This window comes from Triticum aestivum, chromosome 5B, assembly GCF_018294505.1.
Source record: "Triticum aestivum cultivar Chinese Spring chromosome 5B, IWGSC CS RefSeq v2.1, whole genome shotgun sequence".
Classification (NCBI taxonomy): domain Eukaryota; kingdom Viridiplantae; phylum Streptophyta; class Magnoliopsida; order Poales; family Poaceae; genus Triticum; species Triticum aestivum.
The window spans coordinates 638,855,686-638,927,774 of NC_057807.1; the positions used below are offsets into that span (position 1 = coordinate 638,855,686).

A 72,089-nucleotide genomic window follows, 5' to 3' on the forward strand; every position below is an offset into this window, starting at 1 on the left:
CTTGAGCAGCAACTTGCTTGCCGTTCTTCTTGAAGTTCCCCTTTTTCTTCCCTTTGCCCTTTTTCTTGAAACTAGTGGTCTTGTTAACCATCAACACTTGATGCTCCTTCTTGATTTCTACCTCCGCAGCTTTCAGCATTGCGAAGAGCTCGGGAATAGTCTTGTTCATCCCTTGCATATTATAGTTCATCACGAAGCTCTTGTAGCTTGGTGGCAGTGATTGGAGAATTCTGTCAATGACGCAATCATCCGGAAGATTAACTCCCAATTGAATCAAGTGATTATTATACCCAGACATTTTGAGTATATGCTCACTGACAGAACTGTTCTCCTCCATCTTGCAGCTATAGAACTTATTGGAGACTTCATATCTCTCAATTGGGGCATTTTCTTGAAATATTAACTTCAACTCCTGGAACATCTCATATGCTCCATGACGTTCAAAACGTCGTTGAAGTCCCGATTCTAAGCCGTAAAGCATGGCACACTGAACTATCGAGTAGTCATCAGTTTTGCTCTGCCAGACGTTCATAACATCTGGTGTTGCTCCAGCAGCAGGCCTGGCACCCAGCGGTGCTTCCAGGATGTAATTTTTCTGTGCAGCAATGAGGATAATCCTCAAGTTACGGACCCAGTCCGTGTAATTGCTACCATCATCTTTCAACTTTGCTTTCTCAAGGAACGCATTAAAATTCAACGGAACAACAGCACGAGCCATCTATCTACAATCAACATAAACAAGCAAAATACTATCAGGTACTAAGTTCATGATAAATTTAAGTTCAATTAATCATATTATTTAAGAACTCCCACTTAGATAGACATCCCTCTAATCCTCTAAGTGATTACGTGATCCAAATCAACTAAACCATGACCGATCATCACGTGAGATGGAGTAGTTTTCAATGGTGAACATTGTTATGTTGATCATATCTACTATATGATTCACGCTCGACCTTTCGGTCTCCGTGTTCCGAGGCCATATCTGCATATGCTAGGCTCGTCAAGTTTAACCTGAGTATTCTGCGTGTGCAAAACTGGCTTGCACCCGTTGTAGATGGACGTAGAGCTTATCACACCCGATCATCATGTGGTGTCTGGGCACGACGAACTTTGGCAACGGTGCATACTCAGGGAGAACACTTCTTGATAATTTAGTGAGAGATCATCTTATAATGCTACCGTCAATCAAAGCAAGATAAGATGCATAAAAAGATAAACATCACATGCAATCAATATAAGTGATATGATATGGTCATCATCATCTTGTGCTTGTGATCTCCATCTCCGAAGCACCGTCATGATCACCATCGTCACCGACGCGACACCTTGATCTCCATCGTAGCATCGTTGTCGTCTCGCCAATCTTATGCTTCCACGACTATCACTACCGTTTAGTAATAAAGTAAAGCATTACATCGCGATTGCATTGCATACAATAAAGCGACAACCATATGGCTCCTGCCAGTTGCCGATAACTCGGTTACAAAACATGATCATCTCATACAATAAAATTCAGCATCATGCTTTGACCATATCACATCACAACATGCCCTGCAAAAACAAGTTAGACGTCCTCTACTTTGTTGTTGCTTGTTTTACGTGGCTGCTACGGGCTTAAGTAAGAACCAATCTCACCTACGCATCAAAACCACAACGATAGTTTGTCAAATAGACTCCGTTTTAACCTTCGCAAGGACCGGGTGTAGCCATACTTGGTTCAACTAAAGTTGGAGAGACAGTCGCCCGCAAGCCATCTCTGTGCAAAGCACGTCGAGGGAACCGGTCTCGCGTAAGCGTACGCGTAAGGTTGGTCTGGGTTGTCTCGTCCAACAATACCGCTGAACCAAAATATGACATGCTAGTAGGCAGTATGACTTGTATCGTCCACAACTCACTTGTGTTCTACTCGTGCATATAACATCAACATCAATAACCTAGGCTCTGATACCACTGTAGGGTTTCGTAGTAATTTCAAAAAAATTCCTACGCACACGCAAGATCATGTGATGCATAGCAACGAAGGGAGAGTATTGTCTACGTACCCAACACAGACCAACTATGGAAGCGATGACGCGACGTAGAGGAAGTAGTCATACGTCTTCTCGATCCAACCGATCAAGCACCGAAACTACGGCACCTCCGAGTTCGAGCACACGTTCAGCTCGATGACGATCCCCGGACTCCGATCCAGCAAAGTGTCGGGGAAGAGTTTCGTCAGCACGACGGCGTGGTGACGATCTTGATGAACTACAGCAGCAGGGCTTCGCCTAAACTCCGCTACAGTATTATCGAGGAATATGGTGGCAGGGGGCACCGCACACGGCTAAGGAATCGATCACGTGGATCAACTTGTGTCAACTTGTGTGTTTAGAGGTGCCCCTGCCTCCGTATATAAAGGAGGAGAGGAGGGGAGGCTGGCTGGCCAAGGGGGGGAGGCGCAGGAGAGTCCTACTCCCTCTGGGAGTAGGATTCCCCCTCCAATCCTAGTCCAACTAGGATTCCTCGGAGGGGAAAAGAGGAGGAGGGGGCCGGCCACCTCTCCTAGTCCTAATAGTACTAGGGGAAGGGGGGCGCGCAGCCCAACTAGGGCAGCCCCTTCTCTTTTCCACTAAGGCCCACTATGGCCCAAATAGCTCCCGGGGGGTTCCAGTAACCCTCCCGGTATTCCGGTAAAATCCCGATTTCACCCGGAACACTTCCGATATCCAAATATAGGCTTCCAATATATCAATCTTTACGTCTCGACCATTTCGAGACTCCTCGTCATGTCCGTGATCACATCCGGGACTCCGAACAACATTCGGTACATCAAAATGCATAAACTCATAATATAACTGTCATCGTAACCTTAAGCGTGCGGACCCTACGGGTTCGAGAACAATGTAGACATGACCGAGACACGTCTCCGGTCAATAACCAATAGCGGGACCTGGATGCCCATATTGGCTCCTACATATTCTACGAAGATCTTTATCGGTCAGACCGCATAACAACATACGTTGTTCCCTTTGTCATCGGTATGTTACTTGCCCGAGATTCGATCGTCGGTATCCAATACCTAGTTCAATCTCGTTACCGGCAAGTCTCTTTACTCGTTCCGTAATACATCATCTCACAACTAACATATTAGTTGTAATGCTTGCAAGGCTTATGTGATGTGTATTACCGAGAGGGACCAGAGATACCTCTCCGACAATCGGAGTGACAAATCCTAATCTCGAAATACGCCAACCCAACATCGACCATTGGAGACACCTGTAGTACTCCTTTATAATCACCCAGTTACGTTGTGACGTTTGGTAGTACCCAAAGTGTTCCTCCGGTAAACGGGAGTTGCATAATCTCATAGTCATAGGAACATGTATAAGTCATGAAGAAAGCAATAGCAACATACTAAACGATCGGGTGCTAAGCTAATGGAATGGGTCATGTCAATCAGATCATTCTACTAATGATGTGACCTCGTTAATCAAATAACAACTCATTGTTCATGGTTAGGAAACATAACCATCTTTGATTAACGAGCTAGTCAAGTAGAGGCATACTAGTGACACTTTGTTTGTCTATGTATTCACACATGTATTATGTTTCCGGTAAATACAATTCTAGCATGAATAATAAACATTTATCATGATTATAAGGAAATAAATAATAACTTTATTATTGCCTCTAGGGCATATTTCCTTCAATGTGTACCAGAGCTATTGTGTGCCTTGCGATCAGTTTGGCAAGGGGTATAATAGTGATCCAAGAGTAGATCACTAGACAGCGGCCAAAATTATCTTAGTTACCTAAGAGGACTAAGGAAATATTTCTCGGTTATGGAGGTGATAAAGAGATCGTCATAAAGAGTTACATCGATGCAAGCTTTGACACCGATTCAGATGACTCTGAGTCTCAATCTAGATACATATTGAAAGTGGGAGCAATTAGCTGGAGTAGCTCCATGCAGAGCATTGTAGACATAGAAATTTGCAAAATACATACGGATCTAAATGTGACAGACCCGTTGACTAAACTTCTCTCACAAGCAAAACATGATCACACCCTATACTCTTTGGGTGTTAATCACATGGTGATGTGAACTAGATTATTGACTCTAGTAAACTCTTTGGGTGTTGATCACATGGCGATGTGAACTATGGGTGTTAATCACATGGCGATGTGAACTAGATTATTGACTCTAGTGCAAGTGGTAGACTGATGGAAATATGCTCTAGAGGCAATAATAAAATGGTTATTATTATATTTCCTAAATCATGATAAAGGTTTATTATTCATGCTCGAATTGTATTGACCGGAAACTTAAATACATGTGTGGGTACATAAACCAATACCATGTCCCTAGTAAGCCTCTACTAGACTAGCTTGTTGATCAAAGATGGTTAAGGTTTCCTAACCATAGACATGTGCTATCATTTGATAATGGGATCACATCATTAGGAGAATGATGTGATGGACAAGACCCATCTGTTAGCTTAGCATATTGATCGTTCAGTTTATTGCTCTTGCTTTCTTAATGTCAAATACATATTCCTTCGACTACGAGATTATGCAACTCCCGGATACCGGACGAATACCTTGTGTGCTATCAAACATCACAACATAACTGTGTGATCATAAAAATGCTTGATAACCCACAAGTATAAGGGATCACAACAGTTTTCGAGGGTAGAGTATTCAACCCAAATTTATTGATTCGACACAAGGGGAGCCAAAGAATATTCTCAAGTATTAGCAGCTGAGTTGTCAATTCAACCACACTTGGAAACTTAGTATCTGCAGCAAAGTGTTTAGTAGCAAAGTAATATGATAGTGGTGGTAACGGTAACAAAAGTAAAGACAACAAAAGTAATGTTTTTGGTATTTTTGTAGTGATTGTAACAGTAGCAACGGAAAAGTAAATAAGCGAGAACCAGTATATGGAAAACTCGTAGGCACCGGATTGGTGATGGATAATTATGTCGGATGTGGTTCGTCATGTAACAGTCATAACATAGGGTGACACAGAACTAGCTCCAATTCATCAATGTAATGTAGGCATGTATTCCGAATATAGTCATACGTGCTTATGGAAAAGAACTTGCATGACATCTTTTGTCCTACCCTCCCGTGGCAGCGGGGTCCTATTGGAAACTAAGGGATATTAAGGCCTCCTTTTAATAGAGAACCGGAACAAAGCATTAGCACATAGTGAATACATGAACTCCTCAAACTATGGTCATCACCGGGAGTGGTCCCGATTATTGTCACTTCGGGGTTGCCGGATCATAACACATAGTAGGTGACTATAGACTTGCAAGATAGGATCAAGAACACACATATATTCATGAAAACATAATAGGTTCAGATCTGAAATCATGGCACTCGGGCCCTAGTGACAAGCATTAAGCATAGCAAAGTCATAGCAACATCAATCTCAGAACATAGTGGATACTAGGGATCAAACCCTAACAAATCTGACTCGATTACATGATAAATCCCATCCAACCCAGCACCGTCCGGCAAGCCTACAATGGAATTACTCACGCACGGCGGTGAGCATCATGAAATTGGTGATGGAGGATGGTTGATGATGACAACGGCGACGAATCCCCCTCTCCGGAGCCCCGAACGGACTCCAGATCAGCCCTCCCGAGAGAGATTAGGGCTTGGCGGCGGCTCCATATCGTAAAACGCGATGATTTCTTCTCTCTGATTTTTTTCTCCCCGAAAGCCAATATATGGAGTTGGAGTTGGCGTCGGAGGGCCACCTGGGGGCCCACGAGGTAGGGGGCGCGCCCTAGGGGGGGGGCACCCTCGTGAATAGGGTGTGGGCCCCCTGGTCTTCATCTTTGGCGAGGATTTTTATTGTTTTTTCTAAGATGTTCCGTGGAGTTTCAGGTCATTCCGAGAACTTTTATTTTCTGCACATAAAACAACATCATGGCAATTCTGCTAAAAACAACGTCAGTCCGGGTTAGTTCCATTCAAATCATACAAGTTAGAGTCCAAAACAAGGGCAAAAATGTTTGAAACAGTAGATACGACAGAGACGTATCAATGCTCTATAGGTATCTCTAAAGGTATTTGTTGAGTTGGCATAGATCGAGATTAGGATTTGTCACTCTGTGTATCAAAGAGGTATCTTTGGGCCCTCTCGGTAATACACATCATAAGAAGCCTTACAAGCAAAGTGACTAATGAGTTAGTTGCAATATGATGTATTACGGAATGATTAAAGAGACTTGCCAGTAACGAGGTTGAACTAGGTATGAAGATACCGACGACCAAATCTTGGGCAAGTAACATACCGATGGACAAAGGGAATTACGTATGTTGTCATAAGGTTCGACTGATAAAGATCTTCGCAGAATATGTAGGATCCAATATGGGCATCTAGGTTCCGCTATTGGTTATTGACCGGAGAGGTGTCTCGGTCATGTCTACATAGTTCTCGAACCTGTACGGTCCGCACGCTTAACGTTCGTTGACGATATAGTGTTATATGAGTTATATGATTTGGTGACCGAATGTTGTTCAGAGTCATGGATGAGATCACAGACATGACGAGGAGTTTCGGAATGGTCTGAAGGTAAAGATTGATATATAGGATGATGGTATTCGGACACCGGAAGTGTTTTGGAGTGTACCGGGTAGTCATCGGTATACCGGAGGGGGTACCGGACACCCCCGGGAGGGTAATGGGCCTATTGGGCCATTAGAGGGGAGCACACTAGCCCACAAGGAAACGGGGGGATTCTCCCTCTCCCCCCCCCCCCTTTCCTTTCCCCCTTCGGCAAATATGGTAAGGGGGGCGCCACTTGGGAAGGGACCCCAAGTAGGATTCAGCCTACTTGGGGGGGGGGCGCCTCCAGGCTTCTCCCTCCTCCCCCACCTATATATATGTGGGAGGGGGCGCCTAGCAAAGACACAACAAGTGCTTAGCCGTGTGCGGCGCCCCCCTCCACCGTTTACACCCTCGGTCATAATTTCGTAGTGCTTAGGCGAAGCCCTGCGGAGATAGCTTCACCATCACCGTCACCACGCCGTCGTGCTGTTGGAACTCATCCACTACCTCGCGCGTCTTGCTGGATCAAGAAGGCGGAGGACGTCACCGAGCTGAACATGTGCTGAACGCGGAGGTGTCGTACATTCGGTACTTGATCGGTTGGAGCGCGAAGAAGTTCGACTACATCAACCGCGTTAATAAATGCTTCCACTTATGGTCTACGAGGGTACATAGACACACTCTCCCCTCTCGTTGCTATGCATCTCCATGGATAGATCTTGCGTGTGCGTAGAATATATATTTTATTTTCCATGCAACGTTTCCCAACACATGGTTCCGTTGTTGATCATTTAACAAAAGGAAGTTTTGTTCATGTCTATATTTCACCGAACCTGCAGGGTCACACACTTAAGATGAATTTGATCTGCTGAGTAGTAACTGAGCTAGGAGTAATGGAGAATGTCAATGTAAAAAATTTAGGGACAATGAAAATAGTTTTGGAAGAGAACGAAACTATTTCGGGAAAACCAAAAGCCTTTCAAAGAAAACCGGGTTAACCAGTAGGTAGGAAAAGATTTCGAGGACCTATGAAATATTTAGGAGGAAAATATATAGGTGCCATGGGCTCTCCAAATAGGGTAGGCCTATTAGGGGGCAGCCACATGGGTCTAGTGGCCCATGTAGGTGGCCCCTCCCCCCTAGCCTTGGCCCCAAGCCAAGAGGCGCATCTAGGGTTGGGAGGGAGGTGCCCATCCCTTGGTCGCTGTCCCCTTGGGAGGGACCCCCTCCTCCAAGCCGGGATCCCTCCCACCTATAAATACCCACCAGGGGCGCCCCTCCTTTGTGCACATCTTCCATGCAGAGGTTCGGGCTCCCCTCTCTCTCCAACTCTCCACCATCACCCTCCCCAAAGGACTACTCCTCCCTCTAGTTCTTCTCCAGTACGGCATATATCTGGATGATGAAGCCCTCTTGGATCAATGGACTCATACGTGTGCAATTCGTTAGAGGAACCTTACGTTCAGTTCTAGTTTGAGGGATCGGTACGTGAGACATCGAGAACACGATCTTCACCAACTCTTCTTCTGCTGCAACTCCATAGTTGGTAAGATCAGATCTAACCTTGTATGCACGATCTTCATAGTGATCTTGGGCTATGTTACACAGACCAATTTTTTTGTTTGTTTTTTACTACGTTTTCCAACATGAAGCTCGAGGGAGACACCACTCTCTTCGGATCTGCTCCAATGGCTAACGGGGAAGCCCTGGAAGCCAGCCCGCTCCTACAGCCGATTTGCCGCCAGCGCGGCCAAGAGCGGCGCTCCTCCAAATCAGCCACCCGTTGTAGGAGGGCCGACACGGGATTTCCTATATGACGCTCTCTGCGTCAAACTGTCGAGCGAACGCACGTACGAGCGACCCAAGCGAGCGATTTGGGCCGGCCCATCAGATAAATCTTTCACGTCCCGGTTTTAGGAACCTTCTGAGGGTTCCCAGCCGGTTTTTTCTGCTTTTGACAACCTTCTAGAAGGTTCTTGAACCTTTTTTTATTATCATTTTGTTTTCTTTTTCTTTTTCTATTTTATTTTTCTTTTCTTTTTTGTTTATTGTATGCTTTTCCTTTTTTTCTTTATTGTTTCCTTTTTGAAAAATGTTCTCTTTTTCAAAAAATGTTCATATTTTCAAAAAATGTTCAATTTTCAAATATTTGTTCATGTTTTCAAATTTTGTTCCGGAGTTTCAGAAGATTGTTTGTGTTTTCAATTTTTGGTCGGTTGTTTCAAAAAATGTTTCCGATTTCAAGAAAAATTCACATATTCAAAAAATGTTCACTTTAAAAAATAATCACATTTCAAAATTTTGTTAGGGAGTTTAAAAAAATGGTCGGGTTTTCAAATTTTATTCGGAATTTCAAAAAAATGTTCCCATATTCAAATTTTGTTCATAGATACAAAATATGTTCGTGCTTTTGAATTTTGTTTGTAGTTTCAAAAAATATTCATGTTTCAAAATTTCAAAAATGTTCCCATTTTTTTAAAAAAATGTTGAAAGATTCAAAATTTCGTGGTTTCAAAAAAATGTCCGCAAATTTGAAGAACTGTCTCCATTTTCAAAAAACGTTTGGGCTGTTCAAAACATGTTCCCATTTTCAAAAATTGTTTGCAAATTTAAAAAATGTGCATGTTTTCATTTTTCCAGGAGATTCAAAATTGTTTGGTTTCAAATTTTGTTCACAAATTTAAAAAAATCACGTTTTCAAATTCTCTCTTGGAATTTCAAAAGATGTTCCCGTTTCAAAAAAAGTCGTTACTGATTTTCGAAAATATTTCAGTTTTATTTTTTTCGCAAATTAGCAATTTGTTTGTGTTTCACATATCCCTTTGTTTTTTTCAATATAATTGCTTTTGAAAAGCAAGATATATTTTGGATACGTGTTGCCTGTTGGTTCTTTAAGGGTGGGGCTGCACTATAATCAGTAACGACTGCTAGGTTAACTGATGGTGCCACGTCAGGCAAAGCATGAGGTTCTGGTTTCGAATTCCAGCGATGGCGAATATTTTTAGCTACAACGCGCTTTCGTTCGTTCACTATATTCATGGGCGGGCCCAGTTCGACACACGCCTGTGCGAAACCGCTTCTCTTTGCCGCAGAGAGCGGCGAATAGGAGCACGCTTCACGATAGTGGCCGCCGCCGCCACTCCATGCACAAGACATGCATGACACCACAAAGCCCATCAGGCCGCCGCCTGACCCCCTCCACCGTCGCGTCGTTGCGCTAGGGTTTTCCCTCCGGGTCGCTCGTGGGAACGACCGTCGACTGGGAGAGGGAGGGGACCAGATCTTTTGGCTGGTTTGATCTTATTTCTCTCATCCACCTTATTACTTCCAATGAGCTGAGCACAAGTACAATACAATAAGAAGTGCCATGAATCTACACACCCCCGAATCCCCCAATGAAGTAAATGAATACAACATAAAGGGATTCAAACCGTTGCTTATGCAAGACACCCAGAGTTCAGTAACATGTACGCAAAAGAAAGGGATTCAAACCCGTTGCTTATGCACCACACACAACGTTAACCAATTGTTGGATTTTAAAGAGCCATTTCCTATTGAAGAGAGATCCCTTGGGCCCCTTATAGCTTGCTGTGATTTGCATGTTCATGCTTCAGCTGATCCCTCAGGACCCTTCTCAGCAGCTTGTTGGAAGCAGTTCTCGGGAACTCGGGGACGACTTTGACGTAGCTCACCTGTCAGGACAAGCAAATGATCCCAATTCCTTCATTATACATGCGCCCATCTGATCATGTGAACTGAACTTTAGAAAGAGAGACTCTTACCCTGAAAAGGGGATTCAGGTTCTTCTGGATGGCTCTCTGGAACTTTGCCTTCAGAAGATTTGCATCGTATGTTGCGGATCTATCTTTCCGCACTGCCAAGATGGCCAGTTGTTCTGGTCCCCCGCCGGAAGGTTTGACGCTAACAGCTGCTGTTTCTAGCAGACCCTCGTCGGCTCCGTTACAAACCCGTTCGATCTCCACTGAACTTGTCTATTCAGAGAAGAGAAACAATGAATTGTTTTCATGAAATGCAAGGATTGAAAACATTCAAAGGAGGAGGAGCTTCAACCTTAATCCCTCCGAGATTCATAGTGTCGTCTGCTCTGCCCAGTACGACATAGTAACCACCTACTGTCCTCTGGATTATATCTCCGTGTCGTCGTAGTTGCTGCAACACAAGTGCCGTTACAACGTGTTAACTTTTTCACCATTTTGGTTATTACTGACAACTTCTAATAGTATGTGGTTGGTTCAGAAAAGGGAACATCCGACTCAGATGTTGCTTGTTTTTTCATAGTACACTTATCATTGCAACTTATGTCAGAGCACAATAACATGCCAAATCACATATTTGCTCGCCTCCTCTCTGTAGGCCTCCACCGGAAAAATCGGAGAGCATACTGATTTTTAAAAGCATAACAAGTTAACTATCGTGAACATCGAATATCATGATAACAATTTTTGCCAAGCAGTTTAGATAGATGGCCAAAGCGAAGCAACCACATGGATTAATGTTAAAATTATGAAGATACGCTGTGTTCATATAGGAATCTAAATGGAGAACTGAGGTCAGAGACTCCATACCCGTCCTCTGTAAACGGGCATTCCATCGAAGTAAACCTTATCATGGTCGGCATTGAGAAGCCGATCGGTGGCACCAAAATATAAAGGGAAGAGACCGACTTCTCCAGAACAAGGTACATCATCAGGCTGTCATAGCAAACCTCAAATGGTTATGCTGCAAACACAGTCACCAAACTAAAAAATTCAACGGAGAATACTCACATATGGATTTCCCTGTTCATCTAGTATCACAAACCCAGTGGACATTGATGCACCACTGAAAGCTCCAAAAACTTGTGGCTGCAAAAGACTCCCTTGGATGAATGAGGATGCCAGCTCTGTGCCCCCACAACACTCAACAATGGGCTTGTAACAGGTACGCGAAGATAGCCACAGATTATCATCAATATCGGAAGCCTCCCCTGTTGTAGCAAGTACCCTGCAATTATAAAATTGTAGCTCCCTTCGACGAGCTTGTAATGGACATGAAATGCTTTCTACTCCCTCCGTTCCTAAATATAAGTCCTTTTACAGATTCCAACATGGACTACATACGGAGCAAAATGAGTGAATTTACACTTTAGATTATGTTTATATACATCCGTATGTAGTCCGTAGTGAATTCTGTAAAAAGTCTTATATTTAGAAACGGAGGGAGTAACAGTGTAAGTAGCAGCTCACCTGATTTTGGTCCAGTCTAGCCCTTTAGAATGATTCCCAGCCTTCCATAACTTCACCAAGCTAGGCACAGATCCTAATGCACTCACATGGGCATCCTGCAATTTATTGTGATGGCCCCATGAAGCACATGAGTAAGCGCAGTTTATATTTAGCTTCTAACATAAATATTCAGGTACTTTTTGATCCTGCCCGTTTCATTCACAAAAAAACAGCTCTATGAACTATGATACTGCATACAGAAAAAACTAAAAAAGTGACAAGGATGAATTGACTTCAGCAGTTTAAATCAAGAGATGGTGCAAATTACGCCAAACCTGGACAAATTTGCAGAAACCACGTCCAAGTGGAGAACCATGATATAAAGCCAACGTCGCACCATTTAGAAAGCATGCGAACAACTGTATAGGTCCCATTACCCAACCCAGATTTGTAGGCAAGCAGCTAATGTCCTTTGGGCGAACATCCAAATTTGCCCAGGTATCAGCTCCACATCTGATGGGACAAAGTTGTGTCCATGGTATAGCTTTTGGCTCTCCTGCACAAGAATCAAATAAAAAGTATAAAACAGATCCAAATCATGTGAAGTTGCGAAAACCAGAGATGAAAGGAAATTGCATCAGAAACTCAGGGTAGTCTATACCAGTTGTTCCTGATGAAAACAGTATATTAATTAGGGCGTCTGCAGGCTGATAAACTGGAGAGTACATGGATGACCTGCAAATCCAAGACATATGGCTGCCATGTTGGTCACATCACAAAATCGCCTCTGTTTTGCAATCTGGGTGTCAAATTTTTCATGAAAAGAAAGCATCTGGATTCTCACAGCTGTCTATTTCTGTCTGACATGGAAGGATCAAATTTGTTGCATACCTTCCTGCAGCACGAGAAAGAAAATCTTTCCAGGACATATCACCATTCCTTAGTGTAACTCCAAGAAAGTCTCCAGTTGCAGGAATTACAATAGCTTTACATGAAGTCCCTTTCATGACACAGCTGAAGAATTTGATGTATTTAAGTAAGTGCTGTGGTGGGAATTGGTCTGTGATAGTTCAGTAATTACATGCAAAAAATTATAAATGCAACATATATTCTTAAATCAAGGCAAAAAGGTAGTTTTCGCAGATGCGATCCTATCAAAATTAACTAATCGTTTCTTGTTATATTGTTATAGTTGAGCAAATAAATTTACTGAAACATACTCCCTCCGTCCCAAAATAACTCTCTTAACTTTGTACTAAGGTTAAGACACTTATTTTGGGATGGAGGGAGTATATATTAACTAAATAATTTGATCGATCAAATACCTGTAAAGAGGAAATTTCTTCCCTCCCCTAATTATGAAATCCTGAAATATCGTGAAATTAGTATACACACTATTATAGTGCTGATGTTTGTGAGACGTGCTAGTTGCTGCGGTCAAACCTGAGTAAAGATTGCCTTTGCTTTTGCAACCCTCATGCGAGTGCCGATCTCCTGAGGTGCAAAACTGTCTGCTATTGACACAACAACAAAGCCTCCAAGGATGATTGCCAAATAAATAATGACCGCGTTGCATGTCATAGGCATGTCGATGGCAATCCGGTCCCCCTTTTGGAACATGGTATCAAGGGCATTTGCAACAGTCCTGAAAATACCGAAGCAACAAAACCATGATGATGAAACCCTCGAATAAAACAAAAGAAACATTAAAGGTTTCTTCACGACCCCTACTCTTATAATTTGATAAGAGATGCATACATCACTTGGGTGCGAAGCTCCTTCAAGGACATACGGTTCACTGGATCATCGTCGAAGCCCTCATCCCTCCATACAATGGCCGTGCTTTCATCTGTCCTGTTTTGGGAAGGCCGTGGTAGGAGACAACATTCAGCAATGTTGAGCACTGCACCTGGAAACCATGTTCCTCCCTTCTTTGACTTATCTGACGCATCTAGAATCGACATCGGTTCTTGCAGGAACTTGATGGAGAGCTCCTTCAGCACAATTTTCCAGTAGACCTATTGATCACCAAGGGGGTTAGTATGAAGAAATAAAACACCTTCTAGCTTTACACTTATACTGTGGAGTAAATTCCAAATTTAGACAAAAAAAAATTGACCTCCTGATTCTCAACAGCGAACTTGTGGAAGAGGCCAAAGCTTGAAATTGGATCCTTATATGATGCTCCTAATAACTTGGGTCCATTCTCTTCCATCACTCTCCCAAGATTTGTTTGCTTGCAGTCAATGCTGCAACAATCGCGATAACATATTTGTAAAGTGTCACGAAGTAAAGTGTGTGTATATATACATATACACCGATCATGCTATCACATAATAGTGTCAAATGATGTAAATCCACAGCTCAGTTATAAGCTAGTATCAAAATAGTACTTTAATTTGTTGTTAGGCTAAATGCTGGGTTAAATGGAACCAATATAATCTCAAGCTGAACTGATTGGTGGAATTAGATGGTTGAAGTTTACGTGGCTTAATTAGACAAGCAGGTCACTTTCATCACTGATTAGCCATTGGTTGCTCCCAGCACCATCAAATGGATCAAACATTTGGCAACAATACGGCGAGAGTGGGGAGCCCTGTTCGGCTGTTTTAGAAAGAAGAAAAGAAAGAGGATGGCGGACGGCTAGACTTACGGCGACGGGAACCAGTAGGGCGGCGGGCCCCGGCCGGCGTGGTCCCAGCCGGCGTAGACGGAGTAGTACACGAGCTGGTGGAGCGCGTGCGGGTGGTCCGGCCGCAGCACCCCGGCCGCCACGACCGCCGCCCACGCGGCGGTCGCGTCGCCGTGGCCACCAACCGCCGAGCGGAGCGCGGCGAGGAAGGGCCCCGCGTCGGCCGCGGCGAGCCCGGCCGCCTCGACGTCGGACGCCCGGACCTCCCGCACGCTCCCCCTCGCGATCGCCGCCATGAGTCCCCCGCGCGCTCGCCCGCTCGTTCTCGGCCAGCTGCCTCCGCGCCAGTGGTATGATCTACGGTGACACTCCGCTAATTTATGGGCGCGCGCATTTGGAGCTGGCTGGGCCGACAACGACGATGCGAATGAGGAAGAGAGATAAAAGAAACACGAGGCGGTGTTTGATGGAGTGGTTGTGGGTTGCTGCGCGCGGCAGCCGAATCGGATCGAAAGAGATGGCTGACGGCGGCGGCGGCTACGGCGAGGCGACTTGTTCAGAGGGCGGCAAATTTAAATTCTTCATGCCAAAATTGCATAGGGCAGAGGCTATCTGCAGATGCAGATGGAGACATACCGCGAAACCGGATTCTACCAGAATATGTATCCTTAAATACCATGTAGTATTTGATTAATTTCACTCATTTCTGTTGTGTTCTTTCCATTTTAGATAGGACCCACGCATCCACCCAATGCTTTTTAGATCGCTCGTGTGTTGTAATGGGAGAAGAAAAATCATAATCTTCAGTGGCCATGATCACATTTTGCTACATCACCGAGATACACTATCACTTTAAATTTCGTGAAATCATGAACATTTTTTTAAACTCATAAATATTTTTCAAATTCATGAACACCTTTACAATTTTTGGAACATTTTTTAAATTCATGAACATTTTATACTATTTGCAAAAAAAATTGAAAATTGTTAACATTTTTAAACAATTTTCTTAAATCGGCGAACATTTCTAGAATGGACGAACAATGTTTTAGAATTGATGGAACATTTTAAAATTCATGAACATTTTTTTGAATTAGCGAACATTTTTTGAAATGCATGATCATTTTTTGAATCAGCGAACAGTTCATGAATGAATAAACTATTTTGTAAGTCACGAGCATTTTTTAAATTTTTAGGATATTTTTCCATTCATGAACATTTTTTGAATTTGCGAAATTTTGTTCAATTTCATTAACATTTTTTAGTACACAAACTTTTCTGAAATCATGAACATTTTTTGATTTTTCACAAACATTTTATTTTCAAAATTCCAAACATTTTTTTAAATAAGCAAACATTTTTTATATAAAATCATGAACATTTTTTGATTTTTCACAAACATTTTATTTTCAAAATTTCAAACATTTTTTGAATAAGCAAACATTTTTTATATAAAATCATGAAATTTTATGATTTTTTAAAGGTTTTATTTCAAAATTCTCATTTTTAAATTTTCAAGTCCTAATTATGTAAAGTAGAAGAAAACAAAAAATGAAAAAAAAATGAATTTTAGAAACAGGCCGCCCGGACATGGGCCAGCCCAAATGCGCGCGTTGTGTCAGCGTGCAGAGCACAGTACTGCATGGCCGGCCCAGACGGGGATTCCATTGTGTGAAACATTTTCTACCACTTATAAGTGGCAATGGTGGGTCATATTTTGCAAGTTTGGTGCCAATTTTCATGACGTACCGCAAGAAGCAATAGCCCCTCTATTATTATAGGTATAGATATAGATATAAATTTTAAAAGTTTGTACAACAAATCTGCTTTTTTAGAACCCTGTACAAATGCAGACGCTCATATATACGCGCGTACACTTGCCTGTGTGAACACATATGCACACTCTACCCCTTTGAGCACCTCTGAGAGACTAATTAGCCGGCATATCATCTTGAGATTGACAAGGTCACCACAGACGGGAAAGATTGGTCAAAAAAGTTAAATGGTGTACTCTGGGCATATAGACCTACTTACAAAAATTCTACGGACGTGCCGCCTTATAAAATGGTTTATGAAAAAACATGCCATTTAACTCTTGAACTTGAACACAGAGCTTATTGGGCCATCAAGCAATTGAATTATGATTTCAAATTAGCCAAAGAGAAAAGGCTGCTTGGTATTAGTGCTTTAGCTGAGTGGAGAAACGAGGCATATGAAAACGCTAACTGTTTTGTAAAAAGGTTAGTAAGTCACATGACAGGAGAATGATTTGATCCATATAAGAAACATAACCGGATTGTTCTTAGCGTGATTAGCTGCCAAGTGAATCATAACCAATCTAGGAGACACCACTCTCCAAAAGGTAATAGACAGTGTTGTTGTTTTTTTTCTTTTTTAAAGTAGTGGTATTTCACTTGCGCCCGTGAGGGCTCCCACTTAAATAGACGGTGTTGTTGATGGTGACTTCTTGCTCTTGTGCTTCAAATGATAGTCTTCCCAACACTCAAGCACTCTCTCACAGATTTCGCTTAGATAGAAGAGAGGATTGAATGGAAAGCAACTTGGGAAAGGTTAGAATTCAAGGTTCAAATGGTTGGATTGGAATATCTTGATCTCAACACATGAGTAGAAGGTTCTCTCTCAGAAAATGAGTAATGGAAGTAGTGGTTCGTTCTGATGGCTCTCTTAGAGAGTAGGTGGTGGTGGAGGGGTATAAATAGGCAGCATAAAAAATCCAATCGTTACAAGTCTTTGACCCAACTCGGTGACACCGATTCCGAAATCTCGGTGAGACTGAGTAGTGTAAAAGACTTGACCGTTGAAGGTTCCGGTGAGACCGATCAGAACATCTCGGTGAGAACGATGTGCAGGGCAAGACCTCGTTTCGGTAGTTCCACTCATTTCATCTCGGTAATTCCGAAATGAAGCAACTTCATTACAGAAACTTGGTCAGGCCATCTCGATGGTACCGAGATCCATATCAGCTATATCGAAATGTTAGGGTTTGGCATGTGGCAGTGTATGGGATCATCTCAGTGGGTCCGGATGGGAACATTTTGGTGGGACCGAAATGGACTTTAGGGTTTTGGATGAAAGTGATGTGGAGAAGTGGTTGAGGATTTTGGAGCAATATCACTAAGCACTTGAGAAATTGAGTCATGATCAAAACATCATCCCCTTTTAATAGTATTGGCTTTCCTATGGACTCAATGCGATCTTGGATCACTTAACCAAAAATGTAGGGTCTTGGAGCTTTGTCAACCCTTGTCCTTAGCATTTTGAGGAGGGCCCTTTTCTACCAGATAGGAGGGGCTCTTGTACCACAATCAATAGTCCTTGCCTTGCCAACCATTGATCTTCTCTGAAATCTATTATCAATGAGCATTAGATCAATGACTTATATGTTGTTATTAATTACCAAAACCACCCGGGAATTAGTTGCACTTTCACCAAGCTAAGAGAACTTAGCGGCGCCTCATGGGATCAGACCACCTGCTCGATTGGTTTGGAGGCAGAGCACTACCAAGGCCACATCGCGATTAGCTCAAGTACCCCTTGTTTAAGCCTGGCAACTATTGTCCTGTCACAACTAACCACGATGTGTTTCTTTCCTAGGACCACCTCAAGGACGAAAAGTTTCTCAGCACACTCATCCAAAATTATGCCCTGATGCAGCACATCTTCTCCTTTGGGATGGCAACCGGCAAGCATGCCATGGCTCCAGTGAGCCGCTTGGTTCGCCCATGCCTAACTATCCAAACACCCAGGAGTCAGAGACCATCATCCTTGATGGTCCTGATAAGGGTGGTGGGCACGTTCCTATGCTTGATAGGAAGAGGGACGACTTGATGAAGGATGAGCTGAGCGTCTTCAGCAGCATGACTAAGGCCGCCAAGGAGGTGGCAACCTCCACTAGGGAGAGCGAACCGGTGGAGTCCACCCAAACCTCTACGCCATAGTCATGGACTAAGGTGGCTTAAGCCTAGAGGTTCTCATGACTGTTTTGAGCCATCTGCTGGACAATAAGGCTAAGGGTATTGTGTTTGTTGCCATAGAAGACACCCATAGGGTGCTCTGGCTCAGAACGTGGCTGGGCAAACACTACTACTAGTGCTGTTTCTGGTGGTGGTGACGGGGTGCACGATCCTCGACGGCGATGGCAATGGCGGCGTATACTTTGTGGTAGCTAGGGTTTGAAAACTATTGATGGTATGTATATACTGATGAGGTGGTATATACTAACCCCTCACGTTGATAACAAATTTGCGGTGGTAGGATTACACCCTCTTTTGGATGTGGTGGTAGGATGACACCATAGTAATGGTAGGATGAACTCGCTATGCCGTATGATCATGCATGCTTTCTCCTATTACATGTCTAGTGTGCTCTATGTTGCTGGTTGAATAGTTGCTCATCTACCATGCTAGAAGAAGTGTTATATGGTGTTCCAAGGAAGGGTTTCAGGGGTTTATAGCTCATGGGAAACATGCGACGAACAAGTAACGGGTTACAAAAATAGCTGCTACAGAGGGTTTAAGAATAGGCAGTTGTCAAAGGATGCTTACTCCAAACCTGTGCTCAAGCAGGAAGGGAGTGTTGAAATTGGCAAGTCGGATCGACAAGTTTGCGCTGAAGAACTTCATCATCATCGTCTAATATGTCTTGACTGCAGTGTCGTTTTATTGATATGACCGATGTGATCATGCGTAAGATATACTCCCTCTGTTCCCAAATATTTGTCTTTCTAAAGATTTCAACAAGTGACTACATACGAAGCAAAATGAGTGAATCTACACTCTAAAATATGTCTACATACATCTGTATGCTGTAATCCATTTGAAATGCCAGAAAGACAAATTCTCCCTCCGTCCGGAAATACTTGTCATCAAAATGGATAAAAGGGGTGTATCTAGACATATTTTAGTTCGAGATACATCTTTTTTTTACAGAAATGTTAACGCCCACACGTGTGGGCATTCACCATCTCGACCACACGCATCCATCGCCGTCCAGTATGTTTTGCACGAATCTTGGCACAGTCTGGTCGATTTTCTGTGCCACGTGGGACAATGCGTGTGTGTTGTGCGTGAGACATGTCGCCCGCACGCCGGTTGCCCCTCCGCGGTCAGCGGTTGCCACCCGGGGGCATGCGGTGAAACTGCCATGCGCCCGCACGCCCCGCGCTGACCATGGTTGACGTCAAACACGTCGCGCACTTCGCCCCCCTCCCCGTCACGGTTCCATTTCCTCATCCCCGCAGTCACTTGCACAACCCACTTCGCATTTCGAACCATTGGAGGAGAAGTCAAGGGAAGAAGGCGACGACGGAGGCGGAAGAGTTGACGGTGTTCGCGGCCGTCAATGGTGCTCGCCGGACCAGAGCGGCTTCGCCGGAGCGCCTGGGGATTGAAGGTAATGCTCGCTCCCACTCTCGCAATCCTTGCCTGTATTTTTTCCCTTCCCTCCCGGTTCGATGCTTCGCTCGAGATTCATAGGGATTCAGGCGATTTGGCGATGCGTCGGTGTTCCCGCCGGCGGCGGAGTCCTGTGCTTGCCATTTTCGGTGGCACTGGGCAGTTTCGTCGCCGCCACGGCGGCGGTCTCGCCGGTGTGGTTTTGCCTGTCCAGAGACACACACTGGTTATGCCTTGGGATTGGGCCATTGTGTTCTGGTCTGTTGGTTGCGCATTGATTCGAATTGGTATTTGTGATCAGTTCGGGGAGAATTTTAGGTTGAATTTTCAAGTCATTACAGTTGCCATTGAACCCTAGATCTAGTTTAGTGTTTCTGAAACTGTAGTATGAAGGCAAACCTGGTAGCTTGAGTACATATCATGAGTGTATGGGGCAACTAACTTCCTGAATGACTGTTGTAGTTGCCACAAACATGCTTTCCCATGCGGCAACTAATTTATTGAATGACTGTGATAGTTTCCATAAACATGCTTTCCCGTGTGGCAACTAATTTCCTGAAATACTGTGATAGTTGCCACAAACATACTTTTCCATGTGGCAACTAATTTCCTGAATTACTGTCATAGTTTCCACAATCATGCTTTTCCATGTGGCAACTAATTTCCTGAAAATACTGTGATAGTTGCCACACTGCATGAATTGTAAAGTGTAGTTAATTAGTAGTCAATGCAGTTTCAGTAACCAATTGCACTTGATGGAAACTAATCTGCACATCAACTGTGTTTGTTGCCACCTGGATAGTATATTCTTCTGGCAAATAGAATGTGAACACACCTTGTCTGTTGCCATATTGTAGACAGGATAATGTGGTAATTTGGCTTCATAACATGGCAACTAATTTGCAAATCAATTGTGTCAGATGCCATGCATATGCTTCCCATGTGGCAACTATTTTGTCTGACCACAGCATGTCTGTTGCCATATTACAGTCAGTATAGGGTATAATGTGGCAAATTCATTGTACGGCAGACGCAATTTTCATGTTTTGCCATGATGACTTGCAATATCTGAACACATTGTGGCAATTTTTCTGGTTCTTCATTAGATGTTTTTCATTGCTTTTCTATATTATGTGTTACATTTTAACATGGCAACTTCAACCAAGCACATTTTTGCTGCTGAACACATGGCAACTCATTTGGTGTGTTTAGGACAGGGTGTGAGCTGCCACATCTTAGGCTTTGTGCAGTGGAGGATTCTGTGACTTTCAATAAGTACTATATTGTGCTAACATGGAAACTTCAACATTTTGTTTTCAAGTGCATTTATGATCTGTACACTTTTTCAAATGTAACCAATGTGCTTAGTTGCCACATTTATGTTTTCGACAATCACAGGGGGTACATGCATGTTCATGCGATATTTTGCATTTACTAGTTGACATTCTCTGTTATGTGGCAACTGCTTACTTCCTTACATTCTGTTTTCATTTTCCACCGTGACAGTTTGGTCTGTTCCTATCTCAGCAGAATGGCTCGCGTTCATCATCAGAACGATGATGATGATTTCATGGATCCACCACAGCATAATCGGGCAACTGGACGGAGAAAAGAGGGCGATGAGGTAACTGTCCACAGACCCCTCCTCCTCCTGCATATGTTATTGGTTGCCACCTCGAGCTTTGCAGTAGTCTTGTCATGAACTAGAATTTCATGACAGTGCAAAACATGGCAACGACTGATTCTTTTTGTCTGTTTTTCACAGAAGAAGCAACATATTCGCAACAGAGCCTCCCAAGAACGACTGACTACATTGACTCACAGATTTACCTATGATCAGAAGGGAGCTGCTGCTGAGATGGGTATGCAGGATCTGATGAATGTCCGGTGCACGAATCTTGTCAACCCTGTATGTGACTGGCTTGGTGAGATTTACGACCCCGCCTCCAGGGAATTTGTGATTCCGGGACGTGGAAGACTACCGTTGAACGAGGAATCCGTGTTCTGCACTTTGGGTGTGCCTCGTGGACAGATCAAAGTCCCGTACGAGGTCAATAACGAGATCGAGGAAGCGCTGTTCCCCCGTTTGTTTCCTGGGTTGGAATCCATGCCGAACACGTCTGTACTGGCAGATTCGCTGCAGGCCATGACAACCCATGGAGATGTTTTTAAGATGAAGCTACTCATGTACCTCATCTCAGTTGTTTTCGCGCTGACCACTTCTCTTTGCCCAAGCAACAAATGCTTCCCCATCCTGGTGAATGATCCATCTTTACTACTTTATTTTCCTTCAATCTTTTTGCTCCGATGTCATGTGTAAAGCTAGTCACTGCCAGTGTTTTTTGATGTTTTTTTCCATTCTATTTCTGATGCGGCAACTCATTGTCCTGAAATTTTGTGCGGTGCAGGCAAAACTGGAAGATGTGAAGAACATGAATTGGTGTAAGTTCATAGCCGACTTCCTGCACGACGCATTCTCAAACAAGATGTACCAAAAGGGTTGTCGACTGCATTTAATGGTATTTTTTACGAGTCTTTTCTGTGAACACTCTTTTTTAACACCCTTTTATTCATGCATGGCAACCTGATCATAACAAGATGGCAACTGCCTTCATATTATGATGGCAACTGCCATCATTACAATGTGGCAACTGCCATCATTACAATGTGGCAACTGTCATCATTACAATATGGCAACTGCCAACATTACAATATGGCAACTGCCATTACATTATGATGGCAATTAGCACACACAGATGGCAACTTCTTCTTTTTCTGTTTTTCATGCACTTCAACTTGATTATCATGGGAACATAGATTATCCTGTTTTTTTTCGCAAAGTACCATGATGGCAACTGATATTTTATTTCTTTTTAAAATTGTTGTACATCAGCTCATGTACGTCGACTGTCTTGATCTGGCCATCGTGGATTTCACTAGAACAGGAGGCCCGCCGCCTACACACAAGTTTGCTGTTTCTGCGTGGACTATCAACGCTGTCAAGGTTGTGCTTGCTGCAGACAGGGTAACTAATACCAAATATGGAAAACTACAGGTTAGTTTTGGTTTCTTTCTCTACACGGCATGCTTACAAATTTGACATGCGGCAACCGTCTGTGGTTCACAAGAGATGACTATCTTTGTTAGCCATGGCTGCCTGCGCATGGTATCCATGTCTCACTCCACATGGCAACTCTGTCGTTCGTGCTGAAACTTACATTCGCATCTTCTTCTTTTTTTCATTTTTACAACACATGAACTGCTAGTGGGTGTTCATCATTCTCTCTCTTACATCCTAGCTTTTTTTCCAGCTGATGGTCAAGCATGCTATAGACTACAGCGTGTCTGGGGGGCCTCAAAACTTTGGAAAGTGGATGGACGTGCACTCAGCTCCGTCTTGCCCTACTGAGGTAATCAAAAGATCTACATCTATGGTTTTGCCTTGGATTATTTTTGATGTCGCGCAAGTGACTGTAATATGGGTGGTTATTTCTCCTTCTTTGTTTCGTGCACAGGCGAGGGCACCTGTTGAGCATCTAATTGGGCAGTTTGCATCCGGAATGACCGGCTTGCTCGGTAAGTTGGTTGAGGGGTGGACGTCTCTTAGTGGCTCTGACAGTGACGCGGTTGCGAGGCAGCTCACTTCATTTGTTCCAGAACGGACACATCAGCCAATTGGTTGCCATGGCCGGTATGACTACAATAGTTCCCAAGAGCTTGCTGACACACAAGATGAACTAGATGGAGATGCTGGTCTCAGGAAGGATGACGACGATGACATGGAGAACGCGGAAGAGGACACTGATGATGATGAACATGCTGAAGTTCGTGCAGGTGCTAACAAGGGGAAGGATGCACCTGATGTCCCCCCACCGGAGAAAGTCAAATAACATACGGTTGCGAGAGGCGAGAGGGTGTTGCCATCAAAGAGGGGGAGGGATCCAGAGGATGTTGGGCAGGGTTCTCCTGGTAAGAGGTCTAGGACCGATCCCGTAGCTGCCAGGAGGAGGTTCGACTTTAATTTTAGTTTTTTGCTTTGTCTATATTTTTTGGAACAGAATGATCCCTTTTTGCACTTGATTTTACTAAGCGTGGCAACGAGTATGCTATCTGACAATTGCCACCTTTTTTTCCCTCCATATTTCACGTGCAGGGAGGCGACAGCTGGTGGACGAGCAGTTACGAAGAAACAGGCACCAACGCCAACCCGTGCTTCTGCTCGGTTGAACAAAGGTGCCCCCATTGCTGGTGACACCCCTTCCACCAGGTCATCTCCTCGTACGACGATGTCCAACACCGGGATCCTGTCGTGTTGCCAGACCTGAGAAAGCCAGTCAAGAAGTAGGTTTTCCATGCGCTTTCATTGACATAGTGCTATATTTTTTGTTTTTTCAATGCATCCGTTCAGCTTGTCACATGGGCTTCTGTAATCATCCCCATATGGCAACTGTTGCTTTTCAAAATGATTTTCCTTCCCTTTTATGAGTGCATGGCAACTCCTACTTGTCTTTACATGGCAACTGCTATCTAGGCTAAATGGCAACTCTCACTGTACCCTACATGGCAACTGCCATCTTTTCCATTGTCTTGTGTGCTCATCCCATACCTAGTTTTGAAATTGCATTACTGGCAGATCAGACATTTTTAGCATTCTTCAAGTTGGCCAACATGGCAACTATTGATGGAGTTGCATGGTAACTGCTAACTATGCCACATGGCAACTCATATTCCCCTCACATGGTAACTACCAGTTTTTCCACTTATTTTTCATTTTTTTATATTTCTACCATGGCAAATATTCTTTGTTCATTTTTAATACCTTTTTCATATGCTTTCATTTTTGCAGGGTGAAGAAGACTACTGCACGCGGGGCCAAGCATATCAGTAGGGACCCACTCGAACGCCTTCATTCAAAGTTGTCAATAGAGGGCAACTCAGATGTTCATGAGGCGCCAGGCGACAAAACTGCTGCTGCACCGTCAAATGTTCCCACTAACTCTGACGCAAGTGGCCGACCATCTCCGCCTGCTGCAGATGTGCAAGCTAGAACAACGGGCATCCGTACATCGGGGAGTGACGAGTCAGTGTCTGCCAGGACAGCTGAAATATTGCCCACTCTTCTGGCAATGAAGGATGCTGCTGTGAGCCATGCCACCCCATGAGGAAGTGTTGAAGTGGATGCTCCCGAGACCAACCTAAGCAAGGAAGATTCCCGGTCATCTGACACTAATTCCAAGCGCGTGCGTGGTGGCACTCCTGTGCCCACGACAGAAGTTGCTAAGGCGGCAGTTCATAATGATATGCCATCTGCAGGTGAGAGTCTTGGCACAACAGCTCCAGCTCCTGGCGGTGCAGATATTACTCAGGCCACTATTCCGCGTGCTGGTCTTCCACCTAGGCGTCGTAGCCCCGGCAAGCAAACAACAGTCGTATCCAACGCACCAGCTGTAGCTAGGAGCAGCAGAGATGAGTCTGGTTACGTCCCTGCGTCCACTCTGTTCCCGCCAACTGCCAAAAGCAATGTTATGGAGAAACCAGAAGACCAAAGTACAACTGATGCAGGTGCCAAGCCGGGCACGAGTGATGAAGGTGAACGTCCGGAGCAGACTACGCCTTTACCCGCAGTGGAAATCCCCAGCTTAAATATGCGCACTTCCAAACTCCCAATCAACATCGGTGTCCCCTACAGCCCCAACAAGAGGATTGTCAACAAATCTACGCCCGTTACCACTGACAGCCCGCCCCGCCCTATTGACAAGCCTGATGATTCTGCAGCGGCTGATTCAGATATGTTTGCTGATCTTTCATCGTTGGATTCTGCCCCGCAAGTTGTTCGCGGTCCAGCCAGTAGGCATGAGAGGCACCCAATGGCCTTCACCCCACCGAGCTTCAGCCTTAGCGTCAGTCAAGATCAACCAGTGGCTCAAGATCCTATGCCAGTTGCCTTTGCTTTTCTGGGAGGCATGCCCGCAATGATGGCGCAGCCAATGGTTGAGGGCAGGAAGGCTGTCAAGTTTGCTGAGCCGATCGTCCAAGGTACATTTTCTTCTGTGTTTATCTTTTTTCTTTTATACACCTGTGCAATATGACTTTTATCCCAATCAATTTTTTCCTTTTTTTTGGTTTCTCGTATGTGATGGCAGCTGACATGTGATGAGATGGCAATCGAATTTACTGCACCATCTCACCTACATTTTTGTTGCCATGTTGTAGTTTCCATTAGGGAAGCACATTTTTGCACTGGTGTTGATAAAACATGGCAAGTGTACTTGTTCTGACATGGCAACTATAATGCTCTATATATTTTGTATTTGGACTTGTTGTAGCATGTCACCTGCATTTTTTGTTTCCATGCTGCATTTCTCATCCGGCTACCACATGGCAACTGGAGTTGGAACAACATGGCAACTGCAGTTGCCTTAACATGGCAATTACAGTGCAAAAGACACCTGGGAATTGGATTTGCCTTCACATGGCAACTGGAGTACGCACAACATCGCAACTGCAGTTGCTTTCACATGGCAATTACAATGCAGTACACCTGGCAATTGGATTTGCTTTCACATGGCAACTCCCCAATTTTTGTATCTACATTACATATCATGCACCTTTTTCTATTTGCTCTACTTTTGTTTTGTTTTTCAGGTACCCTAAACCACATTTTCATCCTTGCAGGCACCCCTGAGGAGATTTCGCCGTCTCTTGATGAAGCTTACCGTAGGATTGAGGAGGCAACATTGCAGAGGAGGTCCTCACGAGGTCAGGGGTAATCAAGTTCCAATGTGCCTGCAGATATGGTATCTGAGGATACCATTAGGAGTGCCACCCCTGATTCTGTGAGGCAGCAGAGGGTAGTTCACCCACCCCCCGCGGAAGACTACGAGCCTGAAGTCAGGGCCACGAAGGAACATACCCAACTGTACGATATCGTCAGGCGATTTGGTAATGCGAGGGCCAGCAGCAAGCACATGAAGGAGCTGAAAGCGTAAATGACCTCACCACATAATCTCTCATTTTGCTTTGCTCTTTTTTACCATTCATCTTCTTCGTACTTTCTAGACATGATCCACTTACGTGTTAGTTCTTTCTCTTTTTACTTAGTAGACATGATTCTTTCATGCTATATCATTTTCATACAACTCATGTTTGGACAGAACCAAGGTCATTCAATGCGAATCAACGTACGTCGACCTGGGTGATCTTGCCGAGTCCGTGAGGCCAAACGGTAAAATGTCGACGAATGTAGTTGCGTGCGGGATTGACTACATCAACAAGCATATCGATATGTCTCCCGACAAAACAATCATGCATTACAGTGTGACCTGCAAAATATAGGATGGTGACTTCCACCACAAAATCCTGAGGAAGAATTTTGCTCAACACGGTGAATTCAAGCTCACAATGAAGAAATATGTGAGTTCTCCTTCCCTTTTTGCACTTTCTCTCCACATGGAATGGTTTTTTGCCATCATCTGCACTTTTTGTTCATGTGCCAGACGTTTCATGTGGCATCAGCTGCCGTGCAAACTAACTTTTTGATTTTTTGCATCCCGTGCAAACTATGTGGCAACTTCAAAGTAAAATACACGGCAAATTATGTTCATACATGGACGGCAACTTTCTTTCAACTACCCCATCATAACTAAACATCCTACGTGATTCTACTTTTTTTGTCCCTCTGTTGTTCTTCATGTGAACTCTGCTTCTCATTTCATTCACTTTTACATGCAGGTCATGTTCCCCATGTTCCAGGAGCTTGCACCACACGACCCACACGACAAGTGTGGTCACCACTATGCGATCTGTCTTGACCTGAAGAACCAACGCTTTGAGGTGCTTGATTCAATGCATTTGGCAGCTGACGCGGACCTTACTTCGCATGCTGAATTCTTCATCAACAACGTCAAAGAGACATGGAACCGTCACTACGAACACTCAAAGGTCCAGATCATACATTTCCCGATTGAGTACGTGGCGACCACGAATCAAGGGAACACGTAATTTCCTACCCCCTCCTTCATGTTGTTACATCTGAATTGAAGTTTATCATTGCTATGTTTGTCCTTTTTGCGAGTTCACCTGACTCTTTTTCTTGTTTAGGATGGACTGTGGCTTTCACACGCTGGAATACTTTGCAAAGTGGGAAGGTAGACTTGTCCTCGCTGTCACAGCTGCAACGGTCGTTGAGCTCCGAAAAATTTGCACATGGAACTGGTTGACGAATGAAGATTTCAACAAGCGATCTGGAGCACGCGAGTTCGTGGAGGAAGCTGTGAAGAAAGTCATCAAGAAGTACAAGTGATCACATGACGTTACACAACTAACGCATACCTTACATTCTGTTGCTGAGGAATGTAAGGTACTATCTTTTGTTTCTTTGTCAAAACTATGTTCGTCTGCTATGTTACGACTGCAACCCCGCGTAGCCTAGTATGTAGTGGTGGTGTGTGAGCGACATTTGAATATTTTCTGTAATATATGTGTGGATGTGAACCTATTTAGGCGTGACAACAGATACGTTTTATGTCTATCATTGTTATTATGGTTTCATCGTTTTGTAGCAACAGTTTGCTGCTACTAATGCGTCTACAAGTTTTAAAACATGGCAAAATGTAGTTCATCAGATATGGTTAGTGAAAGTCATCGTCGTTTTTCATTTGGCGATGCAGAGTCATTACAAATACCATGTCATCTTGCAGTACAGCTAACATGGCAGATTCAGTGCAAACAACACGGCAGATTCAGCATAATTAACATGGCAGATTCAACATAATTAACATGGCAGATCCAGTATAATTAACATGGAAGATCCAGTACAATTAACATGGTAGATCCAGTACAATTAACATGGCAGATCCAGTACAAAATATCATGGCAGATCCAGTACAAAATAGCATGGCAGATTAACTACACATAACATGGCAGATTAAGTACCCATAACATGGCAACTGCATTATCCATTCAACGTGTTTTCCTTCAACTTCTGATGCCCCTCAAGAGTCATTCTCCCAACTTAACAAAAAATTCACAACATCTAGGTTACAAAACAAAAATTCCACAAGGACAATGTCACAGCGCCCCAATGTTGCTTACGGATTGCCTGTCCCTTTCTTTGTTTTCTTGTGTTTTGCTTGAATCTCTAATCCCGATTTGTATCTTTCTCTTTTGGACGCCTCTTTGTGATGGATCGGGGCGGGTTCCTGGCCTGGGTTTGTGTGCTTGCTGTTCCAGATCCTATTTCTGAGTTTTCTGATGATGGCCTCGTGGACGAAGGCACACTTGACGTGCGGGGGAACCGGTGTAAGGCTTCCTCAGCTTTCCTCTTCTTGATCTTATCAAGCTCTCTTTTTAGGGCCTTCCTGTCTTTTTCTGTGACTCTCGCTGTCTCATCACTCTTGCATGCTTCATCAATTAGCTCAGCATAATTCTTTGTCAGCACAACGTGCCTCACAGCTTCCATGGTTGACTCTGGTCTCTCGTCATGCACAGCCAGAATTGCGTTTGTTGTTTGCGGCGCCAATGCGTCGTCAGCGTCCCAAGTCCATCGCCGTCTTATGAAATGGCGGGGCATCCGTGTCACCGCATTCATGTCCATTACTTCTAGTATGTGACGACACACAATGCCATCCCGTTCAAACTTGCAGCATTGGCAGTAGTATTCGCCTTGGCCGATCGAGGCTTTCATGAAGTAGTTCCTTCCCTTGTTTGGGTCATCAGGTTTTGAATCTGACATGCCCAAAATAGAACACACTTTGAACGTATGTTCGTCCACCTGGAAAGCCGTGAACATGCTGGCGCGCTTTATTTCTTCCTGGAATCTACAAGTTATGTTTGTTTTTTGTTAAAATGTGGTGTGCTGTTTTTTGTAGCACATTATGTTGTCGTGGCTTATAGAAGTACATTTCGTTTGAACATGGCAACTGTAGTACATTAAACATGGCAACTGCAGTGCCTTAGACATGGCAACTGCAGTACATTAGACATGGCAACTGCATTGCATTAGACATGGCAACTGCAGTACATTATACATGTCACCTGTAGTGCATTAGACATGACAACTGCAATGCATTTTGAACTGGTCATTGTCATTTCCATACAAACACCCCCACTGGAAGCGCAGTGCATAAAACATGGCAACTACATTTTATTTAAACATGGCAACCTTAGTTGAGTAAACATGGCATTTGTATTCCCAGTAAAAATGGAAATTGCATTTTTAGCAAACATGGTAAATGCAGTTCAGTAAACATGGCAACTGCATAACATTTTCAGTTGGCATTGCCATTCGCATACCAACATGCCCATTTGGAAGTACAATGTATTACACATGGCAAGTGCATTTCATTGAACATGGCAACTGCAGCTGATTAAGCACGACAAAACAGTAGTTCACTAAACATGGCAACTGCAGCTGAGTAAGCATGGCAAACAGTATTTTCATTAAACATGGCAACCACACATCATGGCAACTGCATTGCATTCTATATGGCACCTACTGTCTACGTGCTTTGCGCAAATAAGACTGTAACACAACTGACTTACTTGTTAAAGATCTTGTTGGTGTATATCTTGCTCATTTGCCTCTCCATCGGTAAATACGTTAGCAATTTTGGCTGCTTCAGTGCGGTGTTTGCTTCTTGCTGTAGCTCAGATCCCAGTATTTTTTGTTGCAACGCTGTGTACTGCTTGGCAAATTGAAGCAATGAGTTGCCAGGGCTCATGTACTTCTTCAAAACAGCATTGAACCCCTCGCTGCGCTGCGTAGTCTGCAGAAATGGGAAGAAGCATTGCATGAAGTAGGCCGGCACCCAGTACATTCGCTTCTCCCACAGGCTAGCAAGAGTCTCATTGTCTTGTACTTGATATGTTTCAATCATGGCCATCCAGCTCCTTTCAAACTCCTCCACTGTCAAGCTGTGGTCCACACACAGCTCGAATGCCTTGTGCAGCTCTGGACGGTCAGCAAAGAACGGTCCTAGCATCTCCTAAGCCTTTTTTATAATGTGCCACCTGCAGTTCCTGTGCACTGCCAACGGAAAGACCTCCTCTATGCCTGCGCGCATGTAAAAATCTTGGTTTGTTATTATGTTCATCGGTGCAAGGCCATCCATGCACTTCAAGAAGGTCTTGAACAACCAAACGTACCCATCCGTGTCTTTGTTCCGAACGAGCTCGCATCTGAACTACAATGACTGATTGTGGTTGTTTATTCCTATGAATGGAGCGCACGGCATCTTGTACATATTAGTGAGATACATCGCGTCGAATGAAATGCAATCTCGGAAATGTTTGTAGGCTCTTCTTGCAGCACCATCCACCCAATACATATTCCAGACACGGTCCTCATCGTCCAATCTTATCCTTTAGAAAAAATCTGGATCTTCTTTCACTTTCTCATCGAAGTAGGCCATCGTGGCTTCTACGTCAGCCCACTTGCTCTCTCTATGGTATTTTTCCTTTAGGTTTGTGACGTCAGCTGGTATGTAGGGCATGCTACTCAGAGTGCCATTTTTTTGTGGATGAGTGATAGTATCTGCACCATTCTTGATGGACCGACATTACAATCATGTAGCAACTTTATGAATTTCTTCTCGAGTGGGGTGAATCCTCTGTGGGCGGTCAGAAACTTCACCAGGTCGAACTTCTCTATGAGTTGGTGGTTGTGCTCGTCAAAATATTCAGTCACCACCCACTGTGCTCCATCTACGTTTAGCTTACACCATACAGAGCATTCCGTCTTGAGAATGATTCCTCTCTTTCGTTCCGGAACGACAGGCGAAACACCTTTCCCCTTCTTGTTCCTTCGTGCCTTGTGGCACCTCATCTCACCTCTGTTGTACTCGTTTGTTTTCTTAATCTTCCTATGGTATTCGATGTTGACCGCAAACCCATGGAACTTTGCATATGTCTGGTAGAATTCCTTTGCTTCTGCGAACAATTCAAATCTCTGCCCAACGTACAGTGGCTGAGGTACCATGATCTCTGATTGCCCACCATCTTCATCCCATTGTGCTTCGTCATCAGTTTCATGATTCACTTCAGTATCGGTGGCAGTTTGATCTACTTGAGTGTTCCCAGTGCTTGTGTTCAAAGGGGTGCTTGTCGGCATTGCAGGAATGATTGCCATTTCTGACTCTGACTCGGTATTGTTTGCGGCATGACTAGTGGCTGGCTGGAGGACCGCGTCTTCCGTGCGCTCAGAGCTTCCCGCAGTAGATGCCCCTACCCCGCTGTGCACTGTAGTTGTAGTCAGTAGATGCCCTGTAATAGGAAATAGGCCAAGCATAAGATCTTTTGCTTGAATGACATGTTTATCGTAACGGAGTACATCAACTTCAAGTGATTTGGCATGACATCATTCAAAACAATCAAGATGTTAGTCTGCATGTTGACATGCATGGCAACTGTAGTTGTCTAGTCATGGCAGCTACTGTCCAACAAACGTGGCAACTACTGGTTTTTCAGTAGTTGCAGCAGTCATGCATGGCAACCAGCTCATTTTTAGTACGAAAACTTTGATTCTATGTGCATGGCAGCTGTAGTCCTGCATACATGGCAAATACTGCCGCCAACACATGGCAAACTAGTGTGTTCTACCATCAATTTTTTTATATCATAGTCTCGAGCTCACTATGCAAAAAAATTCATTTTACCTTGCTATGCTGCATGTGCCCATCTTGTGTGGTCTGTAACACCAAATTGATGTGCTCTATCTACATTGTGTGAAGCTTGCCATGAGACGTTTGCCGGGGTAGAAGCATCGTAATAACCTATAAGCATGGTATTAGATGGGTAATGCATGGCAACTGCAGTTGTCCATGGCTGGCAACTGCAGTTGTCCAGGGATGGCAACTGCAATTGTCCATGGTTGGCAACTGCAGTTTGTCCATGGATGGCAACTGCAGTTTGTCCAGGGATGGCAGCTGCAGTTGTTATGGGATGGCAACTGCAGTTGCCATCTACGCTCCTTCTGCTAATTCATCGTCCGTAACTTCACTTTTTATGGACTCACATGTGTATGACGTCGATGGCAGGTACATGGGTGCCTCCTGACGCCACGTGCTGCATGAAGGCTCTGCATTTTTTCCCGACATAACTCATGAGTCTTTTGCCATCCTTTGCAAGTTTATTTTTCATGTTCAGACCAGTATGTTTCATTTTTCGTATGCGTTACCCTGATTTGCCACATTAGCTATTTGAAATTGGCTGCCCGTACATTTGTCAGTGTTAGCGTCATGTGGCTGAACTTGCCATGGTGCCCCCCTCAGTGTGTTTTGGTTATAAGAACCTGCAAAAAAATGACCGTGTAGGACATAAGTAGAATGTCATCTTGATCGTCGCGAACATGGCAAATGTTATTTTTCTTTTGTTTGCATGCATCATACCAATGACTGCGTACTGTTCTAGTAGTGGCAGCAACGGCCCTGTAGAAATGAGCTGTATTCTGATGCATCCCAAGGGGGCGTTTCTGGCCTTTGAGAACCGAAAAGATCAGTGCCATCTCCGTGACTCATTCTTTTTCCGCGTCTCGTTTCTGCCACTGTGCTATCAATCACTGCATAAACAAGAACGCATCAACAATCCACATAAAATGTATCCTTGTGTTGCTTGTGTCTATGCATGTTATTTTCATGCATAGGCAACTAGCATATCATGGCTAGTAGGACATGTACGTCCACTATCTTTTCTAAAATCTGGGTGCTAGCTATCCGTTTGATTCGATGGCATCAACCACTACAAATAGGATGGCAAGCAATAAGTTGACATGGTGGCAGTTGACGACAATGATAGGTGGCAACTGTCGTTAGACACCAGTGGCAATTAATTTTGACACCCCCATTATTCCAAATTTCTCAATTTTCTCTACCTTCTTATGGATTCCTACACATCCATTCATTTGCCAACTACGTGCATCAAACTACAGAGAACTTACGGTTATCTCAAACGTAGTACATGGCAGATCTAGTGTACTCTGCTTGGCAACTGCGAAGACACACAACCCATGTAGTGTATTACCCCTGTAGGATGGATCTAGTTGCCAAGCTCGTCGATAATTTTGCAATTTTTCTGTGCCACGTAGAAGGATGAGAAGCAGTAGGGAGATCAGGAGATTCACCTGCTTGTAGCTGGTCTTCTTTGGAGGGCGTTGTTGGATTGGGGGTGGGGGGTGGGGGTGGGTGGGGAGGGTGGGGGTGTGGTTTGCGGTGGGATTGCCCTACGGATCTGCTCTGGTTGCCATGGCAACCAGAGAAGGCCGGCGATGGAGGTAGGGGTTCGGGAGGTGGGAGAGGATGGCGGCAGCCGGGATTCGGCAGGTGGGAGAAGAGGCCGGGACGGCTGGATCGTGCGGGCTGTTGGGTCCTGTGGCCCGCACGTCCGGGCTGGGTTGCCACACACCGGACGTGCGGGCCGTGCCTTTGCACGCGCGAACGTGGTCGTGCGGGCTGGTTGCTGTCCATACTACACGAGGCGTGCGGCACAACCCCCCACACACCGGACGTGTGGCAGTTATCCGGATCCTTTTTTTTATTAATTTTGATGACAAGTATTTTTGGACGGAGAAAGTAGATGTAAGCTCACCATGTAGGATATAATGCCAGCAGACAATTGTCGCCTGTATCAACCAAACACCGTGCAGTTACATCAGATGAGTCAATGCAGACACCAAACGCCAAATCAAAACTGCTCCCTTAATGCAGACAACCTAGATGTCGACAATCAAACGATGTGTGCATGATGATTTTTCTCCTTATTTTTTCTCGTGCAGGCAAAATGGTAACCAAACGCGTGAATCGAGCACGGCCGACGGCGACGAGTGCCACCCCCGGCATCGGCATCTTAACCGAGAGCCGGCCTGCCTTTTTTTTTTTTGACCTACCGAAACACCGAGTGCGCACGCACGCGCGCACGGCAGACGGCACCACGCCTCCTACATAACCGCACCTACCCAGCAAAGCAACCAAAGCCGAGCCTTTTTTTTTTAATTTCCTTGTCCCTTTTTCTGTCTTCCTCGTCGTCGTCGTCCTCGTCAGACCAGCCAAGTCCCGTGCGCCGATAACATAGCAGTGTCACTAGCACACTCGCGCAAAGGCTGCGACCGCGAGGCACGCGGGGCATGGCGGCCACCGCGAGGGGAAGCGTGGGGGAGATCCGGGCGGCCGACGTGGAGGCGGCCGGGCTCGCCGCGGCCGACGCGGCGGCCTTCCTCGCCGCGCTCCGCTCGGCGGCCGGCGAAGACGGCGGCGACGCGGCCGCCGCGTGGGCGGCGGTCGTGGCGGCGGGGGTGCTGCGGCCGGACCACCCGCACGCGCTCCACCAGCTCGTGTACTACTCCGTCTACGCCGGCTGGGACCGCGCCGGCCGGGGCCCGCCGCCCTACTGGTTCCCGTCGCCGTAAGTCTAGCCGTCCGCCGTCCATTCTTTTCCTGGAAATACGGCTGAACAGGGGTTCTCTTCCAGCGCTTAATTTGCTTTGCTGCCAACTGTTTGATCCAATCGGGTGGGAGGAGGACCGTTTGCTTGGTGCTGGTACCAATCAGTGGCTAATCAATGGTGAAAGTGACTGCTACTGCTAGTCCATCTAATTCCACCAACCAGTTCAGCTTATGGTTCCATTTAACCCAGCATTTAGCCTAACAACAAACGTGCTATTTTGATACTAGCTTAAAACTGGGCTCTGGATTCGCATCATTTAACACTACTGTGTGATAGGATGATTGGTGTATATATACTTTACTTCATGACGCCGTTATCGCGATTGTTGCAGGATTGACTGCAAGCAAACGAATCTTGGGAGAGTGATGGAAGAAAATGGACCCAAGCTGTTAGGAGCATCCTATAAGGATCCAGTTTCAAGCTTTCGCCTCTTCCACAAATTCTCTGTTCATAATCAGGAGGTCAGTTTTTCTCTTTCTAAATTTGGGATTTACTTCACAGTGCAAGTGGACAACTAGAGCATCAGTTCAGAGTTTTTATTTCTTCACAATAACCTCCTAGGTGATCATTGCATAGGTCTACTGGAAAATAGTGCTGAAGGAGCTCTCCATCAAGTTTGTACGAGAACCAACATCGATTCTAGATGCGTCAGATAAATCAAAGAAGGGAGGAACATGGTTCCCAGGTGCAGTGCTCAACATTGCTGAATGTTGTCTGCTACCTTGGCCCTCCCAGAACAAGACAGATGATAGCACAGCTATTGTCTGGAGGGATGAGGGCTTTGACGATTACCCAGTGAACCGTATGTCGTTGAAGGAGCTTCGCACCCAAGTGATGTATGCATCTCTTAACAAATTAAGTGTAGGGGGCATGCAGAAACCTTTAATTTTCTTCTGTTCTATTGTACAATTTCATCATTATGGTATTGTTGCTTCTGTATTTTCAGGACTGTCGCAAATGCCCTTGATACCATGTTCCAAAAGGGCGACCGGATTGCAATAGACATGCCAATGACGTGCAATGCGGTCATTGTTTATTTGGCAATCATCCTTGGAGGCTTTGTTGTTGTGGGAATAGCAGACAGTTTTGCACCTCAGGAGATTGGCACTCGCATGAGGGTCGCAAAAGCAAAGGCAATTTTTACTCAGGTTCGACTGTAGCAACTAGCATGTCTTATGATCATCAGTACTGTAGTAGTGCTTATACTAATTTCACGAGATTTCAGGATTTCATAATTCGGGGAGGGAAGAAATTTCCACTTTACAGGTATATGATTGATCAAATTATTTAGTTAATATATGTGTTTCAGTAACTTAATTTGCTCAACTTAAACAAGCAAATTGTAGTTATTTAGTAGGATCACATCTTGTGAAAATAATCAGATTTAACAGTATATGTTTCATTTATACCTTTTTGCATGACCGTACTGAACCATCACAGAACAATTCTCAGCACTTGCTAAATATATCAAATTATGTTCTTCAGCCGTGTCATGGAAGGGACTTCAGCTAAAGCTATTGTTATTCCTGCAACTGGAGACCTTCTTGGAGTTACACCAAGGAATGGTGATATGTCCTGGAAAGATTTTCTTTCTCGTTCTGCTGGAAGGTATGCAACAAATTTGTTCCCTCCCATGTCACAACACAATAAATGACTGTCGTGTTCAGATGCTTTCTTTCCATGAAAACTTTAAGACTTCAGATTGCAAAACATACATGATTTTGTGATGTGACCAACATGGCAGCCATATGTCTTGGATTTGCAGGTCATCCATGTACTCTCCAGTTTATCAATCTGCAGACGCCCTAATTAATATTCTGTTTTCATCAGGAACAACTGGTATAGACTACCCTGAGTTGTTTTGACGCGGTTTCCTTTTATCTCTGGTTGCACTGTTTCTCTTGTTGACAACTTCACGCGTGATTTTGATCTGTTTTATTTGCTTTTGGTGCAGGGGAGCCAAAAGCTATACCATGGACACAACTTTGTCCCATAAGATGTGGAGCTGATACCTGGGGACATTTGGATGTTCGCCCAAAGGACATAGGCTGCTGGCCTACAAATCTGGGTTGGGTTATGGGACCTATTCAACTGTTCTCATCCTTTCTAAATGGTGCGACATTGGCTTTATATCATGGTTCTCCTCTTGGACGTGGCTTCTGCAAATTTGTCCAGGTGTGGCCTATGTTGCACCATCTCTTGGTTTAAACTGCTAAAGTCGATTTAACCTTGTGTGGATTTCTTTTAGTTAAGTAGGGTTTTGACATGAGCTTATTTAGGTATCCAGTACTTGTCTTGAATTGATCATAGATAAAGTTTATTGGCTACCTAATTAACCTCAGTCTGTGGATGCGTCAAAAGTCCCTGCATATTAAATTAGAAGCTAAATATAAATTGCTCTTACTCATGCGCTTCATGGTAATGTCCATTAAATTGCAGGATGCCCGTGTGAGTGTATTAGGATCTGTGCCTAGCTTGGTGAAATCATGGAAGGCTGGTAATCTTACTGAAGGGCTAGACTGGACCAAAATCAGGCAAGTTGCTACTTACACTGTTAGAAAGCACTCGATTTCATCACAACCTCGTTGAAAGGAGCTACAATTCTACAATTGCAGGGTACTTGCCACAACAGGGGAGGCTTCTGATATTGATGATAATCTGTGGCTATCTTCGCGTACCTGTTACAAACCCATTGTTGAGTGCTGTGGTGGCACAGAGCTGGCATCCTCATACATTCAAGGGAGTCTTCTGCAGCCACAAGCTTTTGGAGCTTTCAGTGGTGCATCAATGTCCACTGGGTTTGTCATACTTGATGAACAGGGAAATCCATATGTAAGTATTGTCCGTAGAATATTCTAAGTTTGGTGATTGTGTTCGCTGCATTAACCATTTTACGTTTGCTGTGACAGCCTGATGATCTACCTTGTTCTGGAGAAGTGGGTCTCTTCCCTTTATATTTTGGTGCTACCAATCGGCTTCTCAATGCTGACCACGATAAGGTTTACTTCGATGGAATGCCCATTTACAGAGGACGGGTATGGAGTCGCTTACCTCAGTTTTCCATATCTAAACTGCTTGACAAAATTATGAAGATATTCAACATTGGCAGCAGCCAGCAGCCAACAGCCAACATTCTAAGCTTTATAAAGTCAGTATGTTCTCCAAGTCTTCCAGTGGAGCCCTAGCGAGAAGATGAGAAGCAAACACGTGATTTAGACATGTTATTGTTCTCTGACATAAGTTTCAGTGATAAGTGTGCTATGAAAAAAGTAGCAACATTTTAGTCAATGTTCCCTTTGCTGAATCAACCAAATAAATCTAACTACATGCTATTAGAAGTTATCAGTAATAACCAGAATGGTGGAAAACTTAACACGTCGTAACAGTACTTTTGTTGCAGCAACTCCGACGACATGGAGATATAATCCAGAGGACAGTAGGTGGTTACTATATCGTGCAGGGCAGAGCAGACGACACTATGAATCTTGGAGGGATCAAGGTTGAAGCTCTTCCTTTCAATGTTTTCAATCCCTTGTTTGAATCTCATGAAACCAATGCAATATTTCTCTTGTTGAACAGACAAGTTCAGTGGAGATCGAACGGGTTTGTAATGGAGCCGATGAGGGTCTGCTAGAAACAGCAGCTGTTGGCATCAAACCTTCCGGCGGGGGACCAGAACAACTGGCTATCTTGGCAGTGCTAAAAGATAGATCGGCACCATATGATGCAAATATTTTGAAGGGAAAGTTCCAAAGAGCCATCCAGAAGAACCTCAATCCCCTTTTCAGGGTAAGAGTCTCTTTCTAAATTTCAGTTCGCATGATCAGATGGTTTGCATGTATAATGTGGGAATTAGGATGATTTGCTTGTCCTGACAGGTGAGCTATGTCAAAGTCGTCCCCGAGTTCCCGAGAACTGCTTCAAACAAGCTGCTGAGAAGGGTCCTGAGGGATCAGTTGAAGCAAGAGCTCGCGAATCGCAGCAAGCTATAAGGGGCCTGAGGGATACCCATCTCTTTTAAACAGGAAAATGGTTCTTCATAATCCAAGTTTATTGAACTCACAGCGTGTTACATAAGCGATGGTTCGGTTCCCTTTCATTCACTTCATTGAGGGTGTGTAGATTCATAACACTTGTTATTGTATTGTATGTGTTCAGCGCATTAGAAGTAATAAGGCGATGGCTTGCTAAAATCGGATCACTCTGTATGTTTGAAGGTTTAGAAGCCATCATATTTTCTTACGTTTTCTCTTTACACCTTCAAGACAAGATGAGCTGCATTATCTAGTGTCAGATCAAAACTCAGATATGTTTTCTTTGGTTACTCTTGCAACCTGACGATTTAAAAAAACTGAACTTCTTTAGACAGTTTCCAAAGCATCAAGTATCCATTTAAAGTATCGAATTCAAATCCAATTTGTGTTGGGAAAACCACAAAGAATATTGTTGCTCTTGAATTTAGTACTACAAGTAATATAATCTCTGCATACCCACGAGCTATCTAATGAATTGTGACATGAGCTATCTGATGAATAGGGAAGTTTCCATATATACATACATGATCCCATCCCATGTCTGATTTCTGAAGGAAAATCGTGCTCATGTCTGAATGATTAAAACTCAGATATGTTTTGATCATACTAGAAAACAAAATCCATATCGGCGACTCTATGCACGCCCTGCGTAGGCGGCCAATTCGACTTGTGGGAAGCTCACTTGGCAGAAGATAATCTAGCCAATTTTTCATGGGTGTCGAAGGTGAAGAGGTCAAAAGCTTAAATCAGGACGCCCGTCTGTTTGTTCTTGCAGAGGACGGCTATATCATCTCATCTGTGTGTGCCAGATAGCTGAAGGAGTCGAGCTTGAGGGGATGAGATCACAACGACCCCATTCTTCCACACGAATCCAGCAAGCTAGCTAGCAGGGCCGGCCCTGGGGCATGGGCGACGGGGCGACGGCCCAGGGCCCTGGCGAGGGGGGGGGGGGGGGGGCATGATGGAGTATATACATATACTATAGGTCTACTAGTCGAAGGCACGTGCTTTGCACGTGTACATTCTTAATAAAAAAGTTTCACACAAAAAGAATTTTCAATACGAACTGAGGACCTTTTACATGGATTGTTTTAGCTTTGCAACTGTACCAAGTTATGATGTCCTGATAACTTTTCATTTTCTCAAATTGCCAAAATATGTCAAGAAATGTTGGTTAGTGCGTGCTCCCTCTGTAAAGAAATATAAGACCTTTTGGACTTACATTTCTTTACAGAGGGAGTAGTACTTCACAAACCTGCATTCAATATTCACAAAATGGTAGTTCACGTCATGGAATCATATTTTGCTGAGAAAATGATCATCTCTATGCGTTCTATATCACCTGGATGTAGATGGAATACAGCCAGAGGGTAGGCTAGAATTATTAAAGGGTCGCATATCTAGAAAGAATTGAAAAAAAGTATATGAAAATACACAATGGAACCTGGGTATAGGTGCGCCCTAATTAAAAAAGTTAAACAATTCTAAAACTTGTTTAAACGAATATGGTCTAGTCTTATACTCATGTGTATAGGTTCATGAAGAAATGACTTTCATGATCCTCTCTTAAAAAAACATTTCTATATATGAAAGTCACTATTCAATCTTTCAAAAATATACTACTCACTATTTGCATATTGTTTTCCTTTTACAAAAATACTATTAAACTTTGTAAGTTGCAATTTTATTTTTCCCACCTAGAAGAATACTGTAGTCATTTCTTCATTAAGAGTAAAACACTCGATCATATTTGCCAGGAGAACATTTTCTGATTTTTTTATATATTTAAAAAATTAAAATGCTATATCGGGTGCGTCTAGAACCTTGTCCCAAAAATCTGCACCGACATGTATGTCTATATATACACCTTTTTTTTGGGAAAATCCATACATAGACATGTATATGCATGGTAGTAGCTTTTTTTTATATTATCTAAAACTCCTGAAAAGCGTGGCAAATAGCCATCCTCCTTTCCGCCTGAGTTGAACTACGAATTTTGGTTGACACCCTGCTCGGCCATACGGGCCACTAAGCCTGCCACTGTGCAGCTATAGCCACTGTAAAAAAAAGCAGAACGTCAGCACACCACCACACCCTTGATCAGATCCCGTTCCTTTTTATCAAAAGAATAAAAAAATCAGATCCCCATTCCTGCCTGTCAGCCTGCCCCTGCCGATGCAGCGCATGATCCCGTTCCTCTGCAGCCATATGCTCCACGTCTCCACAGCGGATGGGGCCAGCAATCAATTTTCTCCATGCATCCAGCTAGGACCAGGAGGCAATCGTGGGTTACGGAGTCTTCCAGAAGGTGCGGGTGTTTGTAGCTTGGCGGGAGAAACGTGAGTGGCGAATCCATGCACTCTAAGCCATTCGATCCAATAGATCCGACGGCTATAAATGAATTCATATTGGAAGAGGCGGGCTAAACATGTGAGACGAAGGTAGATTCAAATATTCAAAAAAACATGTACTATAGTAGTAGAGATATAGCCCAGCAGAAAGCAACAAAAAATTACAACAGAATTAAAGAAAAGAAATAGGATGGGCTAGGAGGCCCAGATATAGCTAGCTAGCTAGCGATCGCTGATGGATACGCGAAGGCCAAGCGGCGCCATGACTCACCCTCGTTTCTACGTTTCCTTGTCGCCCTCGCACGCCCGTCGGCCTTCTCGCTCGTCGCTCGGCGCCTTGCCCCCTGGCCCTTGCCGCGTCGCCGTCGCCTCGCCGGCTCGCCGGCGCCGCCACACAGCAGTCCGGCAGGCAGGCGGCAGCCCGGCCATCCGGCATCCGGCACCGCGGCAATACGACAATACCTATACGAGTACGCATCCGACTGGAAGTCAACAACATGCCTGGTCAACAAGAACGCATCCATGTTTCCTGTCCATCTCCAAACCTGAATTTGACAATCTCACTACCTCAGTAGTTATTTATTCTTTATTTAGTATGTACGTATTCTAATCCAATCTATCAATTTTTTGTCACTCTATATAACATGTCTAGGGTTCCAATCATCCGATCTATAAATTCCTAATTCTTTGTATGCTCTTTTGATCTTTTCTTCATGATTTTAGGACATTAGCCTACCATGTTACCTAAGAAGAAGCAATTACCGGGTGCTGAAAAAAGGAGGAAAAAGAAAGAAAGTGATATGAAAATTCTAGCACTGAAGGGTTCTTTGAATAACTACTTTACATCTTCAAGCAATGTTGATGTCAGTGAAGAAGAGGGGCAAGAAACTACTTCTGAGCATGAAAATCCAGATATTGAGGTGAATGAAGATGGTGCGAGCACAGGGGAGCAAATAAATTTTGGAGTCGGTTCGAATTTGGTTATTATTGTTTTCGATGGAGTCATTTGAATTATTATAGTCATATTTTAAACTAAGATGTGTGATTAAAAGTTACTTTTAATAAGTTGTATATATAATATACGCATACATATATATTGTCTTAGGACTTAGAACATAGGGGCCCATGTCGTCGAGTTCGCCTAGGGCCTCCCGAAACACAGGGCCGGCCCTGCTAGCTAGAAGTAAATTAAGCACAGGAAAACGGAGATGGAGGAAGTAACCTCATGAGCACACGGTGCCACGTTGATCGTATCTTGAAATTCAAATTCTTGTGGCGATTCTAATCTCCACAGTAGTGGGCCGTGGGAGTAAATAGCATAAAACTACTACTTTACAGGCTAGGGTTTCAAAAAACTACCAGTTTTTATTTTTTTCTCAGATAACTACCAAATGGGTGGTCGGCTGTTTTAAAAAACCCAAATCGTCGAGTCTTTATTAGTTAATCACGATTATGACAGGTTGGGCCCGCACTTAAAACAAACCGTTAGTTTGACCATTAACTTACATGTGGGCTCCACATGTAAGTTTCCTCTTCCTCTTATCTTTCTTCCTCCTCTCTATCTCTTCTCTTCCCTCCTCTCTGCCTCCCGTGCTGGCCCTCTCCCCTCCCGAGCCGGCGACCCCCCTTCCCTCCCAAGCTGGCGATCCCCCCCGACCCTCCCCCCAAGCCAGCGCCCCTCCCCCCATCCCAAGCCGGCGACGACCCTCCCTCTCCTCCCCAACGTCCAAACAGTCGTGGTAGGTGCTCGCCGGAGCTCCTGTTGGCGACGGTGGCGACGAGGCCGGCCTCGTCCGCGGCGACGGGAGCTGCGCACTCCACCAGCGGCGCAAGCCGTCGCGTAGAGCTTGAGGAGCTCGCGGCAGGGGATGGGGGCGGCTGCAGGCAAGGCGCGGTGTGGCGACAGGGGATGGGGGCGGCCGCAGGCAAGGCGCGGCGTGGTGGCAGGCGACTCGCAAGTCATGGCGTGGCCGCAAGCGAGGCACGGCGAGGCGACAGGGGAGTCATGGCGCGGCGACGGCCGGAGACGAGGCACGGCATGGCGGCCGCTGCGGGCGAGGCTCGCCTGCCTCAGGCAAAGACCGGTGTGGATCCAGCCGCTGCGGGTGCGGCTGGCCGGCCTCAGGTGGTGAACGGCATGGATTCCGCCGCTGTAGGCGTGGCTCGCTGGCCGGAGGAAGCATCGTTGCCCTGCCGAGCGGGATCGAGCTCCTGGCTGCCGTGGCGACCTGATTGCTTTTTCAGAAAAGTCATAGGGACCTGATTGCTTTTTTCCGAAAACTTACAGGGACCCGGATGCTTTTTTAAAAACTTACATGTGAGACCCACATGTAAGTTAATGGTCAAACAAACGGTTATTTTACATGTGGGCCCGCACTGGCATAATCGTGATTAACTGATAAAGACTCGACGATTTGGGCTTTTTGAAACAGCCGACCACTCATTTGGTAGTTATCTGAGAAAAAATAAAAATCGGTAGTTTTTTAGAACCCTAGCCTGCAAAGTAGTAGTTTTATGCTATTTACTCGGGCCGTGGCGAACAGAGTCACACACAGTCGCAAAGACGTAGCCTTCTACGTGAGCTTTGGCCACAGAGTGTTTGCTCTTGCACTGATGCTATTTTTGCCCTAACCTTCCTAGAGTGCCTGCAGTTCTGCTGGAGCATCTACCCCACAATCTCAAGAGTGATAATTTTCGCGAATAACTCAGGAGGATGGGAGGGATCGAATCTCGCTCAGGCCCTGTTCGTTTAATCCCCTCGCCACAGGGATTGGAGGGGATTGGAAAGGTTTGACAAGGATTTTGACTTGCAAGGGATTTAATCCCCTCCAATCCCTTTCAAACCTCTCCAAACCCTGCCTAACCGAACAAGGCCTCAGGTGGAATCGTAGATCTACGTCTCCTCTTTCCTTTCCTTAGGGGTAAAAAATAATGAGTAGAGAGTATCAAAATCTGTAACCTCGAGAGTCTAGAAGCGGACAAATTTTGACAATGTATTGCTTGACATATTTTGTAAAAAATCGAGTTACAAAAAAGAAAAGGAAATGATAAGTACCTGAATGGCAACTCTAGTGACGCAAAGATGCCAAGTTATTTGACACACATGACAGTTTTCTGTCAAAAAATAAACTGAAGTATGAAGTTGTCATGCTTGGCAACTAAAATTACCATCCTCGCCTCACAAAAATTACCATAAAAACATTCGGTTTGCCATGTAGTCGTGCCTAGCGTTCGGACATCAGATTCCAAAAATAAAATAAAATAAATCAGGCGACTTACAATCAGAAGAAATAGGAACCTTATGAAAAGGAAAAGAAGGACCTTTTTATTAGCCTGAGTTTGTCGCCCTTCTCTCCCCATCCATCAGCCATGACGAAAAAACACAGGGTTAGGGTTAGGGCCGCAGCGGCTGCTTCATCTTCGATCGCCATGGACACCGGAGAGCCTCAGGAAGAGACCGTCGTCTTCCCCGATTGGTTGATGCTGCATCGCCTTGGCCGCACGCGCTGCCATGACGACCTAGACGCTGCTCGTGAGGCTGTCAGCAAGAACAAGACCGCCGTTCCACTCGACATGGACACCGGCCACCACTCCGGCTACGCTTCCTTCACCCTCGCGGCTCCTCCAGAAGGGGTCTCCTACCTCAACCTCCACTGGCCGGCGGGAGAAGTCTCCGACCCCGAGACGGTGGAGACCCCCGCCCATGCCACCGTCCGGGCAACCGACAAGGACCTCGTCCTCTTCGACGTCTACGTCAAGAGCCGGACAACCTACTTGGGCTGCGGCCCGTCAGATCTGTTCGTCTACACGGCCGCCGGTCCTTCTTCCCCCTCGGTGCAGAAGCTCCCTCTGTACGCTCAGCACAGGAGGAAACGGCGGTGGTTCCTGATGGATAAATTCGCCACGGGCATCTTGCGGCTCTCGGAGAAGCGCTACGTCGTTGCCGACCTCAGCGTCCTGGACTGTGCGCTCTGCTTCTTAAGCTCCTCCTCTAAAGCTCCTCCTCTAAAGAGTGGAAAATCATCCCCATTACGCCGGGCCTGATACGTTGGCACCCACCGGAGCAGGACCGTAGAAGTCGCCGGCTCCCTTACCTCTGGTCGACCAACGACGTGCTCGCTTTCGACGGCAGATTCCTGTGCTGGGTCGACTACTTCAGCGGCGTCCTGCTGTCCGACTTCTCCGACGCAGACTCCCCGGTGCTTCACTTCGTGCCTTTCCCTGTAAAAATAGAATACCCCGACGAGGCGCGGGTCTCGAGGTGCTTCCCCGGGAGGTTCCGGAATGTGTCCGTCAGCCAAGGCATGATCCGCTATGTCCACATTGACAATGACTTTCATGAGACGATCTACAGCGACTGCCACTCGCCTGAGCGTCCTAAGAGAAGCCGGGAGCAGCGGCAGCTTCCCAAGAAAATCACCATCTGGACTTTGAACATGACGATGGACGACCATGGCAACTCCAAGTTCGAGTGGGAGGTGCACCGCGTGATCAACCTGGACTGCCTCTGGGGGCAACGTGGGTACGAAGCTCTGGGCATACGCCGGCGTCTTCCCGAGTTCCCGATCCTCGCCGCGGATGACCCGGATGTGCTGTGCTGCCTGTTACGGAAGAAAGAATTTCATGGTAAGGCGTGGTTGATCATGGTTGACATGAACCATGGAAACCTTCGGTCCTGTACTCCATACATCAATAGACAGTCCTACTGTGCTAAGTGTGTGGATGAGGTAGATCCCGGACACGACTTTCCTAATATCCCGCTTCTTCCAAGTGTCTTCTCCAAATACCTTGAAAGGCCAACAGGTAACCAGAAAAAACTCTCTTAATATTCATAAAATGCTATGATGTCCCTTGTATATATGTACGTTCTTACATACTATTCTGAATGACTAACATGGTTGCCTTTGCGTAGACATTTCAGATGAGCAATACAATGAGCTTCTAGGAACTACTCTAGATGATTTTCGTGGACAAGACAATCAGACACAAGTAGAATCAGTACCAAAGAAAAGGCCTCGGCACGTGAAAGGAAACGGCGAAAGAAGTGACAAGAAAAAGGCTAAGAAAAGCAAGGTTGTTATGTCGGAAAACCTGGTGTCGGTCAGGAAACAAGAACTTGGGACTTATAATAAAGACCTGAAAACAGAGCAAATTGAGAGCTACAAGGAAATCAAATTTGCACAGATGGAAAGACATGATCCCAGCAATGATCCTTATTGCATGACCAAGTGCATTGAGTACCTGAAACAGTTAGCACTCCTCACGCCAATTGAAACTCTTAAGGTGATCAACTATCTAAAGAAAGATAGAGTAAACCGTGAAATATTGATGACAGTGGATTATGACGTTGTAGTGGAGTTTCTCAAAGAAGTAGTCTCCTCTCAAGTTGGAAGTGTAAATTAGGAGATTCTTTTGTTTGATGTGATCTTGCTAGCTCATTTATATTATTTTTTGATAATGAAAGAAAAGTTTCGGAGTTATGTCACATTGCTATAGTGATTCCATGTCGAACAACACCACATAGTTATGTTATTCAGATAGAAAGGTTATCACGCGTAAATTTGTATGCAATGTGCTCTCGTTATTTACGGTTGTTTTCTTTTATAGTGTGTAGAACATAAAGTGAAATGTCACCTTTCTAAAATCATGATGTTGCTAAAGTGCGAAAATAATATCATATAGGAGTGACTAAGAGGTGCTGCAGCCAGGTTCCTCAAATGCCCCATATACGTCGAGGAGGACAACACAGTTAGTGTCCGGTCACAAAATGCCGACCTAGTCGGGCTCCTTAAATTGACCCTATATGTCCGGGCTGACCGACACCCCCCACATGCAGCCCATGTCTGAAGCAGATATGAGGAGGCCCCGGACGTGCTCACCACGTCTTACTGACGGCAGGACCCACGCGGACACACATCAAAGACCCACGCGGACACACATCAACAAACCCATCTGTTGGGTGAGGACGTATTCATGTCGCGCTGCCGGCACACCGTCTGAGGGGCCAAAAATCCGACTATTTAAGCCGGACGATGAGCCTCAACCGTAGCCACTCACATTTCCACCCTCTCCCTCGCGTTAGCGACGCCATCGTGAGTCCGTCCGAGCTCACTGTATAATCATCCATAGATTTAAACTATGAGTAGGACAATTTCTTAGCATTAATTTCATTCTTTCTCAAGATTGCGCAACATGTTCATGCTCAATTTGCTTAAAATTCATGATCTGATTTCTAAGGGAAATAGTTTTTACGGGAATAAAATACTTAGTAATAAATGCATCTTTGCACTTATCCCAAGAATCAATATTATTACGAGGCAAAGATGAAAACCAAATTTTTGCACGATCCCGGAAAAAGAAAGGAAATAATTTTAATTTCACAATATCATTGTCCACATTTTTTTTCTTTTGCGTATCACACAATTCTACAGAAGTGTTTAGATGGGACGTGACATCCTCATTAGGATTACCGAAAAAATGCTCTTTCATAACAAGATTCAACAAAGGGACATTAATATCATAAAACTCCGCACTAGCGGCGGGAGGAGAAATCGGAGTAATAATACAATCATTATTATTGGTATTGAAAAAAATCACACAATTTGATATTTTCTTGGGACATCGCGACTACGCAAACAAGATCACAAGCAAACAAAAGATCGAGCAAGAAAAAGACAAACGAAAGATATTTTTGTATTTTTGCAAAAAAAAACATTTTAGAGGTGAGGGACATGAAAAAGAGAGGTAAATGACAAATAAAGTAATTCAAGGAGATGAGATTTGTGATAAGGTACTTGATAGATGTTGATGATATCTCCCCGGCAACGGCGCCAGAAATTCTTCCTGATTGCTTGTATCTGAGTTGGTTTTTCCCCAAAGAGGAGAGGATGATGCTACACAGTTATATAACCAAGGCTATCAATCCAGTAGGAGAATCAAACAAGACTATGTAAACAGCACACGCACACAAATAACAAATACTTGCAACCCAACGCGTAAGAGTGGTTGTCAATCCCTCCTCGGTATTGAGATAGATTAAATTGTATGAGATTTGATAAATAGATCTAACTAAAATAAAAAATAAAATAAATAGAGGAAAAACACATCAAGGTATTTTTGATTTTATATGATAGGAAAATAGAAAGGGGGGCGTAGTTTTCACTAGAGGTTTCTCTCAAGAAAATAGCATACGGTGGGTAAATAAATTACTATGGGCAATTGATAGAAAAGCGAATAATCATGACGATATCCAAGGCAATGATCATGTATATAGGCATCACGTCCAATATTAGTAGACCGAAGCGATTCTATATCTACTACTCCTACTCCACACATCGACCGCTATCCAGCATGCATCTAGTGTATTAAGTTCATGGGAAAACGGAGTAATGCAATAAGAACGATGACATGATGTAGATAAGATCTATTCATGTAGGAATAGACCACATCTTTTTGTCCGTAATAGCAACCATACATATGTTTCATGTCTCTTTCTGTCGCTGAGATTGAGCACCGCAAGATCGAACCCATCACAAAGCACCTTTTCCCATGGCAAGAAAAATCAATCTAGTTGGCCAAATCAAACCAAAATTTCAGAGAAGAAATACGAGGCTATAACAATCATGCATAAAAGAGTTCAGCAAAGACTCAAATAATATTTATGGATAGAACTGATAATAAACCCACAATTCATCGGATCCCAACAAACACACCACAAAAAAGTCATTACATCAAATATATCTCCAAGAACATCGAGGAGAACATTGTATTGCAGATCAAAAAGAGAGAAGCCATCTAGCTACTAGCTGTGGACCCGTAGGTCTGTGGTAAACTACTCACGCATCATCGGAGGGGCAACAAGGATGATGAAGAACCCCCCCCCCCCCGTGATCGTTGCCCCCTCCGGCAGAGTGCCGGAAAAGGCCTCCAGATTGGATCTCGTGGTTCTAAAACTTGCGGCGGCCGGAATTGTGTTTCTCGACTCCCCTAGGATTTTTGGGATTTTAGAGTATATAGAAGCAAGGTCGGTAGAGAAGCTTCCCGTGGGCTCCACTACCCACTAGGGCGCACCCTGGTGCCTAGTGGTCCCCACAGGCCCCCTCCCGTGCACTTCTTTGGCTCACTGGGTGTCTTCTGTCCAGAAAAAATCTCCAAAAAGGTTCGTTGCATTTGGACTTTGTTTGGTATTGATATTCTGCAAAGTAAAAAAACAAGCAAAAAAAAGCAACTCGCACTGGGCACTATGTCAATAGGCTAGTCCCAAAAAATGATATAAAGTTGCTAGTGAATAAACATAAATCATCCAAGATTGATAATATAACAACATGGAACAATCAAAAATTAAGATACGCTGGAGACATATCAATATAAATTGCTCTGGTAACGTGCGTCATCGGGGTATTTTATGTTTACATGGAAGGGTACAAGTGGAGCACCGGGGAGTCTACGTCGGAGAAGTCGGATAGCAGGACGCCGCTGAAGTAGTCGACCCAACACAGGTAACGGTCATTGAAGGGGAGCACTGAAGGAAATATGCCCTAGAGGCAATAATAAAGTTATTATTTATTTCCTTATATCATGATAAATGTTTATTATTCATGCTAGAATTGTATTAACCGGAAACATAATACATGTGTGAATACATAGACAAACAGAGTGTCACTAGTATGCCTCTACTTGACTAGCTCGTTAATCAAAGATGGTTATGTTTCCTGACCATGAACAATGAGTTGTTATTTGATTAACGAGGTCACATCATTAGTTGAATGATCTGATTGACATGACCCATTCCATTAGCTTAGCACCTGATCGTTTAGTATGTTGCTATTGCTTTCTTCATGACTTATACATGTTCCTATGACTATGAGATTATGCAACTCCCGTTTGCCGGAGGAACACTTTGGGTGCTACCAAACGTCACAACGTAACTGGGTGATTATAAAGGAGTACTACAGGTGTCTCCAATGGTCGATGTTGGGTTGGCGTATTTCGAGATTAGGATTTGTCACTCCGATTGTCGGAGAGGTATCTCTGGGCCCTCTCGGTAATACACATCACATAAGCCTTGCAAGCATTACAACTAATATGTTAGTTGTGAGATGATGTATTACGGAACGAGTAAAGAGACTTGCCGGTAACGAGATTGAACTAGGTATTGGATACCGACGATCGAATCTCGGGCAAGTAACATACCGATGACAAAGGGAACAACGTATGTTGTTATGCGGTCTGACCGATAAAGATCTTCGTAGAATATGTAGGAGCCAATATGGGCATCCAGGTCCCGCTATTGGTTATTGACCAGAGACGTGTCTCGGTCATGTCTACATTGTTCTCGAACCCGTAGGGTCCGCACGCTTAAGGTTACGATGACAGTTATATTATGAGTTTATGCATTTTGATGTACCGAAGGTTGTTCGGAGTCCCGGATGTGATCACGGACATGACGAGGAGTCTCGAAATGGTCGAGACATAAAGATTGATATATTGGAAGCCTATGTTTGGACATCGGAAGTGTTCCGGGTGAAATCGGGATTTTACCGGGTTACCGGGAGGTTACCGGAACCCCCCGGGAGCCATATGGGCCATCATGGGCCTTAGTGGAAAGGAGAAAGGGGCAGCCCAAGGGGGCTGCGCGCCTCCCCCCTTCCCCTAGTCCTATTAGGACTAGGAGAGGTGGCCGGCCACCCCTCTCCCTCTTTCCCCCTTGGGAATCCTAGTTGGAATAGGATTGGGGGGGGAGTCCTACTCCCGGTAGGAGTAGGACTCCTCCTGCGCCTCCTCCTCCTTGGCCGGCGCCTCCTCCCCCCTTGGCTCCTTTATATACGGAGGCAGGGGCACCTCTAAACACACAAGTTGACACAAGTTGATCCACGTGATCTATTCCTTAGCCGTGTGCGGTGCCCCCTGCCACCATATTCCTCGATAATACTGTAGCGGAGTTTAGGCGAAGCCCTGCTGCTGTAGTTCATCAAGATCGTCACCACGCCGTCGTGCTGACGGAACTCTTCCCCGACACTTTGCTGGATCGGAGTCCGGGGATCGTCATCGAGCTGAACGTGTGCTCGAACTCGGAGGTGCCGTAGTTTCGGTGCTTGATCGGTTGGATCGTGAAGACGTACGACTACTTCCTCTACGTCGTGTCATCGCTTCCGCAGTCGGTCTGCGTTGGGTACGTAGACAACACTCTCCCCTCGTTGCTATGCATCACATGATCTTGCGTGTGCGTAGGAAATTTTTTGAAATTACTACGAAACCCAACAGTGGCATCCGAGCCTAGGTTATTATGTTGATGTTATATGCACGAGTAGAACACAAGTGAGTTGTGGACGATACAAGTCATACTGCCTACCAGCATGTCATACTTTGGTTCGGCGGTATTGTTGGACGAGACGACCCGGACCAACCTTACGCGTACGCTTACGCGAGACCGGTTCCCTCGACGTGCTTTGCACAGAGATGGCTTGCGGGCGACTGCCTCTCCAACTTTAGTTGAACCAAGTATGGCTACGCCCGGTCCTTGCGAAGGTTAAAACGGAGTCTATTTGACAAACTATCGTTGTGGTTTTGATGCGTAGGTGAGATTGGTTCTTACTTAAGCCCGTAGCAGCCACGTAAAACATGCAACAACAAAGTAGAGGACGTCTAACTTGTTTTTGCAGGGCATGTTGTGATGTGATATGGTCAAGGCATGATGCTGAATTTTATTGTATGAGATGATCATGTTTTGTAACCGAGTTATCGGCAACTGGCAGGAGCCATATGGTTGTCGCTTTATTGTATGCAATGCAATCGCGATGTAATGCTTTACTTTATTACTAAACGGTAGTGATAGTCGTGGAAGCATAAGATTGGCGAGACGACAACGATGCTACGATGGAGATCAAGGTGTCGCGCCGGTGACGATGGTGATCATGACGGTGCTTCGGAGATGGAGATCACAAGCACAAGATGATGATGGCCATATCATATCACTTATATTGATTGCATGTGATGTTTATCTTTTTATGCATCTTATCTTGCTTTGATTGACGGTAGCATTATAAGATGATCTCTCACTAAATTATCAAGAAGTGTTCTCCCTGAGTATGCACCGTTGCCAAAGTTCGTCGTGCCCAGACACCACGTGATGATCGGGTGTGATAAGCTCTACGTCCATCTACAACGGGTGCAAGCCAGTTTTGCACACGCAGAATACTCAGGTTAAACTTGACGAGCCTAGCATATGCAGATATGGCCTCGGAACACGGAGACCGAAAGGTCGAGCGTGAATCATATAGTAGATATGATCAACATAATGATGTTCACCATTGAAACTACTCCATCTCACGTGATGATCGGACATGGTTTAGTTGATTTGGATCACGTGATCACTTAGAGGATTAGAGGGATGTCTATCTAAGTGGGAGTTCTTAAGTAATATGATTAAATTGAACTTAAATTTATCATGAACTTAGTCCTGGTAGTATTTTGCAAATCATGTTGTAGATCAATAGCTCGCGTTGTTGCTTCCCTGTGTTTATTTTGATATGTTCCTAGAGAAAATTGTGTTGAAAAATGTTAGTAGCAATGTTGCGGATTTGATCCGTGATCTGAGGTTAAATCCTCATTGCTGCACAGAAGAATTATGTCCTTAATGCACCGCTAGGTGACAGACCTATTGCAGGAGCAGATGCAGACGTTATGAACGTTTGGCTAGCTCAATATGATGACTACTTGATAGTTTAAGTGCACCATGCTTAACGGCTTAGAATCGGGACTTCAAAGACGTTTTGAACGTCATGGACCATATGAGATGTTCCAGGAATTGAAGTTAATATTTCAAGCAAATACCCGAGTTGAGAGATATGAAGTCTCCAACAAGTTCTATAGCTAAAAGATGGAGGAGAATCGCTCAACTAGTGAGCATGTGCTCAGATTGTCTGGGTACTTCAATCGCTTGAATCAAGTGGGAGTTAATCTTCCAGATAAGATAGTGATTGACAGAATTCTCTAGTCACCATCACCAAGTTAGTAGAACTTCGTGATGAACTATAGTATGCAAGGGATGATGAAAATGATTCCCGAGCTCTTCGTGATGTTGAAATCAACGAAGGTAGAAATCAAGAAAGAGCATCAAGTGTTGATGGTTGACAAGATCACTAGTTTCAAGAAAAGGGCAAAGGGAAAGAAAGGGGAACTTCAAGTAGATTGACAAGCAAGTTGTCACTCCCACGAAGAAGCCCAAAGCTGAACCAAAGCCTGAAACTGAGTGCTTACACTGCAAAGGAAATGGTCACTGGAAGCGGAACTACCCTAAATATTTGGTGGATAAGAAGGATGGCAAAGTGAAAAAGGGTATATTTGATATACAGGTGTTTGATGTGTGCTTTACTAGTGTTTATAGCAACCCCTCGGTATTTGGTACTGGTTCAGTTGCTAAGAGTAGTAACTCGAAACGGGAGTTGCAGAATAAACAGAAACTAGTTAAGGGTGAAGTGATGATGTGTGTTGAAAGTAGTTTCAAGATTGATATGATCATCATCGCACACTCCCTATTCTTTCGGGATTAGTGTTGAACCTAAATAAATGTTATTTGGTGTTTGCGTTGAGCATGAATATGATTTGATCATGTTTATTGCAATACGGTTATTCATTTAAGTAAGAGAATAAACTGTTGTTCTATTTACATGAATAAAACCTTATATGGTTACACACCCAATGAAAATGGTTCATTGGATCTCGATCGTAGTGATACACATATTCATAATATTGATGCCAAAAGATGCAAAGTTAATAATGATAGTGCAACTTATTTGTGGCACTGCCGTTTGGGTCATATCGGTGTAAAGCGCATGAAGAAACTCCATAAAGATGGATTTTCGGAATCACTTGGTTATGAATCATTTGATGCTTGCGAACCGTGCCTTTTGGGCAAGATGACTAAAACTCCGTTCTTCGGAACAATGGAACGAGTTACTGACTTGTTGGAAATAATACATACCGATGTATGCGATCCAATGAGTGCTGTTGCTCGTGGCAAGCATCGTTGTTTTCTGACCTTCACAAGATGATTTGAGCAGATATGGGTATATCTACTTGATGAAACATAAGTCTGAAATAGTTGAAAGGTTCAAAGAATTTCAGAGTGAAGTGGAAAAATCATCGTAACAAGAAAATAAAGTTTCTGCGATCTGATCGCGGAGACAAATATTTGAGTTACGAGTTTGGTCTTCAATTAAAACAATGTGGAATAGTTTCACAGCTCACGCCACCTGGAACACCACATCGTTATGGTGTGTCCGAACGTCGTAACCGCACTTTATTTGATATGGTGCGATCTATGATATCTCTTTACCACTATCGTTTTGGGGTTATGCATTAGAGACAGCTGCATTCACGTTTTAAAATAGGGCACCATCTAAATCCGTTGAGACGACACTGTATGAACTATGGTTTAGCAGTAAACCTAAGCTGTTGTTTCTTAAAGTTTGGGGCTGCGATGCTTATGTGAAAAAGTTTCATCCTGATAAGCTCGAACCCAAATCGGAGAAGTGCGTCTTCATAGAACCCAAAGGAAATTGTTGGGTACACCTTCTATCACAGATCCGAAGGCAAGACATTCGTTGCTAAAATGGATCCTTTCCAGAGAAGGAGTTTCTCTCGAAAGAAGTGAGTGGGAGGAGAGTAGAACTTGATGAGGTAATTATACCTTCTCCCTTATTGGAAAGTAGTTCATCACAGAAATCAGTTCCAGTGATTCCTACACCAATAAGTGAGGAAGTTAATGATGATGATCATCAAACTTCAGATCAAGTTACTACCAAACCTCGTAGGTCTTCCAGAGTAAGATCCGCACCAGAGTGGTACGGTAATCATGTTCTGGAAGTCATGTTACTAGACCATGATGAACCTACGAACTATGAGGAAGCAATGATGAGCCCAGATTCCACGAAATGGCTTGAGGCCATGAAATCTGAGATATGATCCATGTATGAGAACAAAGTGTAGACTTTGATTGACTTGCCCGATGATCGGTGAGTCATTAAGAATAAATGGATCTTCAAGAGGAAGACGGACGTTGATAGTAGTGTTACTATCTACAAAGCTAGACTTGTCGAAAAAGGTTTTTGACAAAGTTCAAGGTGTTGAATACGATGAGATTTTCTTACTCGTATCGATGCTTAAAAGTCTGTCCGAATCATGTTAGCAATTGCCGCATTTTATGATTATGAAATTTGGCAGATGGATGTCAAAACTGCATTCCTGAATGGATTTCTGGAAGAAGAGTTGTATATGATGCAACCGGAAGGTTTTGTCGATCCAAAGGGAGCTAACAAAGTGTGCAAGCTCCAGCGATCCATTTATGGACTGGTGCAAGAATCTCGGAGTTGGAATATACGCTTTGATAAGTTGATCAAAGCATATAGTTATTGTACAGACTTACAGTGAAGCCTGTATTTACAAGAAAGTGAGTGGGAGCACTACAACATTTCTGATAAGTATATGTGAATGACATATTGTTGATCGGAAATAATGTAGAATTATTCTGCAAAGCATGAAAGGATACTTGAATAAAAGTTTTTCAAAGAAAGACCTTGGTGAAGCTGCTTACACATTGAGCATCAAGATCTATATAGATAGATGAAGACGCTTGATAAGATTTTTTCAATGAATACATACCTTGATAAATTTTTGAAATAGTTCAAAATGGAACAGTCAAAGAAGGAGTTCTTGCCTGTGTTGCAAGGTGTTAAGTTGAGTAAGACTCAAAGCCCGACCACGGCAGAAAATAGAAAGAGAATGAAAGTCATTCCCTATGCCTCAGTCATAGGTTCTATAAAGTATGCCATGCTGTATACCAGATCTATTGTATGCCATACCACTGAGTTTGGCAAGGGAGTACAATAGTGATCTAGGAGTAGATCACTGGAGAGCGGTCAAAATTGTCCTTAGTGGAATAAGGATATGTTTCTCGATTATGGAAAAAGGTTCGTCGTAAAAGGTTACGCCGATGCAAGTTTGACACTAATCTAGATGACTCTAAGTCTTGATCTAGATACATATTGAAAGTGGGAGCAATTAGCTAGAGTAGCTCCGTGCAGAGCATTGTAGACATAGAATTCGCAAAATACTTACGGATCTGTATATGACATACCCGTTGACTAAGATTCTCTCACAAGCAAAACATGATCACACCTTAGTACTCCTTGGGTGTTAATCACATAGCGATGTGAACTAGATTACTGAATCTAGTAAACCCTTTGGGTGTTGGTCACATAGCGATGTGAACTATGGGTGTTAATCACATGGTGATGTGAACTATTGCTGTTAAATCACATGGCGATGTGAACTAGATTATTGACTCTAGTGCAAGTGGGAGACTGAAGGAAATATGCCCTAGAGGCAATAATAAAGTTATTATTTATTTCCTTATATCATGATAAATGTTTATTATTCATGCTAGAATTGTATTAACCGGAAACATAATACATGTGTGAATACATAGACAAACAGAGTGTCACTAGTATGCCTCTACTTGACTAGCTCGTTAATCAAAGATGGTTATGTTTCCTGACCATGAACAATGAGTTGTTATTTGATTAACGAGGTCACATCATTAGTTGAATGATCTGATTGACATGACCCATTCCATTAGCTTAGCACCTGATCGTTTAGTATGTTGCTATTGCTTTCTTCATGACTTATACATGTTCCTATGACTATGAGATTATGCAACTCCCGTTTGCCGGAGGAACACTTTGGGTGCTACCAAACGTCACAACGTAACTGGGTGATTATAAAGGAGTACTACAGGTGTCTCCAAAGGTAGATGTTGGGTTGGCGTATTTCGAGATTAGGATTTGTCACTCCGATTGTCGGAGAGGTATCTCTGGGCCCTCTCGGTAATGCACATCACATAAGCCTTGCAAGCACTGCAACTAATATGTTAGTTGTGAGATGATGTATTACGGAACGAGTAAAGAGACTTGCCGGTAACGAGATTGAACTAGGTATTGGATACCGACGATCGAATCTCGGGCAAGTAACATACCGATGACAAAGGGAACAACGTATGTTGTTATGCGGTCTGACCGATAAAGATCTTCGTAGAATATGTAGGAGCCAATATGGGCATCCAGGTCCCGCTATTGGTTATTGACCGGAGACGTGTCTCGGTCATGTCTACATTGTTCTCGAACCCGTAGGGTCCGCACGCTTAAGGTTACGATGACAGTTATATTATGAGTTTATGCATTTTGATGTACCGAAGGTTGTTCGGAGTCCCGGATGTGATCACGGACATGACGAGGAGTCTCGAAATGGTCGAGACATAAAGATTGATATATTGGAAGTCTATGTTTGGACATCGGAAGTGTTCCGGGTGAAATCGGGATTTTACCGGGTTACCGGGAGGTTACCGGAACCCCCCGGGAGCCATATGGGCCATCATGGGCCTTAGTGGAAAGGTGAAAGGGGCAGCCCAAGGGGCTGCGCGCCTCCCCCCTTCCCCTAGTCCTATTAGGACTAGGAGAGGTGGCCGGCCACCCCTCTCCCTCTTTCCCCCTTGGGAATCCTAGTTGGAATAGGATTGGGGGGGGAGTCCTACTCCCGGTAGGAGTAGGACTCCTCCTGCGCCACCTCCTCCTGGCCGGCGCCTCCTCCCCCCTTGGCTCCTTTATATACGGAGGCAGGGGCACCTCTAAACACACAAGTTGACACAAGTTGATCCACGTGATCTATTCCTTAGCCGTGTGCGGTGCCCCCTGCCACCATATACCTCGATAATACTGTAGCGGAGTTTAGGCGAAGCCCTGCTGCTGTAGTTCATCAAGATCGTCACCACGCCGTCGTGCTGACGGAACTCTTCCCCGACACTTTGCTGGATCGGAGTCCGGGGATCGTCATCGAGCTGAACGTGTGCTCGAACTCGGAGGTGCCGTAGTTTCGGTGCTTGATCGGTTGGATCGTGAAGACGTACGACTACTTCCTCTACGTCGTGTCATCGCTTCCGCAGTCGGTCTGCGTTGGGTACGTAGACAACACTCTCCCCTCGTTGCTATGCATCACATGATCCTGTGTGCGCGTAGGAAATTTTTTGAAATTACTACGAAACCCAACAGTGGCATCCGAGCCTAGGTTATTGATGTTGATGTTATATGCACGAGTAGAACACAAGTGAGTTGTGGACGATACAAGTCATACTGCCTACCAGCATGTCATATTTTGGTTCGGCGGTATTGTTGGACGAGACGACCCGGACCAACCTTACGCGTACGCTTACGCGAGACCGGTTCCCTCGACGTGCTTTGCACAGAGATGGCTTGCGGGCGACTGCCTCTCCAACTTTAGTTGAACCAAGTATGGCTACGCCCGGTCCTTGCGAAGGTTAAAACGGAGTCTATTTGACAAACTATCGTTGTGGTTTTGATGCGTAGGTGAGATTGGTTCTTACTTAAGCCCGTAGCAGCCACGTAAAACATGCAACAACAAAGTAGAGGACGTCTAACTTGTTTTTGCAGGGCATGTTGTGATGTGATATGGTCAAGGCATGATGCTGAATTTTATTGTATGAGATGATCATGTTTTGTAACCAAGTTATCGGCAACTGGCAGGAGCCATATGGTTGTCGCTTTATTGTATGCAATGCAATCGCGATGTAATGCTTTACTTTATTACTAAACGGTAGTGATAGTCGTGGAAGCATAAGATTGGCGAGACGACAACGATGCTACGATGGAGATCAAGGTGTCGCGCCGGTGACGATGGTGATCATGACGGTGCTTCGGAGATGGAGATCACAAGCACAAGATGATGATGGCCATATCATATCACTTATATTGATTGCATGTGATGTTTATCTTTTATGCATCTTATCTTGCTTTGATTGACGGTAGCATTATAAGATGATCTCTCACTAAATTATCAAGAAGTGTTCTCCCTGAGTATGCACCGTTGCCAAAGTTCTTCGTGCTGAGACACCACGTGATGATCGGGTGTGATAGGCTCTACGTTCAATACAACGGGTGCAAACCAGTTTGCACACGCAGAATACTCAGGTTAAACTTGACGAGCCTAGCATATGCAGATATGGCCTCGGAACACGGAGACCGAAAGGTCGAGCGTGAATCATATAGTAGATATGATCAACATAATGATGTTCACCATTGAAACTACTCCATCTCACGTGATGATCGGATATGGTTTAGTTGATTTGGATCACGTGATCACTTAGAGGATTAGAGGGATGTCTATCTAAGTGGGAGTTCTTAAGTAATATGATTAAATTGAACTTAAATTTATCATGAACTTAGTCCTGGTAGTATTTTGCAAATCATGTTGTAGATCAATAGCTCGCGTTGTTGCTTCCCTGTGTTTATTTTGATATGTTCCTAGAGAAAATTGTGTTGAAAAATGTTAGTAGCAATGTTGCGGATTTGATCCGTGATCTGAGGTTAAATCCTCATTGCTGCACAGAAGAATTATGTCCTTAATGCACCGCTAGGTGACAGACCTATTGCAGGAGCAGATGCAGAAGTTATGAACGTCTGGCTAGCTCAATATGATGACTACTTGATAGTTTAGTGCACCATGCTTAACGGCTTAGAATCGGGACTTCAAAGACGTTTTGAACGTCATGGACCATATGAGATGTTCCAGGAATTGAAGTTAATATTTCAAGCAAATACCCGAGTTGAGAGATATGAAGTCTCCAACAAGTTCTATAGCTAAAAGATGGAGGAGAATCGCTCAACTAGTGAGCATGTGCTCAGATTGTCTGGGTACTTCAATCGCTTGAATCAAGTGGGAGTTAATCTTCCAGATAAGATAGTGATTGACAGAATTCTCTAGTCACCATCACCAAGTTAGTAGAACTTCGTGATGAACTATAGTATGCAAGGGATGATGAAAATGATTCCCGAGCTCTTCGTGATGTTGAAATCAACGAAGGTAGAAATCAAGAAAGAGCATCAAGTGTTGATGGTTGACAAGATCACTAGTTTCAAGAAAAGGGCAAAGGGAAAGAAAGGGGAACTTCAAGTAGATTGACAAGCAAGTTGTCACTCCCACGAAGAAGCCCAAAGCTGAACCAAAGCCTGAAACTGAGTGCTTACACTGCAAAGGAAATGGTCACTGGAAGCGGAACTACCCTAAATATTTGGTGGATAAGAAGGATGGCAAAGTGAAAAAGGGTATATTTGATATACAGGTGTTTGATGTGTGCTTTACTAGTGTTTATAGCAACCCCTCGGTATTTGGTACTGGTTCAGTTGCTAAGAGTAGTAACTCGAAACGGGAGTTGCAGAATAAACAGAAACTAGTTAAGGGTGAAGTGATGATGTGTGTTGAAAGTAGTTTCAAGATTGATATGATCATCATCGCACACTCCCTATTCTTTCGGGATTAGTGTTGAACCTAAATAAATGTTATTTGGTGTTTGCGTTGAGCATGAATATGATTTGATCATGTTTATTGCAATACGGTTATTCATTTAAGTAAGAGAATAAACTGTTGTTCTATTTACATGAATAAAACCTTATATGGTTACACACCCAATGAAAATGGTTCATTGGATCTCGATCGTAGTGATACACATATTCATAATATTGATGCCAAAAGATGCAAAGTTAATAATGATAGTGCAACTTATTTGTGGCACTGCCGTTTGGGTCATATCGGTGTAAAGCGCATGAAGAAACTCCATAAAGATGGATTTTCGGAATCACTTGGTTATGAATCATTTGATGCTTGCGAACCGTGCCTTTTGGGCAAGATGACTAAAACTCCGTTCTTCGGAACAATGGAACGAGTTACTGACTTGTTGGAAATAATACATACCGATGTATGCGATCCAATGAGTGCTGTTGCTCGTGGCAAGCATCGTTGTTTTCTGACCTTCACAAGATGATTTGAGCAGATATGGGTATATCTACTTGATGAAACATAAGTCTGAAATAGTTGAAAGGTTCAAAGAATTTCAGAGTGAAGTGGAAAAATCATCGTAACAAGAAAATAAAGTTTCTGCGATCTGATCGCGGAGACAAATATTTGAGTTACGAGTTTGGTCTTCAATTAAAACAATGTGGAATAGTTTCACAGCTCACGCCACCTGGAACACCACATCGTTATGGTGTGTCCGAACGTCGTAACCGCACTTTATTTGATATGGTGCGATCTATGATATCTCTTTACCACTATCGTTTTGGGGTTATGCATTAGAGACAGCTGCATTCACGTTTTAAAATAGGGCACCATCTAAATCCGTTGAGACGACACTGTATGAACTATGGTTTAGCAGTAAACCTAACCTGTTGTTTCTTAAAGTTTGGGGCTGCGATGCTTATGTGAAAAAGGTTTCATCCTGATAAGCTCGAACCCAAATCGGAGAAGTGCGTCTTCATAACCCAAAGGAAATTGTTGGGTACACCTTCTATCACAGATCCGAAGGCAAGACATTCGTTGCTAAAATGGATCCTTTCCAGAGAAGGAGTTTCTCTCGAAAGAAGTGAGTGGGAGGAGAGTAGAACTTGATGAGGTAATTATACCTTCTCCCTTATTGGAAAGTAGTTCATCACAGAAATCAGTTCCAGTGATTCCTACACCAATAAGTGAGGAAGTTAATGATGATGATCATCAAACTTCAGATCAAGTTACTACCAAACCTCGTAGGTCTTCCAGAGTAAGATCCGCACCAGAGTGGTACGGTAATCATGTTCTGGAAGTCATGTTACTAGACCATGATGAACCTACGAACTATGAGGAAGCAATGATGAGCCCAGATTCCACGAAATGGCTTGAGGCCATGAAATCTGAGATATGATCCATGTATGAGAACAAAGTGTAGACTTTGATTGACTTGCCCGATGATCGGTGAGTCATTAAGAATAAATGGATCTTCAAGAGGAAGACGGACGTTGATAGTAGTGTTACTATCTACAAAGCTAGACTTGTCGAAAAAGGTTTTTGACAAAGTTCAAGGTGTTGAATACGATGAGATTTTCTTACTCGTATCGATGCTTAAAAGTCTGTCCGAATCATGTTAGCAATTGCCGCATTTTATGATTATGAAATTTGGCAGATGGATGTCAAAACTGCATTCCTGAATGGATTTCTGGAAGAAGAGTTGTATATGATGCAACCGGAAGGTTTTGTCGATCCAAAGGGAGCTAACAAAGTGTGCAAGCTCCAGCGATCCATTTATGGACTGGTGCAAGAATCTCGGAGTTGGAATATACGCTTTGATAAGTTGATCAAAGCATATAGTTATTGTACAGACTTACAGTGAAGCCTGTATTTACAAGAAAGTGAGTGGGAGCACTACAACATTTCTGATAAGTATATGTGAATGACATATTGTTGATCGGAAATAATGTAGAATTATTCTGCAAAGCATGAAAGGATACTTGAATAAAAGTTTTTCAAAGAAAGACCTTGGTGAAGCTGCTTACACATTGAGCATCAAGATCTATATAGATAGATGAAGACGCTTGATAAGATTTTTTCAATGAATACATACCTTGATAAATTTTTGAAATAGTTCAAAATGGAACAGTCAAAGAAGGAGTTCTTGCCTGTGTTGCAAGGTGTTAAGTTGAGTAAGACTCAAAGCCCGACCACGGCAGAAAATAGAAAGAGAATGAAAGTCATTCCCTATGCCTCAGTCATAGGTTCTATAAAGTATGCCATGCTGTATACCAGATCTATTGTATGCCATACCACTGAGTTTGGCAAGGGAGTACAATAGTGATCTAGGAGTAGATCACTGGAGAGCGGTCAAAATTGTCCTTAGTGGAATAAGGATATGTTTCTCGATTATGGAAAAAGGTTCGTCGTAAAAGGTTACGCCGATGCAAGTTTGACACTAATCTAGATGACTCTAAGTCTTGATCTAGATACATATTGAAAGTGGGAGCAATTAGCTAGAGTAGCTCCGTGCAGAGCATTGTAGACATAGAATTCGCAAAATACTTACGGATCTGTATATGACATACCCGTTGACTAAGATTCTCTCACAAGCAAAACATGATCACACCTTAGTACTCCTTGGGTGTTAATCACATAGCGATGTGAACTAGATTACTGAATCTAGTAAACCCTTTGGGTGTTGGTCACATAGCGATGTGAACTATGGGTGTTAATCACATGGTGATGTGAACTATTGCTGTTAAATCACATGGCGATGTGAACTAGATTATTGACTCTAGTGCAAGTGGGAGACTGAAGGAAATATGCCCTAGAGGCAATAATAAAGTTATTATTTATTTCCTTATATCATGATAAATGTTTATTATTCATGCTAGAATTGTATTAACCGGAAACATAATACATGTGTGAATACATAGACAAACAGAGTGTCACTAGTATGCCTCTACTTGACTAGCTCGTTAATCAAAGATGGTTATGTTTCCTGACCATGAACAATGAGTTGTTATTTGATTAACGAGGTCACATCATTAGTTGAATGATCTGATTGACATGACCCATTCCATTAGCTTAGCACCTGATCGTTTAGTATGTTGCTATTGCTTTCTTCATGACTTATACATGTTCCTATGACTATGAGATTATGCAACTCCCGTTTGCCGGAGGAACACTTTGGGTGCTACCAAACGTCACAACGTAACTGGGTGATTATAAAGGAGCATTACAGGTGTCTCCAAAGGTAGATGTTGGGTTGGCGTATTTCGAGATTAGGATTTGTCACTCCGATTGTCGGAGAGGTATCTCTGGGCCCTCTCGGTAATGCACATCACATAAGCCTTGCAAGCACTGCAACTAATATGTTAGTTGTGAGATGATGTATTACGGAACGAGTAAAGAGACTTGCCGGTAACGAGATTGAACTAGGTATTGGATACCGACGATCGAATCTCGGGCAAGTAACATACCGATGACAAAGGGAACAACGTATGTTGTTATGCGGTCTGACCGATAAAGATCTTCGTAGAATATGTAGGAGCCAATATGGGCATCCAGGTCCCGCTATTGGTTATTGACCGGAGACGTGTCTCGGTCATGTCTACATTGTTCTCGAACCCGTAGGGTCCGCACGCTTAAGGTTACGATGACAGTTATATTATGAGTTTATGCATTTTGATGTACCGAAGGTTGTTCGGAGTCCCGGATGTGATCACGGACATGACGAGGAGTCTGGAAATGGTCGAGACATAAAGATTGATATATTGGAAGTCTATGTTTGGACATCGGAAGTGTTCCGGGTGAAATCGGGATTTTACCGGGTTACCGGGAGGTTACCGGAACCCCCCGGGAGCCATATGGGCCATCATGGGCCTTAGTGGAAAGGTGAAAGGGGCAGCCCAAGGGGACTGCGCGCCTCCCCCCTTCCCCTAGTCCTAGTAGGACTAGGAGAGGTGGCCGGCCACCCCTCTCCCTCTTTCCCCCTTGGGAATCCTAGTTGAAATAGGATTGGGGGGGGAGTCCTACTCCCGGTAGGAGTAGGACTCCTCCTGCGCCACCTCCTCCTGGCCGGCGCCTCCTCCCCCCTTGGCTCCTTTATATACGGAGGCAGGGGCACCTCTAAACACACAAGTTGACACAAGTTGATCCACGTGATCTATTCCTTAGCCGTGTGCGGTGCCCCCTGCCACCATATACCTCGATAATACTGTAGCGGAGTTTAGGCGAAGCCCTGCTGTTGTAGTTCATCAAGATCGTCACCACGCCGTCGTGCTGACGAAACTCTTCCCCGACACTTTGCTGGATCGGAGTCCGGGGATCGTCATCGGGCTGAACGTGTGCTCAAACTCGGAGGTGCCGTAGTTTCGGTGCTTGATCGGTTGGATCGTGAAGACGTACGACTACTTCCTCTACGTCGTGTCATCGCTTCCGCAGTCGGTCTGCGTTGGGTACGTAGACAACACTCTCCCCTCGTTGCTATGCATCACATGATCCTGTGTGCGCGTAGGAAATTTTTTGAAATTACTACGAAACCCAACAAGCACGTCGTCGGTACACCAAAGGTCGGAGAGCTGGCCATTGCTCTGGTCCCACAGCTGCTGGGCAGGCTTCTTGTGGATGATTCTCCACTCTTGAGTCCTAGAGTTAAAGACGCAGAGTTCGGCCCGCAGGCTCCTTCTCTTTCGGTAGACATGGAGGTCGGCCATGATGTAGCGGATGTCTTCTTGGTCCCCGGTGAGCTGCAGGATGCCTGTGGAGAATCTACCCCTCAGGAACCGCCCCGTCTTGCTCTTGTACAGAGGGAGCTGGTGCACCGAGGGGGAGGGACCAGTGGCCGTGTAGGCGAACATATCCGGCGGGGCGTCGAAGTAGCTCGTCCGGTAGCTCGGGATGTGCATGTTCACTACAAAAAAATGCACTTCCGTGATGATACGTGTTTGTCACAGTAGGTTGCGTTTTTTGTCATGCATGTACATCCATGACAAATTTATGACAGAATCAAGATAGTCATACCTGTGCTTTCGTAGAAATGTTCCATGACATTACCAAAATTATCATCACAGAAGTGTCCACTTCCATGACGATAAATCACGCGTCACAGAAGTGCTTTCGTCAAGGGTGACCGACACGTGGCATCCACCATAACGGAACGCCATTAAGCTATCGGGTCGGGTTTTGGATCCGATAACCCGTTAACAACCCCGACCAATGGGGATTTTCCACGTGTAAAATCATCATTGGCTGGAGGAAACACGTGTCGGCTCACCGTTGGGACAGATGTCATCCACTCATTGGACAGAAGGCGCCTATGATACGTCGACACGTGGCACGGCCCAACAGAGGCCCATTCCTGTGAAAAGGCCGACCCGTTTGACTTGGTCAAAAGGTGGCGGGCCGGCCCATGTAAAGCCTGTTAACGGCCTGTTCGCATATAGCCCATTTACAGCCCGCTAACCCAATGCCCGTTACGCCCTACCTGAATTAGGCCTAGTAGCGTCATCTGGGCCACCCAATATGATTCCAGCCCGTTTTCACTTCTGGCCCATGTATGGCCCATGACGTCTTTCGGGCCATGTGAGGCCCTATGTAACTCTTGGCCTATTAACGGCCCGTGGTGAAACTGGCCCGTAATGAACAGTGTTTTATTTTACACCCATTAACGGCCCGTGGTGAAACTGGCCCGTAATGAACAGTGTATCGCTTTGTACCCATTAAGGGCCCGTTATTCCGTTGGGCCATTTCCAGCCCATGTTATCTTTCGGCCTTCTCAGAGCCCATTTATTCTTGGGCTCATTTCCAGCATTCGTTTACTTACGACCCGTTATTGTTCATTTTCTGCTTATGGGCCAAATTCAGCCCGTGGTTACAGTCGGCCCGTTTGTGGTCCGTTAACACGTTGGGCCGTTTTCATAGCGTCATGAAATACGGCCTATTAACGATGGCCCGTTATGGTCGGCCCATGAACAGACGATTCCAACTCTAGCCCGTTTACGGCCATAATGCGGCCTGTTATTGGCCCATGTTTGGCCAATCGATCATACTGCCCGTATAAGGCCCATTGATGATACAGCCTGTAGAAGGCCCATTGTTTCTATGGCCCGTAGAAGGCCCACTATTTCTACGGCCCGTAGAAGGCCCACTGTTTCTACGGCCCGTAGGAGGCCCAGTGTTACTACAGCAAACCGCGCAAAAAGAACTGCAATGACTACAAGCAAACAAATAAACAAGACAACAAGGAAATAAATAAGCAAGCAACTTACGCTAGGCTATCACGGCTATCACACATATTACATCCACCGGGCATCAAAGTTCGCCACCAGTGCAAATAAACGCGCCGATAAAAGAATATACAAAACTGAGAGCACTTCAGAAGGCACTAGGCCTGGCCAGGTCGGGCCCCCCAAACACCTGAAGAAGCTGAGTAGACCTCAGTTGTGTCAACGATAGATGCATCAACACTAGATTTAAGGCATGATGGTGCGCACGGCAGTCCTCTGACATCTTCATTGCATCTTTGACTTCAAGTTGGAGCTGAGCTGAAGCAAGCCTTTCCGCTTTAAGTTGAGACTGAAGAAGTCGAACTGATTGAGGCAGCGACTGCACAGAGGTTGTCTCACACCTGCTGGTGAGTAGCTTCAACTCACTGTCTTCATCAAGACAGGACCTTGGGGTCATCTCGCTGTCCTTAAGATGGTTTGGCTCACTATCTTCCCTAAAGTTCTGCCTGGCATAAGAGATACGACTCTGAAAGAGAAACAAGGAGACACGTAACAGGTTTCACAATTATATAAGCAAATAAATGGATCTGTTCTGCATAAGGAACATGTTTTTACAACTACAATTTGAAACTGGTAGTTGTTGCAAACATCCAATCAGATGTAAACAGCAAAGCAAATAGCAGTGGAGGCAATGATGCCTATCCAAATCTATACTAGAACAAAGTTTGAAGGCTTGAGAAGGATGAACTTACATTACATGTTAACACGGGCTGGACAAAGCCCTTCTCCATGTTGATGGAAGGATAATTCAATAAATTCCCCAAAGAAAATTCTTTATAAGCGTTGCCATTATTCTACATTTTGCAAAGAGTAAATATGGATCAAATAATATTGGAAGAAACAGAGGATAATGAAGCTCAGTTGCAGACTAATGATACATAATCAAATAGCAATTAATTAAGTACAGCATTACAAGGCAAAAGGGAGAGAGGTACTGACAAGAGCAATGCAGAGCCCATTATTGTTTTGAGATCGTATGATCCTTTGAGCAAGGAGATTCATCTGAAATTAGTTTTCATACAAGAGAGAAGGTAAGGCACAAGCAGAAATTTAGGAGTTCAAATTTTGAATTGATATCATAGACAGTACCTGACGCTGGGCTCCCGGCAGTTTTAATAGGGGTTTGGCCACTGGAGTAGGGGTAAAGTGTGGTACAGTTGGGCCTGTGTTTTCTGTGGCTGCTGATCTATCTGATTTAACAGGTACCACTACCTTTTCTAAATACCTAGTTTGTACTCCTTGATGATCTGCACTCACCCTCTTCCTTTTGGACATCTATCACGAAAGAACAACATTTGACTGGAAAAACATAGTGTGACGACACATGGAATAGGTACAGAAAATGGATAGTTATGGCATATACTCATATATGATGCTTAAACTAAGAAGATGGTGTAACAAAGTAGAAGACATGCAAGAGGTCAGATGCAAAATATGTGCGACCAATACAACTTTGCAAAGTTAGAGCAAGCACCTTGATGGGTGAATAAGATAGGCCATCCTCCACCATGCCAAGTTTGTTAACCAGTGGATCGTTCCACAATATTCCTCTCGTGCGCCCATTCTCATGTTCATTTTGATAATGTTCAATATCTGACATGCATGAAAACATAAAAATAAGTGAGATTTTCTTTGTAATGTAGAAGTGATTCTAATCCAATACTGCCTCCCTGTAAACCCCTTTGTGCTATCTCTGCAATTCTTTTAAAAGATGCCATGCATGCTGTAATTTGTTGTGTGCATTAATATAATGTGGCCTACTACTCAAAATATGAGAGCTCCAGAAGTGATGACACTTCGCAGATGATAGCTTCAACATATAGTAAAGAAGAACAAGTCGACCTGACCTGACAGATTCAAAATATACTAAGGGAGAACAACTCGACCTGACCAGTCGACCGCAAGAGAAGAGTATCATCTTAAAGAAGAGCAGAAGAGCAAGCAGATTGAAGATATTACAAGTGTTTCAATACAATGTCGGTTGGCCACCCATGATGAACCAGAGCGCACAGAGAAATACTATTCTTTCCGGTCTCTACATATGTGGCTCACATGCATTTCGAAACTAAAGTAGGAACATTTAGCTAACCAATTAAACATCTCTCGATTTTACTAATATCAGCAATAATATCAGATATGAATTTGTACAACTAAGCTTGTTTAGCTCGATGGGTGGAGCAGTGCTATTACGACACGAACCACGTAGGCTAATTGTGGTCATCATAAAATGGGGAAAACATAAGCATGATCAGTACAGTGTTGACCGTGGCAGTGGGATGGCAGATTTGAAGCTGCAAACCGCGCAAAGGGTAGTTAGCAACCGATGTTTGCTTTGAAATAACAACTAAGATTTGGTATGGACAAGAAAGTACGGTCAACAAGTGACAAAGAAATGCAATTATGCTGTCTCTCTATATGTCGTGACATGCATTTGGAAACTCAAGTGGGACCTTTAGCTAACCAATTAAATGTGTCGGTTAACTAATATTAGTATCATATCACAATCATATTTGAACAACTAAGCTTCTGAGTTCTGAGTATTGTGTTGTTTAGCTTGAAGGGTGGAGTAATGCTAGTACGACAGAAAGCACCTACGGAGATCATAGTAGAGTAGATAAAAGGGGAAAATCCTAAGCATCAAGAGAAAAATCAGGAAAGTGGAACTAGCTGGACTAGTGGGTGGCGCACATGCTTTTCGAAACAAATATAGGAACATTAGGTGACCAATTAAACGTTCTAAGTTTTAGTGATATGAGCATCATATCAGATTCGTATTTCAACACGTAAGCTTTGGGTTGAGGTCTTGAGGAGCAGTGCTAGCACGACACTAAGCACCTACGACGATGGTAGTGAATATAAAGGGGGGAAACCATAAGCTTTACGAGTATAGTGCTCTTGCCATGGCGGATCTGAAGGTGCAAACCGGACAAAGCTACTTCGCAACCAATGTTTGCTTTCAACTAGCCACTACGATTTGGTACGGACAAGAAAAGTACAGTAAACAAATTACGATCTATTTTCCGGGTGAGATCAATAACTTAAGCACATATGGAAGAGTACCACCTCTCTTGCGACGCCATGTAGGCCTATGCTGATACGTTGAGGGTGTTGCGGGTGCGATGGCTATCGGTGGCGGGGAAGAAGGCTTTAGACGGCAGACGGCAGACGGCCGGGTCGGGGGATATATCCTGTTGCCGTGGACGAGGCAGTCGTAGGAGCGGCAACGGCAAGGTGGACGACGGCGCCGATGAAGAGAGAGGAGGCGATGAAAGGATCCTGGTCCAGCGCCGTGGATGAGAGACGTCCATCTCTTGCAGTGGACGACAGGGTAGGGGTAGCGGCTCCGGCAAGGTGGAGGATGGGGTGGGGGACGGAGGATGCTGGCCACAGTGCGGAGGTTTTCGTGCCGCCGACGGTGTATGAATGGGGAAATGGAGGGGGGTGATATCAAACTTTGGGATGCGCTTCTCTGAAATGGGGGAAAGTTACAAACTTATCCCCCGTTTAAAATTTTAGAGATCGCGTCGGTTGGGGATAGGACGGTAATCTCGCATCTCCCAAATATTTGCCGATAACTATTTCGGGCGAGGAGAGGGTGTTTTTCCGCCCACGGTTGGCGCCCACGGCGTATGAACGGGGCTGACAGGTAGGGCGGTTGTGTCACGTCTGATGGAAGTTACACATCTGCCCCTATTTAAAATATTAGCCTACATCGATTTCGGGCGAGGAGAGTTTGTTTTGCCGCCCACCGTGTATGAATGGGGAAATGGAGGAAGAGACACATGTATTTCAGACGAGCTTGAATAAAATGTGTTTTGCCGCCCACGTTTGGCGCCCACCATGTCTGAATGGGCTCAGAGGCCGTCGTGTCACGTCTGACTCAAGTCACTAGTCTACCCCTATCGACAGCAGTGTAAATCCGGTCGATAAGGATGTCAAGTGTCAGGGGTAGACAATAATTTTCATCTCGCAAACACTTGCTTCGGGCAGCCCACAAATCATAGTGGGTGTTCAGCCGCTTCGTTCAAAACTTGGGAGAATTAGCATTCACGTTTGCCCTGGGACCTAGCAAACTAAATTCAAATCCAGTTTGTATTCGATTACGAATATCCACAGATAATTATACGTTTTGTTATTTATTTCTTCAAAACCACAACAAAGATTTATTCCACCTTTATATATGATTATGATTTATCAATTCCGTGATCTTCGAATTCAGTAGGTTGGATACACTCTGATTCAAACAGTTATTTCATCTAATAGAATATGCTCACACGAAAAACAGTTAACCTTATGTCAATCATACAAGTACTGAGGATTACCTCGCCTAGAAAATTCGGATCATTACAACACATGGACAACATGGAATTCTGGACAACATAGGGGGTCTGTTGGAAATATGCCCTAGAGGCAATAATAAAATGGTTATTATTATATTTCCTTGTTCATGATAATTGTCTATTGTTCATGCTATAATTGTGTTATCCGAAAATCGTAATACATGTGTGAATATATAGACCACAACACGTCCCTAGTGAGCCTCTAGTTGACTAGCTCGTTGATCAACAGATAGTCATGGTTTCCTAACTATGGACATTGGATGTCATTGATAACGGGATCACATCATTAGGAGAATGATGTGATGGACAAGACCCAATCCTAAGCATAGCACAAGATCGTGTAGTTCGTTTTGCTAGAGCTTTTCCAAATGTCAAGTATCATTTCCTTAGACCATGAGATTGTGCAACTCCCAGATACCGTAGGAGTGC

At 44.2% G+C, this 72,089-nt stretch overlaps 2 protein-coding genes across 3 annotated transcripts; one reads left to right on the forward strand and one right to left on the reverse strand.

Annotated features, from left to right (window-relative positions):
• Positions 1 to 9,894: 9,894 nt before the first annotated feature.
• LOC123117316 (probable CoA ligase CCL12) lies at positions 9,895 to 14,827 on the reverse strand. Its single transcript, XM_044538092.1, has 14 exons — positions 14,432 to 14,827; positions 13,898 to 14,027; positions 13,537 to 13,796; positions 13,222 to 13,423; positions 13,104 to 13,144; positions 12,670 to 12,792; positions 12,440 to 12,513; positions 12,114 to 12,334; positions 11,800 to 11,894; positions 11,341 to 11,557; positions 11,140 to 11,265; positions 10,625 to 10,723; positions 10,336 to 10,545; positions 9,895 to 10,245 (listed from the first exon to the last, which is right to left on the reverse strand). Exons 1-14 carry the CDS (start codon positions 14,704 to 14,706, stop codon positions 10,132 to 10,134), a joined length of 2,187 nt encoding a protein of 728 aa, XP_044394027.1. The 5' UTR covers positions 14,707 to 14,827; the 3' UTR covers positions 9,895 to 10,131.
• Positions 14,828 to 34,816: 19,989 nt separating this feature from the next.
• LOC123113823 (probable CoA ligase CCL12) lies at positions 34,817 to 39,623 on the forward strand. Of its 2 annotated transcripts, XM_044535134.1 has the most exons (14): positions 34,825 to 35,217; positions 35,591 to 35,720; positions 35,836 to 36,095; positions 36,206 to 36,407; positions 36,485 to 36,525; positions 36,745 to 36,867; positions 37,025 to 37,098; positions 37,214 to 37,434; positions 37,699 to 37,793; positions 37,875 to 38,091; positions 38,169 to 38,294; positions 38,660 to 38,758; positions 38,839 to 39,048; positions 39,138 to 39,623. In XM_044535134.1, the coding sequence occupies exons 1-14, from the start codon at positions 34,940 to 34,942 to the stop codon at positions 39,249 to 39,251; spliced, it is 2,190 nt and encodes a 729-aa protein (XP_044391069.1). In that variant the 5' UTR covers positions 34,825 to 34,939; the 3' UTR covers positions 39,252 to 39,623. The 2 variants fall into 2 exon arrangements, 1 of the variants encoding a protein (XP_044391069.1); XR_006456228.1 differs by lacking the exon at positions 39,138 to 39,623 and having other exon boundaries at positions 34,817 to 35,217; positions 38,646 to 38,758; positions 38,839 to 39,054.
• Positions 39,624 to 72,089: the final 32,466 nt, after the last annotated feature.

Excerpts from the sequence above, each read along its gene's own strand:
- LOC123113823 (XM_044535134.1), top strand. The coding sequence starts at position 34,940 with ATGGCGGCCACCGCGAGGGGAAGCGTGGGGGAGATCCGGGCGGCCGAC. Across the intron at positions 38,295-38,659 it reads TGCCCATTTACAGAGGACGG|CAACTCCGACGACATGGAGA; the intron begins GTATGGAGTCGC and ends CTTTTGTTGCAG. Across the intron at positions 39,049-39,137 it reads ACCTCAATCCCCTTTTCAGG|GTGAGCTATGTCAAAGTCGT; the intron begins GTAAGAGTCTCT and ends TTGTCCTGACAG.
- LOC123117316 (XM_044538092.1), bottom strand. The coding sequence starts at position 14,706 with ATGGCGGCGATCGCGAGGGGGAGCGTGCGGGAGGTCCGGGCGTCCGAC. Across the intron at positions 11,558-11,799 it reads CTAGACTGGACCAAAATCAG|GGTACTTGCTACAACAGGGG; the intron begins GTGAGCTGCTAC and ends TTATAATTGCAG. Across the intron at positions 10,724-11,139 it reads TGCCCGTTTACAGAGGACGG|CAACTACGACGACACGGAGA; the intron begins GTATGGAGTCTC and ends CTTGTGTTGCAG.